Source organism: Tasmannia lanceolata, unplaced genomic scaffold (assembly GCF_043159265.1).
Source record: "Tasmannia lanceolata isolate RefF3 unplaced genomic scaffold, GAP_Taslan_0.1 ptg000004l, whole genome shotgun sequence".
Taxonomy (NCBI): Eukaryota; Viridiplantae; Streptophyta; class Magnoliopsida; order Canellales; family Winteraceae; genus Tasmannia; species Tasmannia lanceolata.
The window spans coordinates 4074353-4146441 of record NW_027518681.1 but is presented as its reverse complement, the minus strand read 5'-3'; the positions used below and the strand labels follow the sequence as shown (position 1 = coordinate 4146441).

General features: G+C 38.0%; 3 protein-coding genes and 1 pseudogene across 4 annotated transcripts in view; 2 read left to right on the top strand and 2 right to left on the bottom strand.

Moving 5' to 3' along the window:
• The window catches only part of LOC143876074 (calcium-transporting ATPase 1-like), a 12403-nt pseudogene extending 11260 nt beyond the window's left edge, over nt 1-1143 (top strand). Inside the window, exon 8 of the transcript XR_013250309.1 lies at nt 895-1143. The product of XR_013250309.1 is annotated as a calcium-transporting ATPase 1-like (transcript). The remainder of the gene's footprint in view (nt 1-894) is intronic.
• Nucleotides 1144-29856: 28713 nt separating this feature from the next.
• On the top strand, nt 29857-39029 carry LOC143876073 (calcium-transporting ATPase 10, plasma membrane-type-like). The gene is made up of 7 exons (XM_077377690.1): nt 29857-30454; nt 33451-33505; nt 33626-35574; nt 35675-35833; nt 36305-36476; nt 36608-36906; nt 38438-39029. The coding sequence occupies exons 1-7, from the start codon at nt 30278-30280 to the stop codon at nt 38684-38686; spliced, it is 3060 nt and encodes a 1019-aa protein (XP_077233805.1). The 5' UTR covers nt 29857-30277; the 3' UTR covers nt 38687-39029.
• A 2870-nt stretch (nt 39030-41899) lies between these two features.
• Nucleotides 41900-50689, bottom strand: HEB1 (ARM repeat superfamily protein). The gene is made up of 5 exons (XM_077377689.1): nt 49512-50689; nt 47440-47904; nt 46200-47270; nt 43486-43672; nt 41900-43220 (listed from the first exon to the last, which is right to left on the bottom strand). Exons 1-5 carry the CDS (start codon nt 50595-50597, stop codon nt 42253-42255), a joined length of 3777 nt encoding a protein of 1258 aa, XP_077233804.1. The 5' UTR covers nt 50598-50689; the 3' UTR covers nt 41900-42252.
• An 11327-nt stretch (nt 50690-62016) lies between these two features.
• Nucleotides 62017-64335, bottom strand: CYCD5;1 (cyclin d5;1). Its single transcript, XM_077377335.1, has 5 exons — nt 63857-64335; nt 63684-63770; nt 63307-63598; nt 63003-63136; nt 62017-62900 (listed from the first exon to the last, which is right to left on the bottom strand). Exons 1-5 carry the CDS (start codon nt 64112-64114, stop codon nt 62688-62690), a joined length of 984 nt encoding a protein of 327 aa, XP_077233450.1. The 5' UTR covers nt 64115-64335; the 3' UTR covers nt 62017-62687.
• Nucleotides 64336-72089: the final 7754 nt, after the last annotated feature.

Below are 72089 nucleotides of genomic sequence, written 5' to 3'. Positions count from 1 at the left end.
GTTCTATAAATATTACTTTTAGAGTTATTCAATTCCCCTTTTCTTCTAAAACAGCTTTTATGTTGTGGAAAGGATATTGGTACTGTTCTCCTTCCCAATTCTGATCTTCTGCCAATGATTTATCACCTAAATTCCTTTGAGAGTTTCCATGTGGATTTCTGGAATATTTATTATAGGATGACATATAGATGGACTGATAAACTGTATAAACTCAGAGACTAGGATAAGCTTAGACAATCACCTTCATTCCATGTTACTTTCTGAAAACCATAAGACAAAACAAACAGTGAAGCCATTAGCAATCACAAACTCCTCATTTCATATTCAAATAGGATTTCTTTAAATACAATGGACTGTGAATCGCCGGAATTGGCATACCGCCTTGATCTGTTTATGGTTCAATGCATTATTCATTCATGAATTATAGAGAATGGCATAAAATTGAATGGTATTGAAATTGGTTTTGGTCCAAAGTCAAGTAACAATTGTTCCAAAAAATAAGAGGTTTTTATGTCCAAATTCAGGTTGATTTTCGCTTTCCTTAGATTGAGAATCATCTTTTGTGTGATAACATGTTCTGCTGTGTTGATATGTCTTTGTGAAGGGTTTGTTTGGTACTTACCAATGGTATTTTACATAGATACTTCAGTTGGACCTCTCTATAAAATACATATCTCATATTGAGATGATTACAACACTTCCCTCATATGATTATTAACGTCATCTTTCGTCACTAATCTTTTATTTTTGTAAAAAAATCTTATTGCTTCTCCCTCTCCCCGTGATAATTGCAAAGACATGGACTTCATTTATTTATGTTTTTATTGTTTCTGCCATTGTAACGCTATTTAACATCTTATTTTGATGACCAAATCCCTGTTGATGTTTTCAAAGGAATCACTGATGAAGATGCGGCCAAAGTTTTGATGGTTTAGCTACCAAGCTTGCAGAAATAAGTGCTTCCATAGAACAATTTAAGAAGTTGTCCTGGCTTTTCTGTGAATGTGAAATAACTTTCTGTGTTGAAAATAGTACTCCTTTTTTCCAATGTTTTTAGGCACACCTGCATTTCCCAATCGTATCTTCTTAACGAATGCATATTTTGCTTCTTTGAAACAGAGTTTTAAGGGAAACTTTTTATTATCGCACGGGGTGTCTTTCTAGTATGGATATATGAGAGCATTCTTGAAATTGAACGAGGCTATAGTAGTTTGTTGAATTTAAAATTTTATCAAAGATAATGAGTAAAAGTAAAGGGAAGTGATATATCCGCCCCTTTTGATTATTTGAGACACCCAGCAGCAGTGTATCAATGACTCCAGAGGGCTGATGTACTTCATGTCAGAAGGATTCATTGGGCTGATTGCCATGTAGGGGCCGATGTTCTTCATGTCAGAAGGATTCAATGGGCTGATTGCCACATACACTGCTGATGGGTGTCCCAAGTAATAAAAAGGGGCGGATATATCACTTCCCAAAGTAAAATGCCTCTTTACATAAAAAGAGGTGTTTTCTTACTTTAAAAACAATATAATTAACGGCTATTAGAGCCGGAAGTGTTCATTCCGGCCAAATTAATAAATCATCTTTCGCTAGGAAATTTGATCTCAATGTATTATGTGTGATTTTCTTTTCATGCATGTAAAATTTGTTACAAACATAGCTAATCAAAGAGTAAGATTAGATTAGCTGGATAACCCCTATCAATTTTTCACCAACCAAAAAAAAAAAGAGTAAGATTAGAAAAGGATAAAATAATAGAGTAGTGTCATTCTTAAAAAGGTGGATAACCCCTATCAAGTTTTATATCTACGGATAGGATCAGAGAATCTGATTCATTACTAGTCTCCTTTTTCTTTTTCTTTTTGCCGCATCCAACTAAGTGCTAGAGAATTGACAACCTAGTGCTCCTTTTTGCCCTTTCTTCCATTCTCAACCTCTGAACAAAAGATAAGGAGAGAGCCACTACGCAATTGTCAGTAGGCCTACATCCCGTAAGTATGTCTATATCCCGTAAATATGTCTATATCTCAATTGTCACTAGCCTTAGCTTGTGGTAGGTAAGCTAAGGCTACGAGATGCCTCGTTAATAGTTCTAATCTTAGGAGACGCCCTCTCTCTCTCTCTCTCTCTCTCTCTCTCTCTCTCTCTTACCTCCAAAAAGAAAAGATAAAGGTCACATTAGGCTCTACATGAAATATCAAAGATATTTAGGAGTGGTTTCTATGATGTAAGTTTAATTTTAGGTAAGAATATGAATTATTGAAAAAAAAAATTTAGGGTTTCAATCAAGATAAACTAGACCATAAACTTTTTTTAGGGTTTCAATCAAGATAAACTAGACCATGGTTTGTTTTCCCATCTGTTTTTTCAGCTCTGATAATCCATCTTGTGGGTTTCTGTATATCAAGATAAACACATAATTTTGAGGTGGGTACCATTTGATTTTATGTTAGTGGCAAACCTATATAAAGAATTTTCTCTTTTTTGTTATTATTTCTCGTGAGGACATATTTTCAGGGCTTTTGAACAAGATTTTTAAAAAAAATTCTGAGGTAGGTAACATCATTGGATTTGATGTTAACGGCTATAGTAACATCATGATTTTTTTTTCTTTTTTTATGGGGATCAGATATTTTCAGGATCCATCAAAATAAACCAATAATTTTTAGGTGGGAAACATTAGATTTTTTGTTAATGATTATATCTAGATCATGGGTTTTTCTTCTTCTTTAGAGAAATAGAGATTTCTAGTAATTCTGGATGATTACAATGAAACCCACTTAGGTGATAAACATTGAAAGAGATTAAGATAAGAAAGAGCTAATCCTAATCTAATCCAATTTCCTAATTTAGCCTTCCTACTTAATCAACCACCTAATCAGGTCTCAATCAGATCTTATAAATCTCATATATTTTAACATGCCCCCTCAAACGTATGTGGATTAAAAAATCTACATGCGTTTGATTATGTAATTACAAGCGGATCGCACATCGACATGCCAAAAATTGGAGGTGGGCGAGCTCTAGGGTTCGAGCAAGAAGGCCACAACCATGGCAACGACAAGGATGGAAATTGCGACAAGTGCGTTAACTGAAGGTAAGACGTGGAGACACAAGCATTGCAATGGAATTTTATTTTTTTTAATCTAAGATTATAAACATTGAAAAAAAGCTAAAAAAAGGACAGCAACTGGTGGAGGCTAGGGTTTACAAGGGCCGGAAAACAGAATAGATGGCGTTGTTATCAGTGCAACATGCTCTAATACCATGTAGAAAATAGATATTTTTATTGATTTTGGATACAATGAAACCCTCAACAAGGCTTATATAGAGCACTTAGGTGATAAACATGACAAGAGATTAAGATAAGAAAGAGCTAATCCAATTTCCTAATTTAGCCTTCCAAGGTAATCAACCACCTAATCAAACCAATCAGACATCAATTAAATCTTATAAATCTCATATATTCTAACATCTTATAATAATAATAATAATAATTATTATTATTATTATTATTAGGGAAAATGATATCTGCCCCGAGGTATTTCGATAAACAAGTGCTCCACTTGTTTGTCGTGTATTATTTAAAGGGATTTTAGAGGATATTACGGTTCTCAAAAAGCTCTTTAAACCCTTTAAATACTGTCCGAGAAACAAGTGGAGCACATGTTTCTTGAAACACTTGGCGCAGATATCATTTCCCTAATTATTATTATTATAATTATTGTGGTGAGCTGCCATTATGAGGGTTTCTTTCAAAATAGAACAAATGAGGACATATATGGGATATGAAGTAGGAGTATAGATGCGGATAAGTCATGGCATTTTCCGCCCCATGCGACACCACAGTAAATGGTAAAACAATGACGTTTGCAAAGATGATGAGAGATTTCATATCCAAATACTAAACACAGGCCACAACTTTCTGTGAAGGTAGTAACTTCTTAGGTTTTGAATGGTTTGATGAGTCATGAGTCTTATCCTCAACCTTCATTCTCCTTTTCTACATTATAACAAAATATAATATAATTTCTATGTTTGGGAGTTGAAGGTAGTAACTTCTTAGGTTTTGAATGGTTTGATGAGTCATGAGTCTTATCCTCAACCTTCATTCTCCTTTTCTACATTATAACAAAATATAATATAATTTCTATGTTTGGGATGTATCATTTTCGGATTAGGAGAAGAAGAGAGAGAGAGAACCACGAAACTACTTAAGTTGACAACCAAACACTACTTACCACTTAGGGACAAAGAGGAGACTACTTCACTGCTATTACACATGTTGATTACTTAATTGTAATTCACCAGTACTTTAAGAGGTAACTACGTCTGCAACCAAACTAACCCTTATAAAAGGAGGGTCTGCCGACGGGTAATTGTGCGGATCATCCGAGGGCGAGCCTTGACCCAACGGTAAGGTTGCTCTATTGTGACCTCCTCGTGCACTGGGCTGCTACCCCCGCCCCCCCCCCCCGGCGGCTTTTTTTAGGAGTATCATCTGAAAACCCACTTTCTTATTGGATTCCAACTCACCTTTTCTAAAGGGCGTCTTACACAACAATCAATAGAAAAGAGACTATTGGAGAGGTTTTGGAAATAATGATTTCGATTAAAATCATTTCTATTAATTATTTGACATTGTCTCCCATGACATCCGAGTATAAGGTTTAATTGGTTAATCTCTCCCTATGGTGGGGTTTTCAGGCTAAGGTCGTAATGGTTTCTTGCAATTTACGTAAGCTTTTTTTAATCTTGGATTGGACAAAGTATCATTTTCGTACTCGACTTTTGGATGTGTCGATATGGTAGGGCTGAGCTAAAGCCTAAAGGCCTCTGTGGTGTTTTATCATGGGAAAGCTCTATCTTTTCCTGCATTTTAAACTTTTGCTCTTGGTGGGTCAGCATTTTGAGAGTAATATATGGGACGTGTTACAGGTTAGGACAACTTTGGTCATACAAAGCTCAAAGATAGAAAGTAGTAACCTAGTTGCCAATCAACTTAGGATAGAGTATAGACTCAAGCTTTTAAAGAAACTACCTACTGAGTTTTTATACCCATTCTTTAAAAAGTGAAATTTTATGGTGTCCGCTCCTTCATGCGCATAACCGGCGTACTACGTAAGTGTCGCCCTTGATATTTGATCCAACGCCAACTTCTGAAACTGTTGAACCATTCGTAAATACGTCGACCATTTCATGGCAGAATGTTTGGAAACCCTTATTCTATACTAAGAGTTGGGGCCTTTTGCTGAACAACGACTTTTAACAGTATAAAAACACAGGAAAAGTTGAAAATAAGTGTTATCTTTGCGATTGGGATGAAGTATAACTGGCTTTGACTCTCTCGGTATAATTAATGCTTTGGAACCTCACATCTTTTGCTGTCGTTTGGATTATTAGGAAGGAGAAGAATTCAAGTATTCTTGAAAGAAGAGGTTCCACTCTTAATAGGATGGTTTGGAAATTCAAAGTAGTGTCTGTTGGGTATATAGTATAACCCTATATATGTTATAATATAAGCCCAATAAGATAATGGACAAGTGTAGTGGGCTTACATGCGCTAGAGTCAAAGTCAATAACCCTAGTGTATCTCTATATATAAGGGCTGGATGCAGCAATCTAAGTATTCCAAACTAGATACCTAAGGTGTAATGCTTCAAGCAACCTTGCTTGAATCAACAGTTTCTTGGGCTCTTCAACACCGTTCTTTATCATCGTCAAAAATTACAATACAATTTTGAGAGGTAGGTTCTCCCAAAACCGAATTTGGTAGTGAGATGGAAACCCTCTCCTATAAACGTCATCAAGCCCAATGTTGATATATGGGTCCTCTCTTGGTAACCTATGCAAAGCAGGTGTTTGAGGCATTTTTAGGAATTATTGCATACACTAAAATAGATTCAATTCCTCGATGTTTTCCGGCCGATCGACTACACTTGGAAGAAATTGAAAAGACCTAATACAGTTATTAAAGTCTCCTTAAAATTATCCATGGTCTCAAGACATTGTTTGGACCAACACATCTGATCATATATATATTTGGTGCAATTGGGCACTGACAACGTGGTTAAATTCAGAAGGCCATGCCAAATAAAAAAGAGTACCATCCATGACCATCACCGTGCAGGAATTGGATCAAATATATAATTAGTGCATGAAACACCTACTGTCTGAAGTGAACTCAGATCAGTCCATTAAATCATGTGGATGCCAAATTGTCTTGGCTACCATCAACTGTGGGCCCTGTCAAATGAAAGGTTTCGATTAAAGGTGCCCATGGATCAGAATTGATCAAAGTGCCCAAACGTGGCACTAGGCGCTACCATATCTGCCCAAACCTATGAATTAGAATAGGGCCACCATTTTATACTTCATGTTATTGATGAAATGTGGCCATCTTTTTACACCTCATGGGCCCCACCATTTCATACCCATATATAGCATGGTCCAAGTGTACTAGTCACATCTAGGTTTGATGTTCCTAGCCCATTGATCCATTAAACCACAACTAATAAGGCTTGGCCAATTGAAGCTAAAATCATTTATTTTTATAAGTGATGGCTTACAAATGAGATATTTGTTTTGGTGTGCACCCATAACCATGTGGAATCGCCATATGATAATGTATATATTATCAATGGTCTCAATTACATGCATGGGAGCCCCCCCTTTGGGTCCTAACAAATTGAAGGATGAAATTTATCCAGGTGGTTACTGTAACTATCAGCCTACTCATACACATGGTGTTTTGTGTTTTACGTAGAGACGATCTATCCATTCGAGTGGAACCCACAGTGAGACGCAGACACTGTATACTTACAGTAACCATTTTTTCCCACACAACATTTCAAATGAAAGGAAATTATCTCGTGGAGAATAAAAGTTAAAAGTGTATTTACGGTTTGAAAATCATAGAGCGTTTGAACGGTTGACACCTTCTCCACATTCGAAAAACAAAAGCTATAAATAGAAGGTCATATTGTTTGGGTGATCCAAACCATTCATTTGATTGGCTCTCACATAGATAGGGTGTCCAAAAAAATCAGTTCCATAGGATTATCCCAGCCCTACGATTTGTCGAGGTAAAATGGACGTGTATAACCTTCACAGATCTGTCCATTTTTTGCCTCTACGGTTCAAAGGGTTAGGATGATCCTATGAAGCTGATTTTTTGGGCACATCCTATCTATGTGAGGGCCCATCAAATGAATGCTTTGGATCACCCAAACAATGTGGGCCCTCACTGTATTTAAGCTAGTGTAGATAACTTATCTACACTTGTGTGTAGAAACGGTTTTCACTTTTTTAAAAGCATCTTTTCGTTAGGGCATTTTATTGTGTAACCCGGGTATTTCTTTATGACATAATTTACAATGGGAGAAGTCCGTTGACCTCTACTGTGTCCGAGAAATCTCTAAAAGAGAATAGGGAGACTTGGCAAAGTGTAAATAACCCTACTCCTTCATGGAGATTTGTTAAACACGCCCCCTTTGAAGTGTACTTGGTCCCGCACCCTTTTTTTTTCTTTATATTTTCTTAAATTGAGGAATGCTAGATTCACAGGCGCCCTTGTAAAACAAACGGCAAAGGGTGCCCCTATTGGTCTAATTCTACTAAAGGCATTTATGATCATAAATTTCTATGTCATCTTAAATGGGATTTGACCAATGGGGAGCCCTTTTCCCCGTCTTTTGAAAAGGCGCCCTCTCTTACATTTTTTCTTATATTTGTGGATCTCAAAATCGTTTTCTCCTCCGCGAGAAATCTAATTTAGACGTCCATAATTATTTAGGCGAAATCATCTAAGCAGGTCCAATTGGTATTACAAAATACAAACATGACAAAAGCCGAGGTTCGTGCACTTCACCAAGGATTGTCCATTTTCATCGGACATAGAGGACATATTTGAAGTGGAAAGTGATTCATCGAAGAGAGTCTTGTGTGCCAAAAGGATTAGAGATTGTCCATGGAGAATCGACAATCTCATGGATGAGATTAAAGATATGTGTTTGCATGGTATTTTTCTTTTTCTCTTTCCTAGAACCCCCAACAATTTGGATGATCGTCTCACCAAATTACGTGCTACTAACGCCACATTTTATATGGGACAACGTTTACCCCTTAAAATGTACTTGTAATCCTTTCCTATTTAATAAAATTGGAATCTTTGTCAAGAAAAAGGTAGTTAAAAAATAAAAAATTACAGTCTAAATGATTAAGTGGAAGTAAGAGATTCATTTTTTGAGTAAAAAGAAAGTGAAACTAAAAGTCTGGTTTAATTTCCCTCTCATCTTGATTTGGGACGAAACACAAAAGGCTATTATTTCGAAAATTTGTGTATGACTAAGTTGACAACCAAACATCCTTGCAAAAAAGGAAAATGACATCATTTTACTTTCCTCTTTTTGGTAGTAGTGATTTTACTTTCATTTCCCAAGGAAACACTATTTTGATGGCAACCAAGCATACCCTAAAGAAAACAATTATCGTACATTATGAATATGTTGCCACATGTATGGTGATCAGTTCCATGAATATTGTTGGCCATCACAAGTCCGGCCTATTGCCCTTGGTCTCACTCTCACCCTCATTATATAATTCTAAATCTTTGATTCAGATTATGATAAATATGCCCTTTAAGACAGTCTTTAAGTCGTTCATCGTATGCCTCAATCTTGTGAATGAGATCTCCATTGGACAGTAGATCGCCCTAAATAGGAAGAGGGGTACTTTACAAATAGGGGGCAATCCTAGACTAATTCTGTTGCCCTGCAATAGCCCATCCATTCAACAATCCACATCTCCAAACACACACACATATGCCACTTGTACACCGAGTTTTAGCCTCTTTTTGTTAACTAGGATGACATTATCTTCCTCCTCATCGCTATCAACTAAATATAAAGAATTGAATAATCTTAATTACGCTAGGAATTGCAAGGATTGATCCTAACCGTACATAGCCTTTGCAAAGATTTGTGGCTCAGATCACGTGGGCCTATAACGTTAGGTTCATTTTTTTAGACCCTGACTCAGGTCGGGCGGGTTTTGGGTTAATGCCTCGGGTACCCTAACCCGGCCCGATCTGAGTTTTCTATTATAGAATTGAACCATCTGTGCATGTTTCTTTTGCTAATGTTTTCTATTATCTTGGATTGATGTTTCTTTAGATTATTATTATTAATTGTCTCTATTGCCCGTCATGTTGTTGAATTCATATTGTCTTATTTTGTTCCCTTTCTCTGTTTATTGATCATTTTGTTCCATATGATAAGTGGTTGCTTTATTTTTGGCACTCTTAACAGGTATTTGCACTAGGGTCAATTAGGGCCGGCCCTGGCCAATCAGGGCCAATCAGGGCGGACCAAGGCCAGCACAATACCCTGTAGGGCGGGTAATGGGTTTAGGTTTTCCGGCCTTAACTCAGGGTCAGGGCGGGTGGGCCGAGATAATGGGATCCAGGGTTGGGCTAGGGTTTTGAAAAACCCGACCCTGTTGCAGCCCCAATACTCATTTAGGCAAAAATGCACTTTGAGAACCACTGCAGAAAGTCACTTTTACAATCAATGGTAAAGGACAATTACAAGGTCCTACAAAATGGCAAAGGGGGCGGGCATGTGTGTGGAATTAAGACCATTGATCTTATGAGATATGACTAGGCGACCCACTTGGTCTTGATCCGCGGAACATTAACGAGGCTTGACGGATCATAGGCACATTATTATTATCTGGTCAAGGTGTTTTCAATGGCATTTGGGTGGCCTAGTGGCCTCCATTCATACCAACGGATCTGATTGTAAATAAGGCAGAAGTGGGGTTCTTTGTCATTTACAAAGGAGCATAAAAGTGTCTTTCTTTTTAGCATTTTCCTTTCACTTTTCATGCAGGTCGAATAAAGTTACTATTCTCTGGGAGATATTGTGTGGAATTTATTTTTTTTCTCCAAAATTTAAAGAGAGATGGTATAATGATGCAGGGTCGGTATAGCGACGGTAGAAGCTTGAAGGTTAAGAGTAAAGTGGTAGGGATAAAGGAAAAGAAAGTCTAATGGAAAGGGAGGAAATGGGTATTTGAAAGGGCACCTAAACTTGTGCATGTGAAAAAAAACTAATGGAAATATTAGTTGAAGGGGTATTGGTTTCAAGAAACAAAACGTGGAGTTCTTGATTCAAGAGGATATCAAGGAAGATGCTTAAAGATTAGTTGGAATGACTTTAAGAATTAGTTGGGTGGTTTAAAGAAAACAAGTAAATGGGAAACGAGAACAAGTAAGGTGGCGATTTTGGTGTTATTGGGTAAGGAGGTGAAGTGGCTGTGTGTAGTTAATTGGGTAACTCGAGAGGGTGAGCTGTTGGTTTGGCCGAGCAAGGGAGGTTGATTGCATGGGTGCTAAGGGTGATAGACTAGGTGTTTTGGAAGGGCTTTTGGGATAGGTCTAAGCAAGGGTTATAAGTGAGTTTCAATTACCTAAAATTAATTAGAATATGGGAGAACGAGGGTGTTTGGGTAAGATTGGGAAGTGTGTTAAAGTATAAAAGATTAAATAATGCCTTCTCCAACAGCTTGAGCTGTTAGTGTTCGATACAATATGAACACAGGCAACGGATCTTGGCGATTCAACATTGAAAAAATCACAAAACAATATGGAATGAATTTAAATGAGAAAAAGATTAACTAACCAAATGATCTCGACCGTCGATCTTGCAAAAGCCACATCCACCGTTAGGATTACTTCCTAACATGAGCTTCTGGAGTAGCCGGTCGTTTTCACATGGTATCAGAGTAAAGGTCCTGGGATCAAATCTCCTTGATAATAAGAAAATCCACATGCAATGGCCAAACCCTAAGAGGAGCTACATGTGCCACATGTGTGCCACGTGTAGGCCAACCTTAGAAAGAGGAGCCACATGTGAGCGGGAGTGTTAAAGTTTAAAAGATTCATGCAATGGCCTGTTGGGTATATCATATAACCCATGTATGTTCTAATATAAGCCCAATAGGTAATGGACCAGGTGTAGTGGGCCCATTTGGGCTGGAGCCCATTAACCTCTTCTAACCCTAGTGTATCTCTATATATAGGGGCTGGAGGCAACAAACTTGGTATTCCAAATTAAATACCTTGGGTGTAATGCTTCAAGCAACCTCTTGCTTGACCTAATTACTCTAACATGGCCAAACCCTAAGAGGAGTCACATGTGCCACGTGTAGGCCAACCCTAGAAAGAGGGATCACATGTGAGGGGGAGTGTTAAAGTTTAAAAGAATAATTGGAGTAGCCGGCACTTTCACAAAGTGGTCGTTGTTTGACTATCATATAGTAAAGGTGGACGGCTGAAATTAAGATAGAAGGTCGTCAGTTAAAAGAAGGTACTGTTGGAGGGCATTTTAGAGGCAAAATACAAGGGGTTTTCAGCTAGGGTGTTGGGATCTTCAAGGTCACAAGGGCGGTTTCAAGAGGGCTGGAATTAAGGGACTGGGGGTTAAGAAAATACCTAGGGCAAATCACAAGGCCAATCGTATCCGCTGCCCTACAACAAGGAGGGACTTTTGCAACCAGCGGTGGCTTGCGCAGAATGCAGCAACAAGCAGCATGTGGCTGGTTTTTTAGGCAATGATTCCGAGGAACAAGAGGAATATAAATTCATATAACACTAAATTTTATTTCATCAAAAGCTTCTATAAATTAGTTACAATGTAGTCATATTTATAGGCTTTTGAATAGTAATCCTAATCTAACTCAAACTCTAAACTCCAACTAGAACTCAAATATAAAAACAACTCTATCTATCCTATAAATCATAATTAAACTAAGACTTTTATGGACCAATAGGAAATTAAGAAATTTTCAACAAATAAAATAAAAAAGAAAAAAGTCAAATAATCTTAAGTATTGTTATCAACATGGGCCATTGATCTAGACATCATCCGATATGTTCCAATCTAGGGATTACCGGCATCGGAAAAATATGATCTGACGTTATTTTGGGCTCGATTGATAATTTGGATCATCATATTGGTGATCTGAGGGGTCCTAGACAGTCCGATTAAAGTTCTGACAATCTTGACCATGATCTTCGTGATTTAGCGAGATTCACTTGCATCATATAGTTAGGGCGCATTTCGATGGATATCATTATAAATTGAGGGCCCCTCTAATAATACTTGAGCTGCAATGGTTAGAGTTAGATTTTTTGCATGTGTAATCAAAAGACGGACGGCACAAGAGACGAAACATTGCGCAATCCAGGGATGATGTCATCTAAATAAGCCCAGATGACATCATCCAAATTCGCCCCGGGCGAATTTTGGCCGAGTCGCGATGACGATAGTCTTGTTTCTAAGGATGTTAACCCTTTTCAGAGTTGTGCTCTACGGGGTGATCGTACCGGTGTGCATCAATATTTGCAAATTTTTATATTTATATTTTTGGGGATATCGATTTCCAATCCCTATATGCTTCAAACGAGGCCCAAGGGAAAAGTAGAAAATTTTGAAAAAGTCTTTTGTTTTAAACTTTTCTAGAAAATTCGTACAATTCAAACGAGGCCCAAGAGAAATCTAAGGGCATGTCTGGCTACCATCAATTCTTTTTCTTGAAATATTAGCTTACTGAATGGTGCGGGAGAGCAGGAGAGGGAGTAAGTAAGGAGAGGTTAAGAAAAGCCTGAGCAAGGAAACCAAAAATTCCACCCAAAATATGATTTACGTTTCTTTGTTTTTTGGCCACTTCTCACCCTATACTCATTCTTGCGCTCTCAAGTCCCTCCTTTTCCTATCCTCCCTGCCCCTCTCACCACCTGAGAAACTAATTTTTCATGAAATAAAATTCATGGTTACCAAGCAGGGCCTTAAATGGCAAGTCTAAACAGAAATTACGCCAAAACTATTAGAACTAAAAAATTGCCGGAGTAAAACTAGTCTACCGAGTCGATTCAACTCTAAACTTGTCTACCGGGTCGAGTCAACAACATATGACTCAATACTCTTTCGGGTTCTTTCGAGATTCATATCGGCTTGGAATGGGTAAACTCATACGCGTTTCTTGAATTTTTTACTAGTAAACTCATACGCGTTTCTTGATAAGTCAATAAAAGTATGAAGGAAATGATATAGTGGCCCATTTTTTCACTTGGGACAGCCCCCTCTGATGTAAAAGAGTAGTCATAAATACACAAGAGGGGGCTGTCTCAAGTAAGAAAAAGGGGCGACTATATCACTTCCCAGACGGTTAATTCCATTTCGGTCTTTATTTTCCAGACGCAATCCCGTTTTGGAAGTGTTTTCCAAACATAAAACATATATCTATGACAGTGATGGTCACCCACCATTAAAGTAAGGTATTTTCGTGTCGTCCACGTTATCAATTCCTTCTAAACAAAGAATTCTAAATACCAGAAAAGACAAATAAAAATGACCCACACGAATTGGTTCAGAATCCAAAGCCATGTCCTAATTAAAAACATGCTCCCAATTAAAAACATGCATCTACAACCCATTTCAAGTTCTTGACTTCATTGTTGTTTGAAATGATTTTTCTAAAGGGTCGGCACCTAACATCTTTACAATTTTCTACCGGGCTCCTGCCCAATGTAAAGTCCATATATACTTTTTCTCATAGTATATAAAAATGAAAAAATGAAAGCAGTAGTTGCACATTAGAGCACGTATGTCAACAAAGTTTTCATGGAGAGAGAATTTGTCTAGGCAAATAAGCAAAAGGGAAAAAGTTTGGCTCCATATTCCTTTAAAGTAGTTGATGGGTATGCCTAATATGACAAGGGGTAATATAATCCATTGATTTATCATGGGTCAGATCATATGCTTCATTGGGACCTCTACTAAGATTGCCCTCCATTGGAAAGGCAGTAGTGCGCTTGATTGGGACCTCTACTAAGATTAGGTTCTATGAGTCATAATGACATCGCAAGCAATGCATTTATCAAATTCATAGTGGATTCTATCACGGAAGTTGTCACACCCCGGCCCCACTGTGTAGATATTGTCCGGTTTTTGGGCTGCAGCCCTCTTCGGTTTTGTTTTTCATGCGGAAAACGCATCTACACAGGGAGAGAGGGAATCCACATACATAGCCCAGGAACTTTTCCTCCCTTTCCAATGCGGGATCTCACAATCCACCCCCCTTAGGGCCCAGCGTCCTCGCTGGCACATCGTACTGGATGGGAGGTCCCGCTTTGATACCATTATGTCATATCCCGGCCCCACTACAGATATTGTCCAGTTCTGGGCCGCAGCCCTCCCCGGTTTTGTTTTCCCTGTGGAAAACGCATCTACACAGAGAGAGGTGGAATCCACATACATAGCCCAAGAACCTTTTCTCCCTTTCCAATGTAGGATCTCACAATCCACCCCCCTTAGGGCCCAGCTTCCTCGCTAGCACATCGTACTGAATGGGAGGTCCCGCTTTGAAGAAACTTCCAATGTACCTATTTCTAGCGAACAAGAATGAATTGAAGTATTATGAAAAACTTGCGATGCGGCAAAATGAGACAGGGATTAGATCGCTCTCTAAATTTGCGCATTTGTTGTAATATACTCTGGTGCAGCAGATATCTTTTACGTGCCTAATCGGCCGTAACGGAAATAAACAAAAAGAAAATAGAAATGAGGGGGAGAGAGAGAGAGAGAGGTTGATTTGAGGCAACTAGCCCACCTAATGGCTCAATTCGAGAGGAACCATGACTCTCTTCAAAACAAAGTTTCCTTTATTGTTGTAAAATTTTCTTCTTCTTCATTTTCATTGAAATAGAGTTACTTAAATACAAGCACAAAGAGAGTGTAACATAATCAACCCATTTACCCACTAACATCGCATTCAATGAAAACTAACACCACAACCCTAGCATAAGTAACTATCTAATAACTAATTTGTAACTACATCACATACACAAAACAAGTACGTATCATTTCTTCCCCCCTTAAAACAACCTTGTCCTCAAGGTTGAATTTGTTTGAGAAAATCTTTATCCCATCGGGATCCCAAATCTTAATGGTCACGATCATTTGGACCTCGCCTTCAAAATGCATTGTGATGAAAGTTAAAAAGAAATACAATTCTTCCATAAGCCACATCGAAATGGTGGAATGATCAAGTGGTCGATCAAAATCAAAATGATGTTTGGCATGCTGTTCAACTAAAGTATCTTCGTCTCCATCAATTCTGGCATTTTGCTTCACATGAACAACAACACTTTCAAGATTTAACTTTTCTCTGTCTTTGCACATTTCTTTTATCTCTTTGATGATTTTTTTCCAAGCCTTCCACAAATCGCAGGTGTTCTTCCATCATTTAAAAAAAAAGCACTTTGATTTGCCGGAAATCATCGCGTATGGATTTCAAAAGCTCTGAATACGTACCCATGGTGCAGGATTGACGGCTCTGATAACACTTGTTACGTGCCTAATCGGACGTAACGGAAATAAACAAAAAGAAAATAGAAATGAGGGGGAGAGAGGTTGATTTGAGGCAAGAGGACCTCCTAATGGCTCGATTCGAGAGGAATCATGACTCTCCTCAAAAACCATTACTCTCCTCAAAACAAAGTTTCCTTTGCTGTTGTAAAATTCTCTTCTTCTTCATTTTCATTGAAATAGAGTTACTTAAATACAAGCACAAAGAGAGTGCCACATAATCAACCCATTTACCCACTAACATCACATTCAATGAAAACTAACACCATAACCCTAGCATAAGTAACGATCTAATAACTAATTAGTAACTACATCACATACACAAAACAAGTACGTATCAATATCATTATACCCTTATAATACAACAGCTAGCCCCACATTTACAGTCAATCTCTACGTGATCTGCAAAAACTGAGAGCTTTGAAACAACGATATATAACACTCTGATTGACCAAGAGAGAGAAAATAAACAAAAAATAAGTACTGAACTTAAAAAAAGGAGAGTGATGAATCGACCCCCATATATCTTAAATCTACACACATGGTCGATTTAAGATATTTGGGGGTCAATTTATCACTGCCCTAAAAAACCGTGTTTAGAAATGTGGAGAACCCCTCGTTTTATAACCAAAAGGTTTCTTTTCAAGAAAAATGATCATTTAATTTTAAACAGATTCATTTGGTGTGAGTTGATGTTTCCAAATGCACATGCCAATTCACGCAGCAGTTGAAGGTTGAACACATGATCCAACGGTAATATTCCATGCACATGTCCGATTAATTTGACCGTTCATGTCAAATCACTCTTGTGGGTCCACACAACCACCCATGAATTGGAAAGCTTTATGACACATGAACATTTGTCCCACTTTTTAATGTGTTGATAAAAAATGGGAGATGATATGTTCACCCCTCTGCAGTACTCATTCGCCCCCTGATACCGTGAACAGTAGGCAACTCGCTTTTTGACGTCAAATCACGTTAAAAGGGGCGAATGCGTACTGCAGTGGGGTGAAAATATCACCTCCCTTAAAAATTTGGGAAAATTACATTTACACCCCACACCCCCTCGAGTTTCTGACACATTCAACTCTAACCCTGACTTTCAAAATGTGACAAGTACACCCCTTGAGGTTTCAAAACATGACAAGTACACCCCCTCCGTCAGCTGTCCGTCAGTTTAACCTGACGGAAAGACTAAAACTAACCATGGTTAATATTTCAAGGACAGAAATACCCTCATTTGCAGAGGGATTAGCGTTACGCCACTTCCCACCGCCGTCGTCGCACCTCCGGCCACCGCCGCCGTCGCCACCTTTGGCCACTGCCGCCGTCGCCATATTTGGCCACCGCCGTCACCTCCACCACAGACAATGAAACCCCATGCCATGGCTATATCAAACCCACATTTCAAGAAAAAAATTTGATAAAAACAAAGAAAAGCCCTAAAATATTAGGGTTTATGTGCAAATCATGATAATGGTGTGCATGAAGAAAAATAAAACTCCTAAATCGAGGGTTTATGTTGATAAATAAACAAGGGTTTGAATCAAACCTTAATTTTCAATTTTCAAGTCTGAAAAACCTAATTTTCAGTTGGGGAAGACGAGGGCATTTTGGTCATTTCCGTATCGTCGTCTACTCCATCACATTAACAACACTTCAGGGGGTGTACTTGTCACGTTTTAAAAGTCAGGGTTAGAGTTGAATGTGTTAAAAACTAGAGGGGGTGTATCTGTATTTTTCCCTAAAAATTTTAGTAAAGAAGAGACTAACCATATTTTAGAAACTGCGGGGCAAAATTGTAAACAAGCAGAACTTTGAGGTTTTCTTTTAACAAAAAACACATACAGAAATATTATAAGTATGGGTGATAGGCTGACATGTAACTTAGTACCCTTCGTTTCCTTCTCAGAAAAGGTTACAACGGTTGTTCTGGTGGCAACATTAAACGTCTGTTACCATAGACATAAAGAACAACTCCATGAATGGCCGTTAAAATGTTGTAAAGGTGTTTTTTTGAACCTTGATGCATGTTTCTCTTGTAAAGTTCTTTACAAGTTGCCAAATAAGGTGTTGCAGTGCGGTCAGTGCAATGTGTATTGTGTGTCTTCGGTCTAAAGATGCTCTGGCGCAGTCGGTCACTGCAACTATGTGTGTGGAATGGAGTGGGTGTGAGTGTGAGTGTGAGTGTGTGGAAAGGATGTGAGGGCATGCCAGCCTCTCTCGAGGCAAGAAATTGGAAACTGAATTCAAGGGGTTCGACGACCAAAGTGTTTTTCGTCTCCTGGGTTTCGATTTCTGGTGATAGAGAAGAAGAGGGGAACAACACTTCTTCCTGGGGCTCCTCTGCGTTTACATATCTTGAAAGGACTTTTCAAAGTACATACGTGACGCCAAATTGGGGTATGTCAACACATGCAGAATGTGAACTATAAGTCCACATGCTCAGAACGTGAACGACTTGAGATTGGTCAAACATCGATGAGTGCAAAATGCAGACGACGCCGTCAAAGTACGTAGAATGCAAACGACACTCAGGGTCGACACAAGGTCCGATTCAAGCTAAAAGACACAAACGAAATGCTAAGTGCGAGGGATAGTTGAATTAAAGAGAAAGACTCACCTGGGAAGATGAATTCATTGTTTTCTTAATTTGGATAAAAGCTACAGCTACGGGAAAGTAAAAAGTACAGTGGTGAAAAGATAAAGATGAAATGCTAAAAGTTGTTTGGATTTTGGTTATGCGACCTCTTCCTTGAAGAGAGACGCCTCCCAATATAGTTTTATTTAGGTAACCATTCGTCTTGTGGTGCCACTTCTTTGACTCAGTCCATCCCTCCGGTAACTCGGTCCAGCTTGACCTATTGGGTTTAAAGTTAACCTTATTCTAGAGAAAACCTTCTAATAACTGCCCAGTGAGTATTTGCATGTCTCCCCATATATCCATCAAATGCCAGCATGGCGTATGAGTATATTGACTCGATCTAGACATGTTGTTGTCTAGTGATTCACTCTGTTGTGACCGATTCTGCCCAAAATGGGTGTAAACAGTGTGATGAGTGCTGAATGTGTGGCCGGACAATCAGTTAGATACGTGTCCAAAATTCAATTCAAGGGGTAATCAATTTCATACTGAGATTGGATTTTTAGTTAAACGTCACTTCTTCCTTGGGCTCTTAATGCCTTTTAGAAAAAGAACTTTTAAAGGACGCACTACCAAAGTGATTGTTGTAAGGTCGATGCACACCAAATGTAAACAACTCGATGGAGATAAAAAGAATCAGGTTAAATTCTTAATAGAAATATACAAACAAGCACCAGTATGAGGGATAGAGAATTAGAAAGAAATGCTAACCGGAGATGATGAATCTATTCCTACAAGGATTCAATTCTTTGTATTGGACTACAACAAAAATTAAAAGATACTGCAGAAAAATAAAACAAATGTAAAGATAAATTAAGACATGAAGTTAGTTCTGGGAGCTTTTCCTTAGATGCGGTCATCTCACTCTCTTTTAGGAAAACGACCATCAGTGAATAACTGATTTGATTCTAACGGATGAATATCAAACCAATGATCTGGTCTCACATGGTCGTTCTTAAATTCAAAATGGGTGTTAACAAATAGTACATGTGCCATTTGAAGTGCCTTATGTATGTTAGAGAATGTCAGCCATTAGATGTAGATGAGAGTGAGAGGTTAGGTTGTTGCAAGTTGTTTAGATTAGGATTCTCTTGATCTTATCCTTATCATCTTATGTTGATCTCTAACTGCTTATTTAAGCACCTTTGCTTGTTACTGAAATCATCTGAGAATATTAGAAATTTCAAATCTCTTCATGGTATCAGAGCAGACGATCTCGTTGGCGTGACCACAAGGCAAGCTGTACTGTTTTCCGGCGGATGGCCGACCTTGCCGTCCGCTCGGCATCCACTCGGCCACCATAAATCCCCACCTTCCATTACTGCTGCAAACCCAACAAAAAAAATCCCAGTCGAAATCTGAGCACTTGCCTTCGAAATCTCATCTTTCTCATTCATATCCTATTTCAGTTGAGGTACCTCTTCGAGGTGCGTGCTTGAAATTCATCGCTTGTTCAGTTGAGATATCCTATTTCAGTTGAAGTACCTCTTCGAGGTGCGTGCTTGAAATGCATCGCTCTATTCAGTTAAGGGGCCTCAATTCTTCAAGGTTCGTGCCTGAGAGAGTTTCAAATTCTATGAGGATCGGCATCGAAAGCCAACGCATGATGATCCATTGTGATCTATTTCTTTCAAGATCGGTATCTAAAACCATTCCATCTTTGAATATCGATATCTAAAATCGGTCATCGAAAACTCGCCTATGGAGGCTAGAGTCCCATGAAGCTTAGGGCTCATCTTCCAAGTGACATTATCTTCGGCAATCAGCGTCAGTCATTCACCAATAGGCAGAAATGATGTCTTCAACAACATCAGCAACATAGATCAGACAGCATCTTCAACATACAGATCATCAAGATTCAACAGTGTGCTAATTATTTTTGGGATATTCTATTGTAATTATTTGGGAATATTTTTATTGTAATCAGACATATGTTGATTTCCAATCCACATACGTTTGAGGGGGCATGTTAGAGAATATCTGCCGTTAGATGTAGGTGAGAGTAAGAGGTTAGGTTGCTGCAAGTTGTTTAGATTAGGATTCTCTTGATCTTATCCTTATCATCTTATGTTGATGTCTAAGTGCTTATTAAACACCTTTCCTTATTAATGAAATCATCTGAGAATATTAGAAATCTCAAATCTCTTCAATGTATACCAAATAACATGGCGATTTGGGTGCTAATGAGGATGAATATCATTCCTCTCTTCTAGTTTTTTTCATAATGGGAAGAAATTTTCACACTCCGAGGTTTCGATGTTGGCACTATAGACTTTATTTGATACACATAAAATCCGCATGCGCCATGGGCGAATTTTATTCATAAAATTAAAAATATGCATGTTTTTATGACTGAATTATTAGGAGATAAAGATAAAGGAAGAGGATTTGCTAGGGACCCTCACAGAAGGCATTTCGCGGACCAGCCATTGCATGAAAGAGCAGCCACATAGGCTCACTTTTCAACAGATTTTGCCTTATCTCTTAAATTCATCTGAGGTGACTCCTCTCTCATGCAACAGCCGGACCACAAAATGCCTTCTGTGATGTCCCTAACAAATCCCAATGTTTAAATAACCTCTTTTTTTTGTTAAAAATACATTTACTTTAGAGAGATTTACATTTATAAGGTTTTAAATAACCTAGAATCTTATGAGTTTGTGCAATTATTAAAACATGGTAGTGCCAAAATCAATGGCCTTTCTAATTTAACGTTGATAGTTTTTTACCAAATTGTAACAGCATAATAGCTAATCCTTTACTACTAAAAGGGAAAATCCCTGAAAAATCGTCTGCGTCTTTCCTGCTATTTCCTTATGTGTCCCGCCTTAATTTCCATAAAACTCCCAAGTATGTACTTTTTCACTGCTTCTTTTTCATCATTTCCGCTTCTCATATGCCCTTCCACAAGAGTTAAAAAAAAAAGACGCCAGCTGTCTCCTTTTTTGCCTTTTTTTGTTCGTAATTATCATAATATTTCAATTTTATTTGTAGTTTTGGCTGTAATTGTCACATTTTAGTACCCCGTTCGGTATTTTTTTCGTAATTTTTCTGCTTTGCTTCCATTTTCCCGTAATTTTTCATTTAAAACTTAGTATTCGCGCATGATTATTATTTATTGCTATTATGTATTGCTAGCCACCTTTGCACAAACCGTACTTCGCAGCAAAGGATGGGCGAACAAGCAGAAAAGTACGCTCGGCGAAGGTGGCTAGCAAATCCCTATAAAAAAAATCTTAAAAACATACGTCAAAAAACCGGTTGACCCGCGGGCCGGGTGCGGGTCCAAGCCTAATGACCCGTAAAATTTCTCGCGTCACTTTGACCCGGCCAGTTTGACCCATTTCCCCATGATTTAGAGGGAAATGATGTGATTATGAGAGTTTTTATATATAGTGTAAGTCCTTACAGTGAGTATTGTTCTTCAAAAAGCACTGTATGGCTTACATCTTAGGATGATCCAAACCGTCCATTTGATGGGCCACAATGTAAGTAAGTTGTGTGCCAAAATTCATTTCCATAGGATAATTACAACCCTCCAATCAATAAATGTTTCCTAAATATGCCGTTCCTCTATAGACTGCATGGCTAGGATCATCGCATGGAAATGTGTTTTTTGGGAACATCCTATTTACGATGTGGCCCATCAATTGGACGGTTTGGATCATCATATGGTGTAAGTTATACAATACTTTTTTTTTAATAGGGAGTGTAAGAAATATGTTTTTGGTTTGGAAGCTTTGTCACAAAATTCTTGTTACAATATATATGGTGTAAGCCCATGTAGTGAACTATTTTTTAATAAGCCGGTAGGGGTCCCCACAAAACCCCAACTTACCTATCAAAAATTGGAGTGAATATTTTACCGCCTACACCATAGGATGATCCAAACCGTCCATTTGATCATTCTGAAATGATGATCGCATCCCTACAATCTATAGATAAATAACATAATTTGAAAACCCCGCAACTGTGTTGGGATCACCCTATGGAAATGATTTTTGGCATACAACCTATGGTGTAAGTCTGTACAATCAAGTATTTTCAAAAGAATCGTACGCCTTGTTTCATAGGATGATCCAAACCGTCCATTTAATGGGCCACAGTATCAATTGATTGTTCCCGAAAAATAATTACATATGATAATTCCATGCCCTTCTTTTAGAAAAACTTCCTACTGTATCCTATTAGCTGGGGGCATTTAAGTCATTTTGATGCTAGAAGTTTCTCGGAATGAGAAATGATTTGAGGGTACAATCGTCAATTGCATACCAAAAGTACCGACATATGGTACCTGTCTATGACAATTACGAAAAAACACTACCAAAAAGAGGTATAGACATATGACAATGACGGAAAAACTACGTTATATGACGCATTCGGGACAAGTTACAAAATATTGACGGATGCCAAGCACCTGAGGAGGAACAACAATTATGGAAACCTCTATCGATTGAAGGGCTAAGATCAGCCTATGGAAATGATTTTACGGGCACAACCGATTGATGTTGTGTTCCATCACATGGACGGTTTGGATCAACCTATAACCCTCTATAGATCGGAGGGTTAGGATCAACCTATGAAAATTATTTTTAGGGCACAACCTATTTAGGCAGTGGCCCATCTAATGGACGGTTTGGATCATCCTATGGTACGGGCCATACCGTACATTTTAACAAAGTGAGGAGTGCGATCATCAAAATACGGTGAGTAGTGCCATTATAAAATATGGCAGTGAGGACATTATCACTATATATAATTTGAAACCATCGATGTTCTTGGATATTCCCACGTGGGTCGGGTTCAACCCGAATTTGGGTTGGGTCGGGTTAAGATTTTTCGCAAATCGGGTTGGGTTGGGAAAAATCAACCCGAATTGGAAATCGGGTTGGGTCGGGTTGGGGGGTTGGGTTGTCGGGCAACCCAACCTGACCCGAAACCTGAATTTGGGTTCCATCTGAAGAAGTTCTGTATATGTGTTTTTCTTTTTCAACATTGAAATAGTCTCCACAGTCCACAATGAACGATTTGGATAATCCTATGGTGCGGGCCATACCGTACTTTAATCAAGTGAGGACTGTGATCATTAAAACATAGTACTGCGGATAACATTTCCCTTTGTTAATTGTTAGTCCCTGTTTGTTTTGGATTTTGAGAACCGATTGTGAGTTAAAAATTGATTATTGGTGACTCACTATTGGTTCCCAAAATCCAAAACAACCCGGCTTGAGTTGAGGTGGTCAACAATTGGTACCATATCAAATTGGGTCAACCCGACCCAACCCAGCCCGAATTGGAAATCGGGTTGGGTCGGGTTGAGGAAATTGCAAATCGGGTTGGGTCGGGTTGAACCCAGCCGGGTTGGACACCGGGTTGGGTTGGGTTGGGTTGGAAAAATGGGTTCCTCGGATTGGCCTCAACCCGACCCGAGTTACACCCCTAACGATGACGAAAAAACTACTTTTCCTTTTTCACTATGTGAGGGTCAAATTACGAAAAGTTTGATATTACGAATGCAAGACACCTGTAAAAATATTGACGAATTCCGGACACCTTAAGAGGAACAACAATTATGAAACCTCTATAGATTGGAGGTCTAGGATCAACCTATGTAAATGATTTTACGGGCACAACCTATTTATATTGTGTTCCATCACATGGACGGTTTGGATCAACCTATGATGTGGTCTGTACAGTTCTTTGTCGGCCTGTGCATCGCACGGGGCTCTTGCCTTCAATGCTGCAATGTCCCTGCCATTTCACTAAGTCGGATTTGTCTAGGGTACTTTCGCCATTTCACTGCTGCAATGTCCCTGCCATTTGCCATGTTATTTGTGGGAATTCTTATTTCTGTATATTTTTTTATTTCTCAGTCGGAAATCCTAATCAGGTGCTTATGGTTTTCAAAAGAAAATCCGTATAGACTGTATAATATCTATTCTAAATTGATTTACATTTTATTTTTATCAATATTAGTAAGTATAATTGTTACTAAGAGCCCAGTGTCTCTCCGATGGGTCAAAAGCTTCGGGAAGAGTTGTGTGTGTTCTGCTGATGTTTTGAAATAGGGTTTGGAGATTTTTATAATGCTTTTTGTTCTTTGGTTCTTAGAAACCGCTAGATAGCGAGATCTTGTTCGGTGGTGGAAGCTAGTAAATGGAGAATTGCATGTTGATAGGTTGCTGAAATGATAGAATTAGGTTCTGCTAGAACAATCATTATGATTTGATTTTTTATAGATTCGAAACTTGATGCAGATTTGCTTAGGTTTGTGATATGTATATGATACGTTTACAGTCTTATCTCTCTGCCTCTCAAACATTCTCTCCTCTTTGCAAAAAAATATTCCATTTCTTTCAAGAAGAATGCTGAATTGAAGGGAACCCCTGGAAAAACTCAGTTTCAGGCAAACATTCGATTCATGTCACCCCACAACATTTATTTCTTCCTCCAATAAATCAGAAAAGTTTATTTGTTCTTTCAAAGAAATTTTTTCCCTGTTTCTTCTACTAATTGATCATGTTGTCATTTCTTTGATTATTCTAATATAAAATTTCTTCTGAAATTACGTAGTAATATTGAATAATATTTTTAAAAAGTTATACTAATTCATTAATAAATATTGAAATAAACAAATTGTAAAATACCTTAGTGGCACGTGCAGTGCATGTGCATATTTTACTAGTTTGAAAAAACACAAAAAAAGAAGGTAGGGACGGGAATAATTACACCAAGGGGGTAAGGATATATTTTGGATTCAAAATTTGAAAAATGTTAAGCAAAGAAGAAGACATGACTTTTTCTATGTGACCCCGCCATATCTCTCTCGAAAATCAAATTGGGTGAGACAGCATAAACATTTTCATGGCAACCCTTTTTACTTTACGTTACGTCGTTTTAGGCAGACAGTACGGACTAAGAGCTTATTGGCGTGCCACGTGTTCGCCCTATATTAATAACTATGACATTTGTTCTGAGCATCAGGACATTATATGGATTTCTGGAGAGATAATTGGCTCTCTTATATTCTTCTCATTGAAAGTGCCTCCCTCTTACTGGGCTACCTGCCTTTAAGTGATAGGGGGGCTTCCCTAAAATGAATGAGATCCTTAAGGAGGATGGCACTTGGGATCTTAGCAGAGGATATCCGGTAACTGAGAATGTCCTAGATAACCTCATTGTTTTCATGGGGAATTTGCTAGGCAATTTCATGGAAAGCTATTTCATGGCTCACTTTTGAAGGACGGACCACCCACCTCAAATGTAATGTATTAAACAAATAAGACAAATCTGCTAAAAAAGCACCCCTTTGGGGCTGCTCTCTCTGCAAAAGTGAGTCACAAATGGCTTTAATGGGAAATTGCCTAGTAAATCCCTTTTTATGTTAAGGGATTTTCTAGGGAATTTCAGGGAAATGAATTTCAAGCTGACTTATGAATGAGAGAGCAGCAGCCACACACTCCACTCCACCTTCACAAATTTTGTCTTATTCGTTTAATTCATTTGAGGTGGTTGTTCTCCTATGCAAAAGTCAGCCGCGAAATGCCTTTCCACAAAATTTCCTACCAAATCCCTTATGTTAACTTTTTCTTGTGAAGAAAATAGAAAATTGCACCTAAAAAAAAATGGAAATTTTCTGAAGAAAGACGCTTCTAGCCTTTTCGCCAGAAATAGAGAAGCCCTGAAGAATGTATGCAAAATTATTGGTTTTTAAAGAGGGAAGTTGTTAAAGCTTTTTCCTCCAAATTAAAATATGGTGTATCTGATTTTTATAAAACAAAAATATAAATGATGTTAGGGAAACCTTTTCAATGCGGTGAGATGAGGAACAGACCAGGCGCTCTCCTTAAGGTGAATTTGTGCCTCTACAGAAGAACCTCAGGTGCAGGCATATCTGAAGACCCCATGATATAACAGCCAGACGCACCATTCATATTTATTTGAACTGCGCGATCAGATAGATCTGAACTACAAACCGGAACACTCCGTTTGCCCAACAAAAAAACAGAAAGGCGGAAAGAAGAAGAGAGTTTCTGTTTGTTTTTCTGTATTCTAGAAAATACAGCTTAGCCTAGGTTTTTTATAAGGCAAATGGGTCTTTACAAGACAACCCTTAAATACAAAATAGCGCCCTTCCAAAACCGCCCATTAAAAATAGATCTGTTTTCTAAAAGTTATTAAAATGTTCTCAACATCTTTAAGAACTCCCAATGGTTTAAAAATAAAAAATACGTTTAGAAAAATATCCAAACACACATTCGAGGCGGGTGTTGGTGTGGATCACCCCACAAATTTCAATGCCCCCTAAAAGGCCCAAGTCATTCACTCCCCAATCCCTCTAATAATAGGGATGCTAAAGTTTCTCTCACTTTCCGATGTAGGAGGAGTATGTTTCTTGGGAGGTAAGTGACCGCACTTGAAAATTTGAATTTGGGTGAGAAAATTCAAATTTGGGGAATCTTTTTGAAAAGCATAAAACCCCCTTTTTATATTAAAATACTAACAGAAGCGACATATTTGACCCCTTTTCTTCCCTGGGCCACCCCTCTAGTGTATTTATGACGACACACTTTAGAGTTTAGACTAGGTGGACTGGGGAAGAAAGGGGGTTAATAGATCATTTCCCTTTTTAAACGATTGATACTTTTTAAGGGATTTGCTAGGGACCAACGTAGACGGCATTTCGTGAACAGGCTGTTGCATGACGAAACAGCCACATGGGCTCAGATTTGTCTCATTCATTTAATTCATCTCTCTCAATGAACAGCCGGTCCGCAAAATGCCTTCTCGGATGGTCCCTAGCAAATTATTCTTTTACTATGGGGCATCCTTGTAGCATGTGAGGATGGTCATTGATTTTTGTGAGTGGTGGCTTATTGATCGTCATTATTTTAACTTCATATAAGTTATGTGATAAGAGCTTATATTTTTGGCATTAATATATAAGCGCATAGTGCGCCTTATGATGTTATCCACTTGCATAATTAAATAGAAAATGAAGAATCAGTGTATGCCCATTTCTAGATTTGCGCTATTCTAATCTTTAATTATTTTTTTCTGCAAGAATCAGTGTATGACCATTGATAGTCAGTATATTGTATGCCCATTCCTCCTCGAACTCCAAGTTCTGATTCCCAATCACTATGCCCATAACTTATCTGTCTATCGAATTTCTAAACATATATAGAGAGAAGGGCCATTCTTAACTTTTCGCACCCTTGCATGAAGCAGGTCCTTATCGTTCCCTCAATATTTCATTTTTCATTAAAAATCTACTTAAAATTAGGTTGTCAATGGACCCAGATGATCCGATGGACCATCCAAATCCGAACGTAAATGGAGAGGATCTAGACACCTTACTAGGATCTATGGACATATTTCGGATCCCTGTTATACGGTCCAAAATTATTTCGGATCAGAGCTAGACAACTAGCAGAAACCCATAGGACAGTCCTAAATCATTTGTTTTTTATATTATTTTACAAAATTCCTTCCAACTTTTTATAATTTTTAACCATTATTTTAGGGATATTTTAGTAAACTTAAGCCACATGAATTTGTACGGTTCCTATTATCAGTATTTTGTCATTACTGAGGTAGAACACTCTGAATCTAATCCGACTTATTTTCCACTTATAGTTTCAATGGTGATTTTCATCTTGTTCCCTATTGAATTTGTTCCCTTTTCCCTAACCCTAAGCCCTAATTGTGTACAACTTAAGTAGGACCTAAAACACTCAGGGGAACAGTAAGATGATCATGACCCAGACATGGAAACCAGGATCTGAATTGCAGTCCAAAACAGACCCATCCATCAATAAAGGTTCTGAACCGATCCCGACCAAGACATGTATGGATCGGGATCTGTGCAAGATCTGTTTACATGTAGAGAGAGGCACAGAGCGGCCTAGAAGTGTTGAAGTATAAATGATTAAGCAACACCATCTTTTACAGCTTAAGCTTTAGGAGTAATTGGTTGTTTCACAACAAGTAAGTTAGGAAGTAGCCTAACAGCCAATTTTTTAGCATGTTATTCTAGTTTGGATCAGTTACTGTTGCATGCTGGAGAGTTGAAAAAATGACGAGAAAATGTTGAGTTTTGAAAAAACACTAACAAATGCTACTTTATTAAAAGAAATGTTGCTAGGGATGAAAATACCCCTCAACTTACTTTAATCTTTCTCTTGTTAGTTTTACCATTTTACTCTTTTACTTGCAGGTTTTACACTCTATCATTTCTAGGTTTTACTCCAACGCATTTTATGTGAAACGATGAGATTTTTCGGCGATAGAAGCCTTCTTCTCCGTCGAAACATCTCATTTCTCTGGCAGCAGATGCTCCTTTGTCCTGAGGGATTCTGAAAATCAACAACTATGCCTTTCTTGAAAGCCAAGAGCACCGATCTATCAGTGTTTATATCGTCATGTGAGCAGAGGAATAAAATAGAATGGGAAGATTAGAAGGAGAAATTGGATTATGGACATGTTGAGAAACCCCATTTGATAATTTTTTGTTGTGTTACTGTGGCTAATGGAAAACTCCACTACCTCTCTTAACTTCTAAACTTGTAAAAGAGATGCTATGGCAAAGTCATATGTTCATCATTTTCGTGCTATCCAATGGACATCAAATGATTAGTTATTTTCAGAGATCTCCCCCTCTTCTTCTCAATGCAAAAACAGGTACTCGAAGCCAAAACAGGATATTCGAAGCCAAAATTTACTTGGTCGAAGCCAAAAATTACTTGGTTGAAGTGAAAAATGTGTTTCCTGTAACATTCGCCGTTGTGTTTTTCGCTTCGACTAAAGTTTTTTAGGCTTCGAATAACTGGTTTTTTTGCTTTGACTAACATGTTTTTGGTTGCGACTAAAACTTTTAAATTCCACTAACATTTGGAACTTTTTTTGTCTTTAACTAATATATTTTAGCTTCGAGAAATATTTGTTGGCTTCGACTATCATTTTTTTTTTGCTTCGACTATTAGTTTTTGGATTCGACTATCATTTTTGGCTTGGAGTAACTTTTTTTTAGCTTCAACTAGCATTTTTTGGGCTTCGACTATCATTTTTGCCTAACTTACATTTTGGCTTCCATTACCCTTTTGCCTAGTGAAAGCTGTTTGGGCAATTGATTTTGGCTACAGCCACTAGAAAAGGGAAAATACTTACAAAGATAATGAGATTTTGGATATTTGGAGGAAGAAAAAGAAAATGAGAAATGGGCGTCTCTAGAGAACTCTTTCTAACCTCTCAAGACAAATGAGCATATGCCGGAGAAATGAAGATGTTTCACCGGAGAAGAAGACTTTTATCGCCGGAGAAGATAAAGTGTAAAAACAAAGAAGAGAAAGATAAAGTAAGGTTAGGGGTATTTTCGTCCTAAAATGTTCTTTTTTAATAAAGTAGCATTTGTTAGTGTTTTTTCAAAACTCAACATTTTCTCATCATTTTTTCAACTCTCCAGCATGCAACAGTAATTGATCCTTCTAGTTTTGGCCGAGTCACCATATTCACTCGGTCAGAGTTGAGTTTGGAGTTGGGGTGTTACTTGTTGGGACTCGGGTAGAACTCACCAAGCCATTAGAAGGCCCATCCACATCACTTTACTTTTCCTTACGCGGAGTTTCTGCTTTTGAGTGGAACCCAACATTCCTAATCAAAGAAATCGAATGGCCCGAAAGGCAAAAGCCATAATCCAAAGAGAAAGCAAAATTACAAGAACCAAAAAGCCACTTAACTTATTTAACAAATAAAAATGGAGAGAGAGAGAGAGAGATTTAACTTTATTATAGGTTTCAAGTTTGGCCCTCCGTACTCGGTCTGTTTCCAGAATAGCAGGAGTCATAACCAATACCTACTCTCTTTCCGTTCTTATAGCTTTAATTTTCCACCAAATTTCGGATCGTACCACTTCTTTTTTTGTCTCTTTCCACCAAACCCAAATACCATTTCTCCTCAAAGAATCCCAAATCAAACCCTCTTCCCTCTCCTTATGTACTTTCTGAAAATTTGTTCTTTCATTTAAAACACTGTTCTCTGTCCAACACTTTCCAGCTGATTTCTTAGTAGTTTCCAGGAACCTGTCAAAATGCTTTCTTTTTTCCTTTGCGTGGAATCAACGCGTTTTCGTGTTTTGTGAAATGGGTATTTGAATAGGTTTTAAGGGACAGGGTTTCTTTCAAGGTAGAGGAAGAACATGGAAACTTATCTACAAGAAAATTTTGGGGGTGTGAAGTCTAAGAATTCTACAGACGAGGCTTTGCAACGATGGAGGAAGCTTTGTGGGGTTGTGAAGAATCCCAAAAGGCGGTTTCGATTTACAGCGAATCTGTCAAAGAGATCCGAAGCCGAGGCTATGAGAAAGACCAATCTGGTTTGTATTGATCGATTAAAGTTTCAATTTTTTAGGGTTTGTTGGTATAAGATTTGAGAAATTTAATTTTTAGGGAAACCCTAATTTTATCATTCAGTAAAGTTGATTTTTGAGCAAATATTAAGGAAATCATCATGGGTTTTTTTGGAGTCGTGTTTCTTGTTAGAATATGTGAGATCTCATAAGATCTCATTGGTGGATTATGTGGAGATCTCACCGTTGGATCATCTTATTATACTAGGCAAGTTGGCTAGTAGAGGTAACCTAGATAGATTAGGAAACTAGATTTGATTAGTAATTAGGTTAGAATATTCTACACATATCTCCTTCCATGGTTATCTTAATTTGATTCTATTTTAATCATGTAAGTCCTCTATATAAGCACACAATGATCCTCTTGTAATAGCATCCAAGATTAGTTAAATTCCTAATTCTTCATTTCTTTTGATAATAAGTTATCTTTGATTTAATTTCCTCTGTGTTTTCAGTTGGGTGGTTATATGTAAATCGACAGGTATATGAGAAGAGAGATCTTGATAATTTTGCTGCATTTTTTTAAAGGTTGTATAGGGGTGTTGGGTTTTTTGTTTATAGACAATTCCATATGAAGAGATGGGTGTACTGTTTAGTTAGAATAGTGGACTACATTGGTTTTAAATTTCGGCTGAAACGAAACGAAATGGCTGAAATATTTGGATTTCGGCTGCCACTGTAACGAAATCCACTTGGATTCTGAAAATTACAAGATTTCGCCCAAAATTTCGGTATTTCGTTAATGTTTTGGTCGAACGACACATGAAACTTTTCATATAAAAAAGGTGGAGTTTCTGTCTGCATTTCGACAAAAACCCTGATAAAAATCAAAGAACAACGAGATTCCTTTAAGATATTTCTAAAAATATGACAGAAAATAAAAAAAGAAAAACTAGTGGAGAAGAATCTTACCTAAATTTCGGCCGTGATTTCGTACCCAAATGTTTCCACAGATTTCGGCCGAAATTTCGTGCCAAAACCAAAATTTAAAACCTCGGCGGGTTAGGATGCTCGACTTGTGTTATGTAACTCTCTATGTGGAATGAGGCCTGTGTTTTCCCCATGGATTGGGCTCTGGATGTCATGAGATGGCAGGCTAGTGATTTTATCAGCCATCCAGGGCAAGTGCCCAGAAAGTGAGGCTTTTCATGCAGGGTTTCATGATCATAGTTTTCTTAGCTCTTCTTTCTTTTTATTTTTAATTCTTTGATCAAGGCTGGAGTCTGGATGTAGCTTTTCCATGCTGTTACAGCCTTTGTCCTCTGCGTTTTCCCATTCTCCCTATCTTTGTACAAATTCCTTTAGGGCCTGTTTGGATACCTCATATTTTGTATTTGGATTTGGATATGAGTTTTTAATACAAAATGTATAGATCAACCAGCTCATGTTGAGGGAGGGAAAGAGGGAAGGGGGTACTTCCTACTAGAGGGGAGAGGTTGAGGAGCAAAGAGGGTGAAGGAAACTGCCACATTTGTGGATTTCCAATTACTTATTTCCACAGCATATTTGGAAATCTGATTTTTTTTCACTGTCAGTCGCTGATTTGGAAATCAAAGGATTTGATCTGGATCCAAATCACAACACAAAAAGGGCTGCAAATTTGAGAAATCCAAATCAAAATCTTCTCGGCATCCAAACGGGCCCTTATTTATTTATAATTCTAAAACGAATTGAGCATCATCTTCTTGCAAAATCTATGTTTAGATTCGAGTGTGGTGATTTAGGATTATGGAGTTCATCATCTTAACCCTTACAGTTGAAGCTTGTATCACATCTTGCCTACCAATGCTTATACATGCCTATGCCCACACATGGAGACATAGGATGCTCACACACGTGTGTATGGCACACTGATATATTTACACAACCGTATTTATTATGTATAATCAGTGTCAGCATCTAATATTCAAATGGAAAAAAAATCAGTGTGAGCTTCTGTTTTATCGTCATTTGATCACACTTAATGGAATGTCGTTGGAAATATGATCCGCACGGATTTGTAAACTTGATTATGTTCTGCAAGGATTTTTAGCTTAATGGAATGTCATTGGCAATATGATCTGCAAGGATTTGTAGCTTGATCGTATCAAAATGCGGATCTTATATCTCTAAACTGGGGTTAGGTTTTGACTTTTAATACAATGTCCCATGGTACACAGACCATTCAAAAAAAAGATGTCCCATGGTACACAGAAGGAAAAAAGGGCATATATGTCTTTGGAAAATGGTAGCAGCTGAAGAAAAATGATAGTGGGAATTAGAATCTAAATTGTGCTGTTTAGGTTTTTTCTGTTGAGTTGTTGCTGTTAGAATTTTACAGTATGAGATGGAAAATCAAATAATTTGAAGGGTACAAGTTGTAGATGATTCTCCTTGCTGTTTGTAAGGTGATCTTTCTCTTACTTGCAAGGACATCCATTCAGAAAGGTAATCCTGTCAACAGCCATTGGAGAATCTCATTACTTGTTAAGCCTTGGATAAGAAGCCCGTATGGTGGTTAAGCACAAAGACGCACTTCACTTCCACACTTCTTTGTAATCTTGGTTTTATCTTAATTCCGATTTTTGTAGAATGAAGATTTTTATTCAAGAAATCAGTAGGTCATGTCTCTGTCATTATGGCATCAATGATTTATCAGTTATCACATGGTTTGTTGAAAGAATTTCATGCTAATCCTGTTGAAGTCATCAAAGACATAAAGGGTTCTGGTCACTCTGTTTTCCCGAACTATGCAATTACTCCATTACACATGCTATCATTGCATGTGGGCTTGTGATAGAGAGTATACAAGATGACAAAATAAAATGCATTTGTGGTTCTTTTTTCATGGGAAACATAACAAAATTTTCTTAAGGTCTTCCTTCTTTGGTATTTTTCGTAATGCATGGACTTATTATTGCTATGTGAACAATTAATCTACCTTTTTTATATTAGGCTGATGGTTTTATTTTTTCATCTTGCAGGAGAAGCTGAGGGTTGCTGTTTTGGTATCGAAAGCGGCACTTCAGTTTATCCATGGTATGTTCCTTGGCATTCAAATCCCAATTAGCAACTGATGAAATTTGTCAAATTAGTTTGTTCACTGTTGCACTTTTCTCTTTCTTCTTCTTGATTTGAATTTCCTCAAATGCATTTCAGGTATTGTACCGGGAGAATACACTGTACCGGAGGAAGTCAAGGCAGCAGGTTTTCAGATTTGTGCTGATGAGTTAGGATCCATTGTTGAAGGCCATGATGTTAAGAAGTTGGAAGTGCATGGGGGTGTAGAAGGCATTGCTAGCAAGCTTTCCACGTCGACCAGCAATGGGCTTACTGGAACTGAGGATCAATTGAAGTGCCGCCAAGTGGTTTATGGAATCAATAAATTTACTGAAAGTCAGGTACGGAGTTTCTGGGTGTTTGTTTGGGAAGCACTTCAAGACATGACACTCATGATCCTAGGCGTATGTGCCATTGTATCTCTAATCGTTGGGATTGCCATGGAAGGATGGCCAAAAGGTGCTCATGATGGTCTTGGAATTGTTGCAAGCATCTTGTTAGTTGTATTTGTCACTGCAACAAGTGATTATCGTCAATCGCTACAATTCAAAGATCTTGATAAAGAAAAAAAGAAGATCTCAATTCAGGTCACGCGAAATGGGTATAGACAAAAGATGTCCATATATGATCTACTTCCCGGTGATATTGTTCATCTATCGATTGGGGACCAAGTTCCGACAGATGGACTATTTGTCTCGGGATTTTCCGTATTGATAAATGAATCAAGTTTAACAGGTGAGAGTGAGCCCGTGGTTGTGAACATTGATAACCCTTTTCTTTTGTCTGGCACTAAGGTTCAAGATGGATCTTGCAAGATGCTGGTGACAACAGTTGGGATGAGAACACAATGGGGCAAGTTGATGGCTACCCTTAGTGAAGGAGGGGATGATGAGACTCCTTTGCAAGTCAAATTGAATGGTGTGGCAACTTTGATTGGGAAAATAGGTCTACTCTTTGCTGTTGTGACATTTGCTGTCTTGGCGCAAGTTCTTTTTAACCGGAAACTTCTAGAAGGTACACACTGGAGCTGGTCGGGCGATGAAGCCCTAGTGTTGTTGGAATATTTTGCCATTGCAGTTACAATTGTTGTTGTTGCCGTTCCTGAGGGCCTGCCTTTAGCTGTGACATTGAGCCTAGCTTTTGCCATGAAAAAAATGATGAATGATAAAGCCCTTGTCCGCCACCTGGCAGCTTGTGAGACAATGGGCTCGGCTACAAATATATGCAGTGACAAGACAGGAACACTGACTACCAATCATATGACTGTTGTGAAGGCTTGCATTTGTGGAAATATCAAGGAACTGAGCAATGCTAAAGAGGCTCTTACTTTGTGCTCTGAAATTCCAGATGTTGCCGTGAAAACCCTTCTGCAGTCAATATTTAATAACACGGGGGGCGAAGTTGTGGTTAACAAAGAGGGGAAACGTGAAATTTTAGGAACCCCAACTGAGGCTGCTTTGTTGGAGTTTGGCTTGTCACTTGGGGGTGATTTTCAGGCAGAACGCCAAGAATGCAAGCTTGTAAAAGTTGAGCCTTTCAATTCTGAAAAGAAGCGGATGGGGGTCGTCCTCCAGCTTCCGGGAGGCGGGTTTCGTGCCCATTGCAAAGGTGCTTCGGAAATAATTTTGGCTGCGTGTGATAAGGTTATGGATCCATCAGGTAATGTTGTTCCCCTTGATGAAGCCACTATCAACCATCTCAACGATACAATTAAACGCTTTGCTTGTGAAGCCCTTCGAACACTGTGCGTTGCTTATATGGACGTAGGAGATGATTTCTCTGTTAAAAGTCAAATTCCAGTTGGAGGATATACTTGTATAGGAATTGTGGGTATTAAAGATCCTGTTCGCCCCGGTGTCAAGGAGTCAGTTGCAATATGTAGGTCAGCTGGGATTACTGTACGAATGGTTACAGGAGACAATATAAACACTGCCAAGGCTATTGCTAGGGAATGTGGTATCCTGACGGATGATGGTATAGCTATTGAGGGTCCAGAATTCCGAAAAAAGAGTCAAGATGAAATGAACAAACTAATTCCAAAGATTCAGGTATTTGACCCAACAAATCAATGGAATTTTTTATTTGGTTATGTCAGATTTAGTAGTAAAAATTGATTTTCAATCAATTTGTATCTCTTATTGCAACCAGGTGATGGCTAGATCTTCACCATTAGATAAGCATACCTTGGTAAAACAACTGCGCAATGTGTTTAATGAAGTTGTTGCTGTGACTGGTGATGGTACAAATGACGCTCCGGCACTTCATGAGGCAGATATTGGACTTGCAATGGGCATTGCAGGAACGGAGGTATTTATCCAATTACTTTTCATTTTCTTTCATCTTCTATAATTGAGGTATCCTTCTAGAGAATTTAATAAAAACAATACATGTGAAGGTGTTCAATCTTCCTTGCCTGTCAGAGGTAAAACACATTCTTATACTTCTTTTTATATTTTTATTAAAAAAAAAAGGGTTCTTCTATTGTTCAATGTAGAAATGATGCTTTATAGTGGTTCCTAAAGTTATAGACAGAGTTTATGGATGGACTTGCCAAATGCATAGGCTAGTGTTTGCCATGATTTCTTGAGTTTCTAAAAAATTAGTGTGCGCATGAAGAGGTTATCTTGTTAGCTGTCATTATTGTTAAGAAAAATGCAATTATTAACTATTTCAAAGTATTACTTTTTTTCCAAAAGCAGTGGACTAAAAACTAGCTAGCTATCACTTATTGCCTCGTGATGGCATGTGTTTTGATCATCATGGTGTACTTCAATTCAGGTGGCAAAAGAGAGTGCTGATGTTATAATTCTGGATGATAATTTTTCGACAATTGTGACCGTGGCCAAATGGGGGCGTTCAGTATACATAAACATTCAAAAATTTGTACAGTTTCAGCTAACTGTGAATGTGGTTGCCCTAATTGTTAATTTTTCTTCAGCATGCCTGACAGGTATCTCCTCATAACTTTATCTTTTTAATATAGAATTGCACTGTTTAGTGAGCTTTTGTATTTCTTTCGTACATTTATTTTTATGTTTATTTCTTTTCCTGCCTTTTATTTTTATGTTTATTTCTTTTCAGGAAGTGCCCCACTTACAGCTGTGCAGCTTCTTTGGGTCAACATGATTATGGATACACTTGGTGCACTTGCATTAGCCACTGAGCCTCCGCAGGATGACTTAATGAAAAGGCAACCAGTTGGAAGGAAAGGGAAATTTATTAGCAATGTGATGTGGAGAAATATCTTAGGACAATCCCTTTATCAGTTTCAAGTGATATGGTTTCTCCAAACAAGAGGGAAAGAGATATTTTCGCTTGATGGCCCTGATGCAGATCTAACACTGAACACACTGATTTTTAATTCATTCGTCTTTTGTCAGGTAATTTTCTGGCCCTAACACTGTTCTTAATCAGACCACTTTGAATTAAACTCCATTATATTGTTTACTTGCTCATTGCAAGTGATAAAAGCCATCTAGTCGGTGTTGGTTTTAAATGTGTGAGGTTTCTCAGAAGTTGCAAAAACTAGATGAATCCCATGTGACTCAGATTGTAAATGTATAATTTGTTAATCCTATTGAATAAGGTAACTCCGAACTTCAAACCTATAGAACCCAAGAAAATGTCTTCTGTTATTCAGTACCATATATGAAGTGAACAATTTATTGCCAGTCTTTTAAACTATGTGCTTCAATGTTCAAATTTTCTTATATAGATAGAGGAACTTTGTAGTTAGGCATGCAGGTAGAATCTGTTGCCCATGGTTAGAAGATTTATAGGCAATAGCTTGAGAGGTTGAAATATGGCAACTATCTAATAAATTTCTTCCAAAAGTCATTTGAGTTCAGTTATTTGCTGTTTCCTAGGAATTGTCTTTACTTGACACCCTCCAAATCTTATGATAAGACCAATACTCACAGTTTTAAACTTCCATCGGTCGATTTCGGCCAACATGTCTCAGCTTCCGTGGGAACGGAAGTTCAAAAATTGATTTTGTGCATGCCTACATAGCCAAAATCTATTTAGGGATTTGCTAGGGTCCATCGCAAAAGGCTTTTCGCTGCTGGTCTGACATGCGACAGATGCCTTTTGCGTTGGCCGCTAGCAATTCCCATCTCTATTTATATCCAGGAAATATTAATGATCGTTCCATCAATAAGATGAGTAAGTTGAAAAGAAAAATAAATGACACAATCATCAGCTTTCATTACATATAAAATATCTATGTTTAAAAGAATCTTACTATTCTAGATACTCACGACTGTGCGTCACTAGGTGTTAGATCTTGTTTAATGATTATTGGTTGTTGTTTTGCTTATGTGATGGTTCTAATGTATTTATGGACTTCTATAAACTTTAATAATTTTTACAAGATTTTCATCAACTTTATCAACTTTTGTGAACCACTACTACTTTTGTGGGGACCAAAGTCTGAACCGAAACTGAAGTTTGTTTCCTTGTACTAAAGCATGAGTGCCAATAGTATTGGGCAGTGTTTGCCTCGAGTTATTTCTCATCACTTAGCCCATGAAAGTCATTTAACGGCGTACCATTTGTTCACCATTTCAAAAAAGAAGAAAAAAGACGTTCCATTTGTGCGCAAAAATATCTATTATTCCGGGCTTCTCTGTTATGGAAGTTGTTCCATATTATGAGCCGCATGCTGCAGATCAGAAGTCAGCAAGTGGTTCTAACACAATTCATTTCTCTACATACAAAAATGGAGTATCCATATTATCATTGTTCAGTTCCAATTTGATTTTTTTTCCAGATATGGCAAACACAATTACTTTTGAGGGTCACCCCATTGTTTTTCTCATAATAGTCAAAATATGAATGTCTCTATGGTTGCTTTAATTCAGTACATAAAAACATGGATTTTTGGCTGATTGTGTGAATCTCTTTCTGCAGCTTTTCAATGAGATAAGTTCCAGGGAGATGGAAAAGATCGATGTATTTGCAGGCATACTGAAGAATTATGTGTTTGTGGGTGTTCTCACTTGCACTGCTGTCTTCCAACTCATAATCATCGAATTCCTTGGTGATTTCGCGAATACAACTCCCCTCACTTTAACACAATGGTTTGTAAGTGTCCTCATCGGATTCCTAGGCATGCCCATTGCCGCTGCCCTTAAGATGATCCCAGTGGGGTCTACATGAAATTTCACAGAAGGCTAAAACATCATTTCCTGAGGAGGGAATGCTCTCTGTGTAAAGGACTCAGCATACAACCAGGCTCCATGGTTCTCTTTTGTTTGAAACAAGAGGCAATGCTTGAAATGCTTGTCTACTGTAAGTTCTTAGAACAGAACTTTTTTTCATAATCGAAATTTTTGGGTGCTAATGATCTTCGACAGTAGATGCGAGATATTATCTACTTCGTAGCTCATTCTTTAAGCATTGGCTTGAGAACTGGAGGTGCTCCCATTTGATAGTTCCACAAAGCGAACTTGCTATGTGATCCAGTTATGTTTGGAGTGATTTATTCATTTACTTTCTATGATTTTTTTGAAATTAATTCATTTACTTTCTATCATATTTCTCATTAATTCAAAATCTACTTTCTATCAAGTAAATGGAGAACACCCTTTCATCAAATGATGGACTCTGGAATGAAAGTTCAATGGCCTCCAGCATGGAATGTATGTAGAAAGATGATAGGTTTCAATATCTATTTTGTTTCTGTATCAAAGTTTAAGAGGGCACTGATGCTGCAATAGCTTTCTATCAGGTCTTCTGTCCTACCAATCATAATGGCTGCTATTTGCTAGAATTGAATTGTATGTAATTACTGGATTAGCATTCTTTTCTATTGTTAAATGCTGATTTTTTTTTTCAGTTTCCTAAGCCATGTTAAATGGTTTCTTTTAAATGTGTGAAGTACCAGTGTGAGACATGTCTTGGACTCCGATACTTCAAGATTTTATGAGACACTTCTGGATCTCTTTTATCTATTTTTTTAGGGAAATGATTTTATAAATTATTTTACATGGACTTTTATAGTTCCTCTATTCCCTAAATGGGATTTGCTAAGGTTCATCGCAAAAGGCATTTCACAGCTGGTCTGTTGCATGCCAGACCTGCCAATTCGCAAGTTGGCAGATCTGACTCGCGACAGACCAGCTGCGAAATGCCTTTTGCGATGGACGCTAGCAATTCCCTGAATACTAATGTAAAGTGATCAACATTAAATAATTGTTGCCCTCAAGTTGATCCTAATGGGATCTACATGAAATTCAGTCTTTCATATTTTTGTGAATAAAGATATTTCGCAACCTGCAACGGCCAAGATCTTCCACTACTTCTTCCATGATCTTTCTAATGGGGCTAGATCTCCTTTTGGATTATACATGAATAGAGAGTAGTAGGGACCGATTCCTTGTAAACAGAGAAGCCCTATTAGAGTTCTACTCATCAAAGAGCTCTAACCGTTAAAGCTATCGATGATCTTGTCAAATCAGACATAACTTAATCAATTAACCACCTTAACTAGATATGGTTAGCCTACAGTAATCATCCATATCCATTAACCAAATAATGGGTATTTTTGGTAATTTTGCATCTAATCTCTTATTCAATCTAGATGGTTAACTGACCCATAATCAATATTAGCCCGATTATGTCTTGCATTCTCTCACATGGGGAATCATTGAGTATAAGACCATTACTTTAGTACTTTTTTAGATAAGAATAATATTTATAGCTAAAGAAGATTAATGTAAATAATCTCTGCCCGTTTGGATTGCAGAAATTTTTTGGCACATCATATATGTAATACACATGTTTGGTTATATGGACCATTGATTTTATGGATCATCACAGGTTAAAAAGATGAAGAGTTCAAATTATCATTGGGTTAAAGACGTCTTAAAGGAGAGGGATTTGATAGGGCAAGAGCGAGAAGATAAGGGGCCGTTTGGATACGTGGATTTTAGAATCCAGGTTTTTAGTTTGAAAATAGTGTAGAAGAGGGTCCATGATGTTGTCCTGACAGAGTTTCTTGGATTTGAAGTGAGAAATTCAGGTTTTAAAAATCTCTCATGTATCCTGAGATTTCTAAAACCTGGAAATATGGGAGGATCTACTACTCTCTTGCTGACGGAAAGAAGGGCGAGAAGTCAAAAATGAGTAAAAAACGACGGTTGATCAGCTTCTTCTCTTGTCTCTTAGCTACAATTTTCAAGAAATCCAGGATACTAAAATCCGCATATCCAAACGGCTCCTCAGTGTAGGCTAGAAAACAAGGGAAAAAAGGGTAACAAAATCACTTTTTTTCTTCTCTGTTTTCCAGCCCGGCCATCTCGATCTCAGGAAAAATTCCAAGGTCCAAAAGGTTTATAATTTTCTTAGGAAATAGCAAAAAAAATCAATTTTTTAAAAAAAATCTATGAAAAATGAGTTAACAAAATTCTAAAAAATTCCACCTCCATGGAAAAAATTGCTAATAAAATTTTCCTGGCACCCAAACGACCCCTTGGACTCGAAAGATTGTTTCCAAATTTTTTTTTATGAAAATACAGAACACTTGCATTTCTGGAAGTGATATATTCACCCTTTTTTACTTGGGACAGCCCCCTAGTGTAAAAGAGTAGTAGGGTGGGTGTAAAATTATGTGCCCCATTCCATCAAAACATGAGATGTAAATTAGTGGCCCACCCTATGAATGGGCTTGGGTGGGGATGAGGCAAAATGGTAAGCCCCAACTGATAAATAAGTTTGAGTGGACTTGGTGGGACCCACCCTATCAAAACTTGGTGTAAAATGATGGGTCACACCCTATGCATGGATTTAGTTTGAGATGGTGGGTCTACCCTATCGAAACATGTGATGTAAAATGATAGGCCCTGCTGTGAAAAAAGAACCATGTGATGTAAAATGGTGGGCCCCACCCATGCTCTACATGGCTGTAAGATGGACAATTGGACATCACCTGATCAAAACGAAAAGGTTATCAAGTGAATTGAACGAATGACGATGAGAAAGAAACATGGTTAGTATATTTTATAGATTTCTTGATTAAATTACAATGTTTTTATAATTTTAGATGGATATAATATATACTAAATAATTACTAGAAATGCTCTTCGCGGCGTGGGTATTAGGGTACAACTCGGCTCGGGTTCAAACTGAATTTTTGGCAGGTTGGGTTGAATTTTTTCAGGTTAGGTTGGGTTGCGGGTTGGGATTGGGATTTTATAACCCGACTGAATCAGGTAGGGTCGGGTTGGGGTATCGGGCAACCCGACCATTTTCTAACTTTCTACATTTATGCACTGAATTTCCGACTTTCTATAAAAAGATTTTGGTCAATCTACATTTATGCACCTAATTTTTTACTCTATATTGGATCCATTAGTGTCTTAAATTGATGAATTATATAACATCAGTGCATATTTTTTGAGGAAAAATACTGGCAAAGTATAAGTGGGGCCAACATATTTAGATGGTCTAAACACGATCAATATGGAAATCGGGTCGGGTTGGCCTCAACCCGACCCAATCCGACCTGAGTTGCACCCCTAGTTGGTATGCATTACAGCCAGCCAATTATACAAGACTTAATGCAGTGAAGCAAATGGAGATTTCTCAGCTTGCAAAATTTATAAAATTTGTGCCCTCCCACCACCATCTTTTCAACTTCATATAGTTTTCCTGACCAATTTCTTGCATCCCAAAATCTCCACATTCAGTTACTTTCCAAATCTCTTCATGGGAACCCATCATCTTCACATATCAACCATTCCAACAGATTCAAGCAATCTCTTGACACACTCTAGCTTCTGCCTACCATCCTCGCTGATCTCTGGATCTTTAGTGCTTTGTTCCACTTGAAGGTAGATCTCTTGCAAAGAAGAAAGAATCATCTCAAGTTCTTCACAATGCTCATAGTCGCACCCCATCAACTTCTCACACACAAAATGCACTAGTGCTAGAACCAATCCGAAGTCCTCACGTTCCATCCCAAATGTTGCACCACTCAAAAGAATGAAACCAAAGGCATCAAGTATTATTGGTTTCCCTTTCTTAAGATAGAGAACCACCATTTCCATAAGCTTCTTGAACACAGACAACACCTCTGTCACAAGGTCGTTCTCAGTCTGCTCGTCATGTCTGAGTTCACTCAGTTCACAGACCTCCGTCATACTCAAAACCACAAGCCATGCTGGAATATCGAGCTTACTATTATAAGGCAAGCTCGGAGAGCCACTTTCTTGTGTTGCCTTGATCCAAACGTGGCTAGAGCCCAATGCCAGTATAAGATCGGGAAGCCATGGTTTCAGAACTGCAACAAGATATCCGGCATGTCTTGAACCCAGATGTGATTCAATAGAAGCGACTAGATTGAGAATGTCGTTGGCAAGATATGAGATTTCTGCTGGCGGCGGCAAAGAGTCACTCAAATCCGTGAGGACTAGATTGAGTAACTTGGCTGCGTAACTGATGGAGCTCTTCAAACACATAAAAGTTTCTTTGAAATCTCCTTCATTGGACAATGAATTGTAGTCTTCTTTTTTTTCAAGGGCTGAGATGATATAATGCATGAATGCTGATGTGAACTGTAAGGCCCTCGCTTGATTGTCGTGAACAAGTCCCACGCTGGTGGCATCAACAACGAACTTGAGAACCGTCGTGACCATTTTCACTATATTTGATATCCTCTTTAATTCAGGGATATCGGGTTTTATTTCAGTCCCTACATACATTCAAGAATAGAATTAGTTTGCTCGTGTATTGGCAGAAATATGGGTACGAAGTAGTATCACCAATGTTTAAAGCTTATGAATTGTATGGCATATCCTTTTGAAACTTGTTCTGGCATAAATAAGGGAACAAATGCCTTTTTCTTTTGAAACTTAGAGGCATTTCAAAAGTATTGGAAAATCAAAGGTAATTCTCATTAATAGGTAGCAATTTCATTTATTCCTTTAGATTGAGTAGTTTATCAGTTCAAAATGTACCTCCGTCAGTGGTGTTGGGGATGTCTTCTAGGCCTTCTCTTCGCCTGGATCTCCGCCGTGCAGCCATTTTAATTTCTCCTTGCTTAAGCTCGGAAGTTGAATGACCGGATTTCCCAGGATCACTGGCACAAAGGAGCTTCTTTGTACAATTGAGTAGATAATTCAAAGAATGATCCAATGCCGTTTGCTGAAAGGACAACAATAATCAGGATTGGCGTGAGGAATGTAAAAAATAAGGGAAATTAGCAACAAACTAATTCTTTATACAGAACATAATCTATATGCAAAAGCAACAAAGAATAAGCTGCGCATGAATTAGCTCTAGTATCAAAGTGGCAAGGCAATTAATGAATTAATAAAAGAGAGGGAATAAAATGGAACAACAGGCAGGGAGCTCAAGAAAGGATCATCCAAACCCAAACCTCAAAGGAAAGAAGGCCCAGAAGGAAAAAGCCAGGAGAAAGGAGAAAAGAGTACATCCATTTCAACCAAGTCGGCTAAGCCTCAAGATTATGGGCCCGACACTGCCTATACAATATTCATAACTAATTAATGCCAGCACATTTTCCAGTGCCATTTTTCCAATCCAACTCCTAAACTTCACAGAAGCAAAACCTAACAAGACTTCAGTTACTCAAAGCTTCTCATTGTCAATGTCGATAGAGAACTCAAACCAAGGTATGAACAAGAAAAGAAGCAGTAATCATCTTTACAACAGAGGTTATTTGAAAGGCTCTTCCTTTTCTCAACATATCGACTGATAAACACGGTATGTATCACCCTAACAAGAAAAATCCATGATAGCTAATTCGAAGAGAGTGACATCTCTTTGAACATTATAGTTGGGCCTTCAAAGTATCATATTCTGTCGGACATGATAAGTTGGGCCTTCAAAGTATCCAGATATTATGGTATCTCTTCCATAAGACTTGCAATTTGAAGAAACAACCACCACAGCATCAATATGTAGCATGGTATACCTACCCCTTGTTTCAATCGCAATGGAGTGATTACAAAGGAGTTTCCTGACAAATCAGTAAAACTATAAACAAAGTAAGCGAGGACAAACCGCTGAATTCCACATATACGGGTGCAGCCTTGCCCTTGTTTGAAGGCAGGCCAGACAATTTTGTCTTCCAACTTGGACAAATGATAGAGTGACCCTGCCCTCGTTTGATGCAAACCTTTCCAGTACTTCAATCTCTACCCAATCCCAGTGATGAACGTACATTAAAACCCTGAACTGTTAGATCTTAGTAGGATTACAGTGGGAAGACTAGAACTTAAAAGATTCTTAGTTCTTACACAGTAAGAATAATGAATTGAATAGATGCAAGAAATTAAAATATTCCCAGGAATTAACAGCATGAACTTCAAGAACAACAAAGCTGATAAGATTGATTCTTGTTTGTTCAGGGAGTTTAAGCTTTCCAGTTTTTCCATATAGACAATGAATGAAGATATATATTTTTTAAAGGTAACGAAATTTATTAATATATCATATAAAATATACAAAAAGGGACAAGATATCCCCGTTATACATGTTGACCCCAAAGTTCCATTAAACTGGGGGTAATTTGTAGAGAATACTTACAAATACAACTAGCACAACAAATACAAGCCATAATAGCATATCAAAGAAGCATCATTCCTTACAAATTTAATAGTCATTGCTGACCAAATTAGTCATTAGGATGGTTTGACTTTTAGGCAAATAAGAGACCATATAGAATCAAACAAGAGAAAAAAAAAAATACGGCCAGCTGTTTTAAGCAAGAATCAGACAAGCAAACAATAAGTGCGATGTTTAGGAAAAAGAAAAAGAAAAAGAAATGCACCAATTGCAAGGAAAATGAAAAAAAGAATAAGAAAAAGAAGAGAAGACTAAATTGGGGAAATGCGCTTCCCACCTTCCGGGAGCGTTTCCGGTAACTTTGGTATGGACTATTGAAATGGTTCAAAGGGGTAGGAAAATATGGGTAGGTTGTTGAAAATGAAAGTGAAGGTATTCCGTATCTAGGAATGATGTGTTGGATGTCTACGAAATATCTCCGAGAGAGGAAAGAAAGCAAGATAGCGAGAGGGGAAAAGGAGTTGTTCACAATCAAGACAGAGAATAAAAAAGATGGAGAATGAAGCACAAGAAAGGAAAAACCGAAAATGAAAGGGGATAGAGGGACAGCTTATAGTAATTAGCGAATCTAAGTGCGTATTCTATCTTTGTCACTTTGTTTATGTACTTATTAACACTGGGGAAATTACTCCTAGTGATTGGTATAGAAGCTCTTTAGGAAGAGCTTCACTTAGTTATAGGAAATCCAGTAGCCCTTGGTGTGAATCTAAGGACTTCAAGATGGTAAGATGGCCTAAAGAGAAGAATAATATTGTGAGGATCAAAAGAAATATTAAGAGAAACATGGAGTACAAAATTGCAAGTTCATACTTCTCGATATATAACAAATATTAGGACAGCACAATAGCTAAGTTGTCCGTAATGAGTGAAGAATGACTATCATATCCCTGATGAATCAAGAATGACTGTCATACCCCGCTTCCTATAAGAAGGGCAGAAGTTGTAGAACTGTCTATATTACAAGAAAATATACAGAAAAGGGTCAGATAGCACTATGGGTAGATTTCAGTTTCCAACAGATCGAACAATATAAACGCCAAGCATGAATGAAAATAAATTTCAAATCAGTAATATAACTTACCCCCAACGACGGCCCTGTGGAGTGAAGATCATTACTCTTTTCATCACTCAGGTCAGTTATGTCAATATTTTCAAGACACGTGTGCAAAGAAAGTGCTGTGTATGCCAAAACTGGTGATGTATCCAAGGATTCCCAATGCCAGCACTGTTGGATAGTTACCCAAGAAATGGCCTTCAACGAGTAGAAAGCCAGTTCTAATACTGGAGAATTTAACACTGCATTCCGAGTGTCTTCATATTTAAGCAAGTCTTTTATCTGCCACGCTGCTGCCGCAGCGAGAACATAATCATCCTCTGCATTGGCCATGCCGGAATTTAACAATCTTTTTCCAACATGATTCAACTTCTTCGAGGTTTTCACGGGCAACTTAACCTTTTTCTTCTTTCTACGTAGCACGTCCTGCTTGGGCATTTCAGAACCAAATTTGATATGGAGCCTAGAAGAAGCCATTTGCAAAAGATTTGTTAAGGCTTCAAATAAGTCATCAAACCTACCATAAGACATCATTAACTTGTGAGCGGCCCTTACTTCTTCTTGTCCTTCCACATTTTCAGATAAACCACCACATTTCAAGATTAGACCCATACATTGTTCAAGAAGCTCAGAGACATTATCTTGTGAAATGATGGAGGCAACGCTTAAAATTGAAGTTCGGGCACGCACAGTTGATGCGGCAGTAAACATGCATTTCAGTTTTTCACCAGAAAACAACTCATTAAGGGTTTCCTTGCAAGATATTTCACTCAACATACTTTGGCAGAGGTTGACAGCAGCGATGATAAAACCATCAATCTGATCAGGATTTAAACCACTAGGTGACAGGGCTAAACCAATAAAGACTCTGACAAGTTCCACGTGAGAGTTCAAAGATGACCCTTCTGATATAGCAAATTCACAAAACCTTGCCCCGGCAATAGGAGACCTTCTTATAAGTGCAACACAACGACTACATGCCTCTTTCAGAGTGACTTTTGAAGGGAAGTATGATGGTATCAGCAGCCTAGTGATTTTCTGTGCAACAAGTGGGTGATCACTTGCAAGGGAAGATAATAAAGCATCTAACCCAACAACCTGAAAGATAAATTGATCAAGCTCTGTAAGGAACAAAAGTTATTCGAAACAAAAAAATAGTAGAAATCAAAACTGGACTAGTTTGTGTCAAGAAATCTTTCAAAAACAGGTATCAGGCCTCACAAATCAGCAACAGCTAATAAATACATACTTCATAAAGTACCTATACCTTATTAAACTGGAAAGATCGAATATCTCGTATAGCTAGAAGGAGATCGGTAACAGCCACTCGTACTGAAAGTACAGTATCCAGGAGCATGTGTTGCAATCTTGGAAGAAGCACTTTCAGTATTTCATGAGTTTGTGGATTGTCAAGCAAATATATAATGCCATTCAATGTTGAGAGCCTGACCACATTGCACAAATCGTGTGACATATCATCAACAACTTTTGTTAATATCTTGGTAATTGTTGAAGAAGGAATCACTTCCCAAAATAGACGAAGAATACGGCAAGAACCCTCCACAGCAACGACCCTCACATCGGGGCACTCGTCTGCAAGCAACCTCTCCAATAAAAAGAATTGTCTATTAAGCAATGCATCTTTAATATCTTTTGTAGCATCTGGGTCTTCAAGAGGGAACATATCTAGAAGTAAATGCAACGCATTCTGACGAACATTTGAGTTTGCAACCTGACACCAATATAAAAATTGAAAGGAAGTTGTCTAAGTAAATTGATGCATAGTGAGTTACATATCCCAATAGGTAACAGCATACAATTTAGATAAATGTAAGTAAGCAAGCTTCAAGCTTATATGGAACTATAGCTCTGATGGCCAATTTAAAGTCAACAATTAGTGGTTAAACGAAAAAATTAGCCTTAACTATGACAAAAAAAAGCTGGAAAAAGAATTTTGCTGAGAGAATACTTCAAAGTTTAATCTAAAAGATCATAATCATATTCCAGAGAAAACACCCATACAGCACCCCTCATGGCTATTAAACAGACGTCTTGCTAAAAGAAGAATATGTATGCTATAAAGTGAAAACAACAAGGAGGATGAAACTATAAAGTAGAAAAGAACTTCGAATGGAAGGATAGAGTACAACCGTGCCTCCACAATTATTCTATTAAGATAACAAGGAGAATGAACCTACAAAGAAACACATGAGAACAAGGAGAATCTGTGAGATGATTGATCACGTGTTTTGTGGTTTTGTGGATGAAATCCCCCTGAGCATATCAATTGCAATTGGTCTTCCCAAATCAGATTGATTATGTGCTTAATGGAATGAAAGTAGTAAGTTATGTTAAACATAAGGCAAAGGAGTCTCATTGACTACTTATATGCTTTCACAATAGTTCACTCTCTCTTTTGCATCCCTAAGCATCATGGTATCTGAGGCTCTAAAAGGCAAATATTTCTATTTGCATTCAACACTACCAATAGCCAAGTAGAACTGCAGGGTTTTTTTTTTAACATTTGTGTTCAACTCTACTACTAATAAGTAATAACCAAGTAGGAAATCGAGTCACAAGTCGAGTCACGGGTTGACAACTATGCTAATAACCAAGTAGTACTGTTATTTTTTGTAAGGAAATGGATGGAGACCTCTTCTACAAGGATTGTTTTTTATTCTTGAGCACAAACATTGGTTTCTTTATTCATTTTTGAGCTCACGCCTCTGGCAATGTGTTTCATTTTTTTCATGTACAACCAGATTTCTGGAATCTCCATCTTTGATCTTGATTTCAAGCTGTTTGTGGAGGGAGACCTCTACCTTATGGGCTATTTTTTAACACCCCATCCGCACCCCTGTATCGACATTGTTCTATCGTCCTACTTGTATTTACAGGTAGGAATTTATTTTCTTTTACCAAAAATGGCGTGTGCAGAAGAGGGAAGGGCGGTCTGCTATCTTTATTGCTTATTCCTAGCTAGGATTCCCCGCCGGTCAAAGGAGACCAAGACGGTCAAAGGACAAAGGACAAAGGCAAAGACAATGAGAACAAACGATAGAGACTACAAGAAAAGGAAATACAACCAGGGAGCGAGAGAATAAAAAAGAGGTAGAGATTCTATAGGATGCCACATTGGAATACTAGCGTGGCTTGCAGCAACAATTTCCAGATGTTCGACTGTGAGTACAAGGTTGTTTTGACGGAGAAGGGAAATTATACGAATGAGTTTGGACCTGCTGAATAGCACTTTTCACGCAGTGTTTCTCCCTATATAGGTTCTTTTTAACAATTTACTTGCTCACAAAGAAAACGAAAAAAACAAGGAGAAAAAAATACCTGCAACGACCGGAATAGTACAGGCTCAGCAAGGCGAAATAGAAGCTTTTCAACACCATTAGTCGTCCGTTGATTGATAAATCCTCCTAAAACCCTCCTTATCGAAGCAGCAAGCGAGCTCGAGCTCCCATGGATTGCACCCTCAATCAAACTCTGCAAAAACTCCTTCTCAATTTCATCACGCAACGACCCCTCAGCAACCTTCCACGCCCGAAAAAGAACGTCCGCATACGCCTCCAACATTCCCTTCCTCCCAAATGGAATCTGAGACCGAATCATCGCTAAGGCTTCCTTCACAAGCTGAAGATTCAATCCAAACAAAAACGCTAAGAACTTCCTTCCTTCCTCAGTCTTCAAATACAAAGGCGTGATCACACAACGCACAAGCAAAAGCTTCAGATCCTCAATACTATCATCATTAAAATCAAACAAACATAACGCCTCACGGAGAGCATAAACCCTATGAACATCAACCTTTTTCCGTAATGTCAGCGATTTCGAGAGCAAAAACGGAAGAGACTGAGAAATTAGGGTTTCTCTCTCAGGCAATTGATCTTTCCACCACTCCTCACACAATCCTGCAATATCAGACTGTAGAATCTGATCTGATTCATAGAGAATAAGTGTATCGTGCAAAGCTTGAACAGAAGGCAAAAGATTTATAGGAGAAAAGGGTTTTTTAGGGTGAGAGATGCAAAGATGCATAATAAAAGTGTAAATCTGGAGATTTTTTAACAAAACTTGCCTTTTTGAGTCGTGGATTTTAGGGTTTGAACCTTCTCCATCTTTCGAATCTTCGATTTTTTTTCTGTTTCTGGACGATTTTCTTAACCTTTTTGTTGGGGGCGAATTAGGAGATTTTGAGGTGTCATTACTAAGATTCGGTTGCTTGAAAGAATCAATAGATTTAGAGATGGAAATGTGGAGAGCTGAAGGGAGAGATGTAGAGAGATTTGAGGAGGGAGTGATGTTAAAAATTAGGGTTTTGAGTGTGGATTTACCAGATTTGGGGTCGATTTTTGTTGCAGAGAGGAGGAATTCTTCTGCAGAGATTTGGAGAGATGAACGGAGGTTTTTCTCCATCATGGGGTTTTTCTTTTGTCTGTTTTTGGATTTCTAGGGTTTTCTTTTTCGAGTTTTGAAAGAGGTTAGATTTCAAAAGAGCACCATGGCGCTAACTGAGATTATCAGATTATTGGTATCATGACGAGAATCCCCTTTATAAAATCCCTAAATTACGAAAATGACAGTAGTTTGAGTTTGGGGAGATGATCTTTTCGCCCCCTTGTAGGATAATACGCCACCTGGTAACGTGATTTGACGTCAAAAAGCGTTAGTCTGCCGACAATTCAGAATACCAGGGGGGCGCATTTCGTACGGGGGGCGAAAAACATTTGCCTTGAGTTTGGTGGGTGGGCCCAAGAAATGGAGATGATGATATGGTAGCCGTCAGATCGATGGTCTACAATTAAACGATTGAAGTGATTCAAATCCAAAGCCTTCGTCCCTCAAATAAGGGCACTTTGGCCTATTTGGATTGCTTGATTTTTTATTTTATTTTTAATTTTTGGACAAGAAATAACTTTTCTAGAATTTCTTGTTTTTCTATTCTTTAATTACGTGTTACGGATATAAAAAAGTAACTTTGAACTACTACAGCTCAAGTTTTATCTAGGGAGACCTTCAATTTATAATGATATCCCTAAAACGAGTAGGGGTGTTAACGGATCCACCTATGTCACAGTCACGTCCACTCAAAATCCTTATCGGTCGGATCGGATTCGGATTGTTCTTCGGATCCTACTTTCCACCGGAAAAAAAAACGAAGTAAAAACTTCTGTGAGAAATATTTTTCTACAATTCAAAAGGGGATTAAGCTGAGTTCTTGGGCTTAGCTTTCGCATCATTTATTTTTTGTTCTACTTTTGCCAAGTAAGAAATTTTTTTAATATACATCCTACAAGTTCTCGAAATCTCACGTAGTTCAAATTAGGGCTGCAACAGGGTCGGGTTGGGTTTGGTTTTTCAAAACCCTAGCCCAACCCTGGATCCCATTATCTCGGCCCTGACCCGCCCTGACCCTGAGTCAGGGCTGGAAAACCTCAACCCATTACCCGCCCTACAGGGTATTGTGCTGGCTCTGGCCTGCCCTGATTGGGTAGGGCCGGGCCGGGCCGGCCCTAATTGACCCTTGTGCAAATACTTGTTAAGAGTGCCAAAAAAAAAAGCAACCACTTATCATATTGAATAAAATGATCAATAAACAGAGAGAGGGAACAAAATAAGACAATATGAATTCAACAACATGACGGGCAACAGAGACAATTAATAATAATAATCTAAAGAAACATCAATCCAAGATAATAGAAAACATTAGCAAAAGAAACATGCACTGATGGTTCAATTCTATAATAGAAAACTCAGGGTTGGGCTGGGTCAGGGTACCCGAGGCATTAACCCAAAACCCGCCCGACCTGAGTCAGCGTCTAAAAAAATAAACCCTGACCCGCCCTCAGGGTTAGAAAATCCAGCCCTGACCCTGTTCGGCCTCAGGGCGGGTCAGGGCTGACAGGGCCAAACTTGCACCCCTAGTTCAAATCTTAGTCGAGATAGAGAAATTCGACATCAACTGATAAATTATTATTATTATTAGAACCCAGAATTATCTAAGAACCCTGGCAGGTGCCTACAATTTTATTAATGATGAAGAAAAATAGTAGATGAGGAGGACATGAACCTTGCATAAAAAAGTCAATAGAGAATTAAACTCATAGACTTAACTCTAAAACTGACTTAAGCCAAGAATATCACATCTTGATTCTCCTCCAGTTCCTACTAATTATCGATTCTACTAATACATGCAACATTAGCTAGGGAATCCACAACTTTGGTCCCCTCTCTGTATTGTATTGATGAGAAAAAGGTTAACTCTATGCATGGGATTAGATTTTCAATATCTTTAATGAACCATGAACGAGATCCTTTGTTAGAGTAATTAGGTCAAGCAAGAGTTTGCTTGAAGCATTACACCCAAGGTATCTAATTTGGAATACCAAGTTTGTTGCCTCCAGCCCCTATATATATTAGATACACTAGGGTTTTAATAGGTTAGTGGGCTCTAGCCCAAATAGGCCCACTACACCAGTCCATTATCTTATTGGGCTTATATTAGAACATACATGGGTTATATTATATACCCAACAATCTCCTCCTATGTTCTACATATAGCACAAATCTAATAGATAGATAGTGTAATGTTCAAAACAAAATATTGAATCATCCACATCACCTTATGGTCTATATCATAAAAGATCTGTAATCCAACTGAAAACATGAATCCTTTTATGACAAACCAAGAGTTTTAGATATACAACAAGTTAAACTCAACCAAAAGGTAGTTTCACATATAAGTGAACCCCACTGATCTTAGATGAATTCATTCATGGGGTATGATTCTCATTGAGATCCAAAATAAAGTTCCACAAAAAAGTAAACTCTATGCATACTGAAATGCAAGCATAGTCTTTATGACTTTAGAAGATTTACTCATCAAGTAAGTCATCTTCATCAAAGTCCAAATCAAGACAAGCTCCTCATTTTTCGCCAATCCCTGTGAATTACCAAATATGAATTTCATGAAAATGAATTCAATCATTTGTGTAAAACACTAAAGTATCTAGTTCTACCTGAAGAAGAACTTAGTACAATTTCATAATTCACGAAAGTATCTAGTTCTACCAGAAGAAGAACTTAGTACAATTCAAAATGGCTGAAAAAGTATCAGTATCACTCTCACCATAAGCATCATTGTCAAGTTTCAATAAAGAACAAAACCTAAACAGCTTCTTTTGCAAATAACCATTCCTGATTGTCAAGTTTCATTAAAGAACAAGACCAAATAGTTTCTTTTGCAAAGAATCATTTCATGTTTCTTTATGGAATGCTACAGTCATCTTATCCATATTTGAGTTAAGCTGTATCATCAAGTTTGGAATGTACAACCTTTCCCAAAAAGGACATGTCATCAAATGTGGAATAACACACAACAACTGTAAATATCATCGAAACATATCAAATGCCTATCTTGGCCAAAAGGGAGATTCGAAGATTCAAAATAACATGGATGTAGGTTAAGTCCTGTCTATACAGACTTCAACCCCATCTCCCCCACAATTTTGAATATTCGATCTTTGGTCAATCCCTTTTGTGAGAGCTTCGACCTATCATCCTTCGATTTCGTATCAATCAAAGTGATAATCCCGTGTTCTTAAGATAATTCAACATGTCATTTTTCAGCCTAAGATATCTCCTCTTACCATTAAAGAGTGAGTTCTTCACAACCATAGTTGTTGCTTGATTATCATAGAACACACTGAAGGAACTAATCATCAACCGGGTCAGTGGAATATCCATAACCATAATTAGATTCTTTATCTCTTTTACTTCATTTGCAACTGAAGTTAGAGCATAAAGTTCAAATTTGACTTCCACACAACAGCAGTAGATTTGTTGTCCCATAATTCTGATCCCCATGATTCATCAGAATATCCTTATAGGATAGGATGGCCACCATAACAAAGAGCATAATCTTGAGTACCCTTAAGGTATCTCATCAGCCTCGTAAGGGCATCCCAGTGCTCATGGCCAGGATTACTAGTGAAACGACTCAGTATGCCACATGTAAAGGCTATGTCTAGCCTAGTGCAACACAAAACATACATGAGACTACCAATCAGTTTAGAATAATCTAACTGACTCACACTGTCTCTTCTTAAGAGATCAGCTTCTTGGTATAATCAAAATGGTGTCTCAATCGGTTGGCACTCACTGCATCCTCAAAAGGAAAGTAGTTTTTCATATAATGGGCTTGGCTAAGGAAAATCTCTTGCCTGTGAAAACTTACTTTCATACCAAGAATGGTGTCAACAACACCCAAGTCTTTCATGTCGAAGTCTTTACCCATGATTAGTTTCACATTACTCACCACACAGAGAGATTGGAAACAATAATAAATATCTATATACAAGCAAATAATCATGACCTTATTCGACACAAAACGATAGTAAAGACATTTATCCGAGTAATTGATTAGAAACCCCAAGCTCTTTACTACCTTGTCAAATTTTTGATGCCACAATTTAGGTGCTTGTTTAAGACCATACAAAGATTTGTGTAACTTACAAACTTTGTTCTCGAAACCTTCAATGACAAACCCTTCAGGTTGGTTCATGTAGATTTTCTCTGACAGTTCTCCATTGAGAAAAGATGTCTTTACATCCATTTGATGCACAATAAAATGCTCAATAGATGCCAAGGCAAGAAGAATTCTTATCGTGGCCAAATGACAGACCGGTGAGAAGACATCAAGGTAGTCGATCCCACTCACTTGCGTATAGCCCTTAGCTACTAAACGTGCTTTATATCGAGCTATGGATCCGTCAGGATTAAGTTTCTTCTTCAATATCCACCTACAGCCCACAGTCTTAGCCCCTTTTGGCAAATCGACTAGCTGTGAAGTTAGATTTTTCAACAGAGAGCTCATTTCATCATCAATGGCATCTGCCCACAACAAAGAGTCCCTAGAGCTCATCGCTTCCTTATAGGATGATGGATCATTCTCTAAATGGTAGGTCACAAAGTCCTCACCAAAATATTTGGGTACTCTATCTCTTGTAGAAACTCTTACAGGAACTGAATTAGAAATCAGATTGAGACAAGTGTCAGAAGTAACTAGCTCAGACTCAACCGGCAATTCTGTAACCATCTCTGTATCGCCTGGTATGGTCAAACCCTGATCTCTGAGAAATTTATTCTCAAAGAAAACTACATCTCGAAATTCTATAACCATATTGGTTGATAGATCAAAAAACCGAGCAACAGCACTATCTTTTACACCTCCTAAATAAACACAAGTGTTTGTTCTAGTTCCCACTTTAGGTCTCCTAGGGCTGGTATCCTTACATAAGCAATACAGCCCCAAATCTTAAGAGTGTCATTTCTACAAGGATGCATATGCCATAACTCATACGGAGTGGAGGAGCATTTGGAGTTTGGCACTCTATTCATGATGTGATTTGTAGTCTCCTCCTCTATCACTCCTAAAGCTCTTAATTTTCAAGTTCAGTTGCAATTCAACTCGATTCTTGAAAACTTTTAAACTTATCAAAAGCTTCATCTTTTGATTTTAACAAAGAAATATGACAATATCTTGACATATCGTCTATAAATGTGATCAAATACTTCCGACCACCTCTAGTAGTGAAACTTTTAAAGTCACACAGGTCATAATGTATCAACTCAAGAAGTTGTGTGCTCCTAAAAACCTGACAAAAAGGTTTTCTAGTGATCTTAGTTTGAGCACAAACCGCACACCTGTCAAACTAAATTGACATATCTAATGGTAGATTATAAGTTTTAGTAAGTTGGACCATTATCTGATAGTTTACATGTCCCAATCGGTTGTGTAACAACTTAGGATCAACAAGTGGTGAACTAGCCGAACTAATAGTCTGGTTTGCTAAACTCAATCTATATATACCATTGATAAAGAAAGAACAGTCAAAATAATAAGAGTTAACAGTTAAAGTTACTCTACCACCCCAAAAAGATGAACACATGCTAGCATTGTCTAAAAGACTAAAATAAATTAAAGTCTTTTGAATAGCAGGAACTACTTTAACATTTTTAAAGTTAATATTTTTCCTGAAGAAATGACCAAGTTCGCAGTACCAGTGAGTTACCTCTGCCTCCGCTCCACTAGCCACTGTAACTGTCTCTTTCGCTGCAACAACATCAACTAAAAGTTTTTGGGAGTTGCAAATATGACATGTGGCTCCTGTATCTAACCACTAATATGAAGAAGTACTGGCCTTACCGTTGCCCAACATAGCAACAAAACCATGAGGCTCAGCCTTGCCCACCATCATATGAGCTTCATTCTGTGGTGTATCAGATTTAGACTTTTTAGGTAGCCTACAATTTGCCGCAAAGTGACCCAATTTTCCACAGTTGTGGCACTTGCTCTTCTTTTTCTGAAAGATAGTCTTTTTGGCCTCCAACTTGGGATTGTCACTTTTAAGTGACTTGGATTTCTTAGGAAATTTCTTGGGATTTGATACCGGTTAAGAGCAGAATGTCGCTGTCTAACCATCTCCAATGTTTTAAAAGAATGCCATTGAGATTCATCAACTTCTTCAAGCGTATAAGCAAAGATACTTAAAACGGTGTAAAAATAATTCAGATATTTTAGACCGAATTGAGTCTTTCGCTTCCAAGAATTAAAGTAGTTTGATCATCTCAAAGGAAATAGCATTCTTATCCATGGTATAATTTAGAGAAAAGTAAAACTTGGAAAGAGTGCACCTGATTAGCGAATCGTGAGAGCTGTAACGAACCGCGTGAACCGAATCCAAGACCCGAACCGCGAGAACCGCAACGAACCACGTGAACCGAATCCAAGACCTGAACCGCGAGAACCAACTCCAAGTCTAGCTCCAAGAATCCAAGCCGAATCCAAGAACCAAGTCAAAGTCGAGCTCCAAAATAAGGCCAAAGGTGCGCTCTACCAACTGGTTGTTCTCCCAAAGAGGATTCAACAAGCGTTGAAAGATATGCAAAGCCACAATCAAGAGCAGGCCACAAGCAGAGGATTCTTGGACAAGAGAGGAGAAATAAAGAAACGATTTCACTTGTGTGAAATTCACGCCCAAATCTCTTTATAGTTGAAGCCGGTGATGGGGATCCAAAGCGTAGAAGTTGAAGACGGCTTCTTCTTTTTGGGAGTTAAGAACGATGCCAAGAAGGAACCCTAAAATCGTGATTAATGCTTCAAGATTGTTAGAGTAATTAGGTCAAGCAAGAGTTTGCTTGAAGCATTACACCCAAGGTATCTAATTTGGAATACCAAGTTTGTTGCCTCCAGCCCCTATATATATTAGATACACTAGGGTTTTAATAGGTTAGTGGGCTCTAGCCCAAATAGGCCCACTACACCGGTCCATTATCTTATTGGGCTTATATTAGAACATACATGGTTATATTATATACACAACTTCCTTTAGCTTGAATAAGATCAAGGCTTAACTGTTAGATTCAATCGAAACTTTGGTAATGTTCGTGTCCTTGCAATATCTAAGCCCATCCAATAAAGCTCACATTCTGCCTGCATATTAGATCCCATATCACCTAGATTGATTACCCTTAGAAGATCCATCAATATTATGTTTGAGAAAAAAAGAATCTTTAGGCCTTTTCCACCATACCAGTTTTCATTTTAGAATAGAGACCCTAAAAACTCCAATGCCAATATCATGAAGAGCCGGAGATCATCGGAAACATGTGCATTGGTCATGTGTGATCGAAAAAGGTGGAGTCAGAACTAGGTTGATTCAATTGATATGCCAATAATAAATCATCAACAGCGTGTTTGAGAAACAAGACGAGGTGGAGATTGCTTTGTATCTTGATTTTCATAATAATGGTGAGGTCCATCCCAAGCCTCTTTATTAGACACGCGCAGAGAGAGAGAGAGAGAGAGAGAGAGAGAGAGATATGACAGTTTCTGAAATTGAGTTTTATGCCTTAGGTGAGGACCTATATAAGGCATCATGCAAAATATTGAAAGGAAAAGAGATGGAGCATGAGATTCTGTCTTGTGATTTTTAGGTGAGGACCTATATAAGGCATCCGGGCATTCGTTCGTTTTGCCCGGTAACCCTCTGAAACAGCTAGTTTGGTCTATTTGCTCTATAGAAAGGACTCTAAGCCCTCTAAACCATTAACAAACAATCTTAAGCCTTGTTTGAACTTAATATTGAGTGAGAAACACCCTTGTGCCCCTCTTGGAAGAATTTCTGAGGGATTGGACTTTAGGCTCAATTTGTATATCCTTTCTTGTGAAAATAATTTGTTTAATTGCCTTTGAAGGCACTATTTTTTTCTTTCTTTTACTTTACAATTGGCAAGTGTTTGAAGACGCGGAGCCATCTCCGTGGGTGAGTGTTCAGAGACGTAGAGCCATTGTTGTGGGCAAGTGGTGGACACACAATTTTGTGACAGTGGGATCTTCACCAAATTTAAGAAGATTGATTTCAATAAAAGCTATCAAGATTCTTGGTGGAGTGGATGTGGGTCCAGGTTTGGACCGAACCAGTATAAAACCTCCGGTGCACTCTGTTCTTTCTCTACTCTCTATATTTATTTGTGCACTTAGATTTTTATCTTGTTTGAAATGCTAAAGTTGTTCTTTTGGTTGAATTTGTTAGTTAAGTTTTTGAAAGGACAAAATTTTCTAAAACCCAATTCACCCTCCCTCTTGGGTTGCCACCATACCTGGGCCGTATATAGTTAGTTTTTCATAAGGTCACCCCCTCTCTTTACTCTTTACCGTCTTAGAAAATTGCATAAAAAATGAGAAGATAATGCATCAAAGTTATAAAGATGGAAAAGGATGTGTACTTGTAACTTTGTAAGCAATAGGATAGGAATTGCCCTTGTCAAATCATTTTTCCCACAAGTTATTTTTAGGAATGCTATGAGGATTGTGGTCTCTATGGTATGTTTTAAGTAAATATGAGTATTTCCCTTTTTCTTTATTTGGGTGGTGAGCTTAGATTACTTAGTTATTATGGGAAAAATCTAGAGTAGTGAACAATCTATCAGAACGGCAAAAAAAGATACCTATAACTCGATTATACAAATTTCAACCAAAGTGCAACTTGGTCTCACACCCTGAGGCCATGTTTGGATTGCAGAAATTTTCTGGAAAACTTTGGAAAGGAAAAATATTTCTAAACTTTCCTACTTTTTTTTCCTGACAAAAAAGGATAATTTGAACCAACAACTTTTATTTATAGGGACCCCCAATTTATGATGATATCCCTCAAAATTAACCATAGCTATATCATTTCCCTCCAAATCATGGAAAGAAAAAAAATTCTCCAAGATAAAATTTGGGGAGTGATATCTCCCCCCCCCCCCCCCCCCCCCCAAAAAAAAAAAAAAATACCCTTTAACAGAAATCGTTAACTTTTATGCTTTTGGAGTTAACTGTTGCTTTTCCACCCCTTCATAAAAGTTAATGAAAACTGTTAAAGGGGGGGGGTGGGGGGGGGGGGAGGGCGGGGATATCAATGCCCTAAATTTTATATCAGAAATGTTTTCTTGCAATCCAAAGAGGGTCAAACAGATCCTTAGTGAGAAAATCTCTCCTTCCAACGTGGACTCTAATCTTGACCATACACTTTGTGGGCCCCAACATTGATGAGCCACAATGCGAAGATTACATCGATCAGATGATCCTAACCATCTGATCATAGGACTCTTTGCATACCACAAAAAGGACATTTTATTGAAAGAAAAAAAAGGAAAAAAAAAAAGCTTGTCAAATTCCATGGATCTTCCAATTGGGTTTATATTGAGATGAGGCCCTACCAAATGAACAGCCTGGAACTCAGGCTAATTAGGGTCACTGATAGAGAGAAGAAAAGAAAGTATCCCAAACATAATACTTTTACCTTTTTTATGATGAAGACAGACAGATGATGTATGATAGTTTGTAAAATCGTTTTTGACCAAGTCAAACATCAAGTCAGGCAACCTTGAAGCCACAAATTTCATCCATACTGGTGTCAGATTATTCAAATGGAATCCTATTTTGCTCAAGTAATACCACCTTTTTCAGCTGATACAACAACACGAAATAAAAAGATTGCAGATGAATGACAGATGAAGGTACTGAATTGGGTTGTGCTAGCTTTGAACTTTGAATTGATTCAAGGGATATTATTGGGTGCAAGGTACCCATAGCCAGAGTTCACTGTGGATAAATCTGGTCACTGTCTGAAGAGTCCTATATGGTGGGTGATAGGGTTTTGCTACGGGTGTTTCACATTGGATCGTTTCCAAACTGCAAAGCATTTCTCAGTTGTTTTGAATACAGAATCAAGCTCTTTTCTATGTTGACTAAGCAGAGATTTATTAAGCAAAGGTGGGAAAATATTTAACATTTTTTAGGTTGACTAAGCAGAGATTTATTAAGCAAAGGTGGGAAAAGATGCAGCATTTTTTATGTTGACTAAGCAGAGATTTATTAAGCAAAGATGGAAAAAGATACAACAGGGGCAACAGCCCAACACAGTAGGGAGAAGAAAAGTAAAGAAACATTGTAGAATAGAAATGAGGCTCAAGCCCAAATGACACATTATTTGTTTGTAACCAGAGGCATCTTTCATCTAGCATTTTACCAAGTTCAGCTGGGGGAAATAAGAACACTTTACTTGCAGGAAATCCCATTGTTCCAATCGGCAATTATGTTGCCTCCACTGAATATATGAGATTTTCCAATCAAAAGGCAGAAGAAATCAAAATCTAAGGAGCTTGTATTTTTTTATCAAAAAGTTGAAGAATCACTGTGTCTAATGTTGCTGTCAATAAAGCTTTCTAATTTTAATCTTAGTTTCGGTAGAGCCCTGTAAGGCAGACCACAGATGATTACAGGTGATAATGAACACTTGAACGAGACATAAAACCGTTTATATGTTTGCATTTCTGATGATTAGGTTAGGATTGTGACATTTGGTGTTTACATTTATGACCCACAAAGGATGTTGTATGGTAGACTGATTTCCCTCATTGCCCAACTAGTCAATGGTTTTAGGATACTGATTCTGATAAACAATCAAAAGCCTAATGGTGGTTTTAAAGACTAACCAAACTCACCAAGATCTGGATAGGAGTAATTATAAGTTCACGGAGAAGTAGAAGGATTAGTTTATAGAGCTTTGATTAATTAAGAATTGAAATACAGTCTTCTATGTCAACATAAGAGTCACTATCTGACGGATAGAATTCTTACTTTTGTAGAGAAGTAAATACATTGGTTTATTAAAGGGTAATGATTAAACTAATTGAGCTTTGCAATGCAGTCTTCCTACAGTTCAAACACGCATTTGCATCCACTTCGGTGTTCTATAACACAGAAGTTTCACAAAAGATGGACCAAATGGAAGAGGATTAAAACTCTCAAATTTCTGAATGTGAGCTTCAATAAAAGATAACCCATTAGCCAAATTCCTTTTCCTGCTTTCTCCTGTTACACTTTGGTGAGTTCTCCAACCAAATGATGATTCTACATATATGTTAAGTGTGCAGCGAACCAAAACCATTGATTTATCAAATGATGATACATTGAGGCTGCAATGAGGTATTTTTACTGTTATTAACACAAAAATTCGATTCGCTTCTATGTTTTCTGTAACTACAAAAGTTTCACAAAAGATCCGAGTGAATGGAAGAGGATTAAAACATTCACATTTCTGGATGTGAGCTCCAACAAAAGACGACCCCATTAGCCAAATTCCTTTGTGCAATACAACTTAGATAAAGATTCACCTCATCATATTCATAAACAATTTCCTCTGATTCCACAAAAAATGTTTGGCTTTTTTATCCCTACACAGTAACATAACAGTAAAAGCACCCCCTCCCCCCCCCCAAAAAAAATAAACATTCTCAACATTAAAACAAATCCAACCCCATTCCCCTTTACATACTTTTTTGATGGCCAGAATGCAACACGAGTGCATCAAATCAAACCAACACCCCCACACTGCTTTCAGCCTTTTGAAAGACATAGGAAGCATCCCATGCCACCCCCATTCAAAGGTGGGGATCTTGCAAGAGGAATATTAATAATGCAGAAAGGACCCAACCCACACCTAGTTTTCCCTACCAAACTCTACAGATATCAGAAAGAAATACAATGAAATGAATAATTGGGTAAGTTTTCATGAATGACATGGACTATGAACCAAAAGGATTACTTGAATAATTATTAACAAACAGTCTCCAATGGCCTATTGGGCTCACCTCCACCTTGTAGCTTTTGGACTCCAGTCAGCTTCTCACTGTAGGCTAAAGTTTCTAGCTTTCTCTTTCTTTTTTTCCCTTTTCTCTTTCTTGGTTGTGTCCCTTCAACACACAAACCAATTTGCAACTGTACCCTCAAAATCTCAAACCCAAATACTTTTCTGGATTTTGGAAAATGGAACCCTCAATCAACAACAAATCATATCCTCTGAGTGCTAGGTAACACTCATTAGACCAATAATCCAATTGGAAAATCAAATGATCTCCAGCAAAGAGCTTAAGATCTGTTATGGGTTTTATTTAATGAATTCACTTCTCGCCGGATACACAACAGTCAACATTGCAATCCTTCAATGCTATCCTTCTCCTCTTACTGCCTAAAGAGGGCAAAGAGGTACCATCAAGAACATCAACAGAGCTTGAATGAGTTGAAGATAAATCTTGGTGAATCGAAATCTTGGGTATTTTTAATTTTCCATTCTCTAACTCCCTCATCAGATTATAGCAAGAGAACACATGATCCTGAGAGAAAAATAAACAGAGAACAGATTGAATTGTGATCAATTTTTATTTTTTATTTTTTATGTCTTTGTCCAAATACAAACTAGGGGGAAAATGACTCACATTTTCTAAAGATCCACAAGATGAGATTCTGCCCATCTTAAAGTCCACAGATTTCTTTGTTAATCTCCGATCAGACGCCACCAGAACTGCAGCCGCAGCTATTACAGACGGACGATGATCCATTAAGTTCATCACTGTATTGAGAAAACAACATACAAAGATACTGATTAAAACATCACCATCGAATCAAGAAAAATATCAAAACAATGTTAATTTGTCCTAACAGATGAAGATACTGACTAAAACATCCCCATAAAATCATGAAAAATCTCATATAAAGCAATGCTAATTTATTCTAATTTACCTTCTGTAGTGGCCAATATGATTTCTACAGCACTTGACAGTAAGTTCTTCGGCCTAGACTCATCGCTAAACTTCGAAATGAAATAATTTAAATAGAGAAATGGGGTTATAGATTTCATCCTCCATTCCAATACATTCAGCACCATAAGCTCCATTCTCTGAATCACCTTGTTTTCAAAATCATATTCTTCAACACGAAAATCTGACAGTAATGGAACTATACATTCCTCCATCTTTGCTGCTAATGATAAACAAGCAATAGATAGCAATCTAATCCCCCAATATCTCCCATTCTGCAAACATAAATAACAAAAAACCAATCAAAATAAAAATAAAAAAACTATTTTCCCATTTGTAAGAATAAAATCATTCACTTACATCAATGGATCGTTGTGAAAGGAACCGATCAAAATAGGTAACAGACAGATAAGCAGTTTGGTAACCAAACCCAAAAAACGCCCTCATCTGATTCAAAACAGAGAAAATATCAATCTAACATACAACAAACAAACATTAAAAACACAAAAAATCAGAAAAGAATAAAAACCCACTTTGAGAATCCATCGAACAGCATCCAAACGAGCACATTTCAACCAGTTATCATCATTACTCAAATCTTCAGAAGACCCATAACTTTTTATTTCAAAACTAGTCTCTTTCAAAACCAACATTTCTATATACTCATCTTCCATCTCAGAAATAAACATATCAGTCTTATATTCTTCTTCTTCTTCTTCTTCATCCAAACAAGTTTCATTTTCTTTACAAAGAAGGCTTGAGAGAGAGACAGAATAATCAGAGTCCTCCATTTTTCAACATCTAGACTTATAAAACTAAAGAGAAAAATCCACCATTTTTGTAGACCAGATGAGCGCTTTTGATGGTTGTGATGCCAAATTTAGCGGCGAAAATGGGTAGAGGGAGATAGTGTTTTTAGCAGTTACACAGACACTCTTATGAAATCTAACAAAATGGGGGGCGAGATTTGGGTCTTTTTTAGAGGCGTGGAGAGAGAGGGGTTTAAGTTTTATGAACGGGCGTGGAGTTACAGCTCACCGTTACCATAACAGCCCTTTAACCTGGAATGGAAGTTAGGTAAATTGTTAGGGGTATTTTAGTCAAGATAAAAATGATATTGGCACTACCATGTTTTAATACTAGCACAAGCTCAGCTTGTCGTTTATGTCTTGAATGGGGTATTTTAGTCAAGGCAGATGATACTGGCACTACCATGTTTTAATAGTTGCACAAACTTAGCTTGTGTTTTATATTTAACAGATTTTTTTAATGGTAAAAGACAAAAGGAGTTGGTGCAATTATCAAAATAAAGGTGGTGCCAATATTAGTAGCCTTTAGTCAATACTCGGGAAATGTTATCAGCACTAAGTATTTTGATGATCGCACTCTTCACTTTATTAAAAGTACGGTATGGCCCGCACTATAGGATGATCCAAACTTTCCACTAGATGGGCCACAGCCTAGGTAATCATTTTTCGGGCACAACCTATTTAGGCTGTAGCCCATCTAATGGACGGTTTGGACTATCCTATGGTGTGGGCCATACCGTACTTTTAATAAAGTGTGGAGTGCGATCAACAAAATACAATAGTGCTGATAACATTTCCCTACTCAATATAGGCATAATTAATAAGAAAAATAGTACCACGACGTCACTTAGAGGACGTAGGGATCAAGTTCAATCCCAGCTTAACTATAAAAAAATGGCAATTAATTGCATTAATTGCAGCGCGGCCCCATTTTGGGTCCCACATTTTGAATTAAAAATTTAAACGAAATGCGAAAATAAATATGTTTAAAAAAATTTCTTCTTCTTCACAACAGCAAGCCACCGGTGTTTTGGTAGATACACTAGGCAGGCTTATATGTTACTGAGGTATGATAAAAATGAAGTGGGCCCGCTCTTGAATTGCCAAAGGCCAAAAATCTTCTATGGTTGGGGGATACTAGTTAGGTTGATCAGTGTGTTTCCAATACATAATTCCTCTGTTTTATCTAGGGGTGCAACTTGGCCCGGGCCCAACCCGAACCCAACTGGTTTAGCCCGATTTCAGCTTGGGTTGGGTTGGCTTTCGGGTTGGGAAAAGCAAACTTGATTTAATTCAGGGTTGGATAAGAGTTGAGACTTGGGCAACCCAAACCAGCCCAAACATGACCTGTCTCCCTAATTTTATTGTGACTCGAATCCAACCCGGTCTGAATGTGAATCCAATATCTGTTTGTTTGTTTGTTTGCCATGGGCCAACCTGAACCCAATCGAACCCGCTGGATCAAATATCAAGGGTGGCACCTTGAATACGTGCAGTAACCATATAAAAGCTCTCCAACTAGTAGCTTATTGTTTGTGGAATGATAATTTCCACCCTCTGATGGATAAAATCCCCCACTTTAACGCTATTCCTTAAGTTTTAAGGGCAAAGAAAAACGTTAAAGGAGGGGAATTTATCCTCGAGCAATGAACCATTCTCATAGAAACCGTTAAGAGGGGGGGGGGGAATAGAGCAAAGGAAAAAAAATATATAACCTTTTTTTTGGGGATAATTTTTCAGAAAAAGCCATGGTCTATGTGGCCTACTGCTGGACAATTTGAACACTGTCCTCTAGTCAATATGGCACTAGAGTAGTCCAACAGTGAAAGGAAGCCCTTTGGTCACTGCATAACATTATGCTTTCCAGTGGCATGTATCTTTCATGGGAAGAAGACAATCACCCATAATAGAATTTGCATTTTTGTTGAGGCACCAATGCCGTTAAGGGAATTGCTTTCTACCCACAAATTAAGTGTGTGGCTACGTTATAAATTTTAACCTCCACATGAAGAATGAATGCATTCGTAAATTGGGGCGCAACTCGGGTAGATTTTGGGAAATTTGGGTTTAGCTTTTACCATAAAACTAGTTGCAGGCGTTGCACGGGAACGAAAAACAAAGAATCAAACTGTTATTTGTGTTCTTATTGTTGCAATCAAAACTGCAATCTATCTTTAATCAAGCCTAAACTAGGTGGAAATAATTAATACATATTAAAAGATATCTATGACAAAAGTTTGATATTTTAGTAATTAAAAAATGGGCGTATTTGGGGTGGGTTATGTTGATAAACTTTAGGCCATGGTTTTTTTCCTAAATAGTTAGATAGGGTTTGTTGATGCTGAGATCTAGATTGAGGCCTAATCGACTCTCCCAGTACAAGGGGTTAGCAACCTAGGCACATGAATGTATCGTCAGAATTCAACCCGAAGTTTGAACTCTGGCCTTCCGATGCTTTAGTCATTAGCAGACGAAGGCTAAGCACTCAAAAGGCTCAGCAAAAGCTATGAGAGGTTTCAGAATCCGTACTTTTGAGACTTAGTTCCCTTTTTATAGAGTGAGAGTTCTGGAGAGCTTGAAAAAGTTGCCTATTGAAGGTTCTTCCCTGATTGGTTGAGTTTCCTTTCCGAATTGTTTTAGTTTCTTGTAATCTTGGGTTCCCAAATTTATCTCTAGCGGATGTGCTTTTAGGCTGTAACTTTAGGGTTTCTGGGGCTCCTGTACGACCTGCAAAGTTACCCTTTTTATCCCTGGTGCGCCTTGGCTTGTCTTTGCCCCCATATTTACCATTGATTGGACGGTGATTTTTACCCCTAACAGGCTTGCAATTTTTTAAAAAATGGGTAGAGGGGCATGAGGGAAATGTGGCTAAAAAATATTGGGCAGGGGTACATTCAAAATAAGTAAAAGATTATAGCTATTTATTCGATATTTTAATTCAAAATGTTTTGTAGTGCTTCATTAAGGGGGTATTTGGACATACTAAATTTGCTTTTGGTGAGAGCTTCAAATTCATGTAGTGATTAAAAATTTAAAAGTTTAAAAAGAAATATGTTTTATCGTTGTTTGGATGACATCTTGTAATTTGTAAGAATGGGCTTATTACTTTATTATTTTGTACCAAATAAATACTTCAAGTTCCTAAAATAACAGAGTAAATTTGATTTTAAAACTATTACCTAGTTAAGGTTGTCAGACAATAGAAATCTAAAATATCTTTTAAAAAAACTCTTGACATTTTAATTTCTCCGTCTCTTACTTTCATCTCATCTCTCTTTTACGCCCATGTCAGACTATCGAATATTTTCGACCATTCTTTGAGCAAACACGAAACTTACCCTATTACCATTCTTTGGAAATGATTTTACGGGCACAACCTATTGATGTTGTGTTCCATACATGGACGGTTTTGATCAACCTATGATGTGGTCCGTACAGTTCTTTGTCGGCCCGTGCATCGCACGGGTTTTTTTTACTAGTATATATATATATATAGACAGACACTGTTTCTATCCATTTTATTTCCTCCACAAGTGGCAGGGTTAGGATAATCTTAAAGGGCTGATTTTTTGTGCACACCCTATCCATGGAAGGGCCTTCCAAATGAATGCTTTAGATCCCCCAAAAAATATGGCTCCACTATGGTTTGTGCAACCATGCACAGATAGCTTATCTGTGCAGCTGCACTCAAACCATTTCCTCTTTTTTTAATTAGTTATCTTACTAATGCATATTTCAACCTTTTTGGAGAAGTTATTACATTTGTAGGGTCCACTTTCATTTGATAATTTATGACTTACTATTATATATTGCTCAAAAGTATTATGGTAAGATAATATCAAACTAAGATGGTCTTACACAATGTGCACTCTATAATCATTGTTACATTCACAATTGGGTGACTGGTAAGCATAGCTGTTCATGTAGTTTTAATGAAATGACAAGAAAACTAAGGCCATGTTCGGCAACCGCGAATTTGTTTTTTCGTGGAAAATTAGTTTATCAAGGGGTGAGAGTGGGCTATGGAGGGTTGTTGAAGTATAAATGATTAAATAACACCTAATACAACAGCTTAAGCTTTTCGAGTAATTGATTGTTTCACATGGTATCAGAGCAATTGCTTCACAATAGGTTCTAGGACCAAAACTCACAACTCCTCAATATTAAAAGTCAAAGTGTATAGCCAACCCAAAAAAAAGAGGGGTCACACGTTAGGCGTAGTGCTGAAGTATAAATGATTAAATAACACCAACTACAACAACTTAAGCTTTTGGAGTAAGTGGTTGTTTCACAAGGGTGGATGAAAGAGGGATTTAAGAGGTCATGAATGAATAGTGTGAGAAGATGGCTAAAAAAACTGGGAAAAAATAAATCATACTCTGCCTGGAGTGTTTTCCCCTCTGTTTTCAGCCATTTTTTCTTATACCCCCTCTTTTCCTGTGGAGATAGAAATCCTTGGATAAGCTGTTCTTGGGATTGGCTACTTATCCTAAATAAGAAAAATGCTAAGAAGCCTGGTGTTGCAAATGGGTGGGACCCACCTTTGATTAATCTGGAACATTTATCTGGTGGGCATTATATCATGAACAGAAAATTCATATAGACAAGATAGTACCTTAATCCTTACATCTGATCATGGAGATTTTATACGGTGGATGGCCGTGTAACCCGCTTGTATCTACAAATGTACAGCTGGCCCACATGAATAGATGATCTAAATCATTTATTTTTTGGGCCCCGCGGTGCCAAAGAAATGACGGCCATAGGATTAAACTGACCCTTCAAATTTTCCTAGAAAAATTTCTTCCCTATTTAGAACTTGGAATTTCTTTTCCATAACATTTTGAAAGCCCACTTTTAGAAAAGCAACATAAGAATCAATCACTACTATGATTGTCGTGATCATAACCCTATGATTGCCGAGATCATATCGTATGGTTGGTATTAGTTTCATTTAAATAATAGTCCATCTTGCAGATATACTGTGGTCTGGTGGTGACTTTTTTATTCCAAGCTGACACTCGCCCAAGATTTAGCATTGTGTAATTAATTTAACACAAGCACCAGAGGGCAAATGCAGAGAGATATTACATTCCAACTTCACCAATGTAAATGTTGCTATGTTTGGCTGCCATGAGATTTTTTTCCATGGAATTTTAGTTTAAGAAGCAGCCGATGAGGCTTGCAAATGAACTGAGCCGGCTCGCGAACATGTTTCGGTTCGGCTCGTTAAAAGCTCGGCTCGGGCTCGGGCTCGTACGTTTACTAAACGAGCCGAACCCGAGCCCAAAAATTAGGCTCACCAAAATAAACGAGCCAAACTTGAGCTTTGTATAGTTCGGCTTTGAAGGCTCGGTTCATAAACGAGCCGAGCTTTAAAGCTTGGATTATGTTTGCTTTTTATATATAAAATAAAAGAATGTGGGTTATTTATTACAAATGAAGGTTTGGCCTAGTGGCTAAGGCACTGGATTTAGAGGGTCTTGGGTTCAAATCCCACAGATGTTTGTCTTTTATCATTCTTGAGACGAGCTGAGCCAAACGTGAGCCTTCTTAAAAACTAAACGAGCCAAGGCCGAACACCCCAAGGCTCGGCTCATTTGCAGCCCTAGATGAGGTTAGTGAGAGTGGGAGAAGAGGACATGAAAAACAAGAGGGTGAGAAAAAGATGAAAAACAAGAAAAAGAAAAACTGCAATCAAACTACAATTTTTTTTCCCGGTTTTTTACCACTTCTTACCCTCTACTCAGCCACACTATCTCGAGTCTCCTCATCTCCCACCCTCCCAGGCCCCTCTCACTACTTGATAAAAATTCATGGTTGTCAAGCATGGCCTTAAGGTTCATTTTTTGTCTTTGTTGAGACTAAACCAATAAATGTGGTTAGAATGTGTCCAGGTGCAATCAATTCTCATGCATACGACAAAATTGAAGATCTTGAAGATCAAATCACCAAGAATCATTGCCGATTTGATCCTATGGTTCTGATTGTCGCGATTCGATCAATAACAATTCGATCCTATGATTCTGATTAGAGTGATGTGGGTCATGCTAGAACTCTTAAGTAATGTTTAACACATTGTTTGCAAACTCGAACTGGAATGAGAGTTTAGATAAGATGAAACAATGTTGACTAGAGAGAGTCAATGGTTGACACAATCAATTTTTCATTAACTTTAATGAGTAAGAGTTTTTTTAGTAACTCAATAAAGGCCATGTTGGGAGTTCCTTTGTTTAGCACGACTAGAGTTACCTAGTTGGGGGAAGCCAAAACTGGAAAAGACGATTTTTTTTAGGTTTTGGTAAACCTAGATATAAAGTCTCTTGTCTAGCGACACTATTTCCTCTTGGTGAGAGAGAGAGAGAGGGGGAGAAAGTTTATGCTGTGAGGCAATAGCTTTGATACCATGTGAAACAACTAGGGCTGCAACTCGAGCCGGGTTTTACCCGACCCGCATCGACCTGACCCGAAAATAGCTTGGGTTGAGTTCAGGTTTCATGGGTGTCAGGTCGAGCCGGGTTGAGCATTCAAAAGCCCGCATGAATCTCGGGTCGAGCCGGGTTTGAAGGGGCCCGACCCGACCCGAGTTACATAAGTTATAGTATGTACATTTTTTTCTATTGTTAGTTAAAAGTTAAAAGTTAAAAGTGAAAACCCACGCACCCACTGTTATTGTATGTGAGTGTAATTTCTAAATCTATGAGTTGAGTTGATTCAAGTGTTTGATTCAGCATTGTTTGATTGTAATTACAACATTATTTGATTACAGCATTGTTTGATTCAAGTGTAATGTGAGTGTAATTTTTGCTTCTATGAGTTGAGTTGCCTTGCCAAACAAGAATTTTCCTAAAAAAATTGCGTCAACGTGAAAAAACCCGACCCGACCCGACCCAAGATTTATCATGGGTAGGGCCGGGTTTGGGAATCGTGGGTTTTCCGAAAAAAAACCCAACCCGACCCGACCCGAGATATTTCTCGGGTAGGGTTGGGTTCTCCAAAACCCGACCCGCCCGACCCGAGTTGCAGCCCTAGAAACAACCAATTACACCAAAGCTTAAGCTTTTAGAGTTTGTATTATTTGATCCTTTGTACTTCAACAAATTTTCTCTTGGGTTCTTCTTGGGTTTGCCGTTGGTCTGGTTCCTTCTTGGGTTTTCCCTTGGTCTGCTCTGTGTACGATCTTGGTCAAGAAGAAAGGCAAATGGCTGCAGTTTGCGGGTTTTAGGTTAATTACATTGTAAACCATGTATTTTATTTTATCAATGTGGAATATTGTGTTCTTGCCAGTGGATGTAGGCATACTGGCCGGACCTTGTAAAATCTTAGTGTGCATCTCGTGGCTTTTTTTTTTTCTACTATTCCATTTCTTTGCATGCAATCAGATCAAAAATTGCTTGGCAGATTTCTCAGCAGGAAAAACTCAAACTTGAATACAAACCTAACAAATTCAAAACACAACGATCAAAGAATTCCCGATCATGGTCCTTGCGGATCGGATCTTCCGTATAGGATACAAAAAGAAACTCTAGATATTTTATATTTTTCTCTTTGAATGAGATCTCTAAAGTAAAACATAGCCGATTCAAGCAAGTTGATGACAACCCAACTAAAGTAAAACCTAGTCAACTCAAGAAAGCTGATGATTAGCTCTGTGAAACAACCAATTACTCCAAAAGCTTAAGCTCACATGTGGCTCCTTTTTTTTTGGGGTGGCTGTACATGTGGATTTTTAATATCAAGGAGTTGTTGGGTTTTGAACCAAAAGACCTTCCGTTAGGCAATAGTGTTATGGGGTCCATCCCCATGTAGGCCCCACTCCCAAACGTAACTCTCTTAAAACAGAGAGAGTTGTGAAAGGGGGTTTTTACAGCTGAAAACAACAACAAAAATAGGGAGAGAGAGGAAAAGAGAGAGAAGAAAATCTAGGGTTTTCTTTGTGGCATCTAGGGTTTGCTTT

Excerpts from the sequence above, each read along its gene's own strand:
- HEB1 (XM_077377689.1), bottom strand. The coding sequence starts at position 50,597 with ATGATGGAGAAAAACCTCCGTTCATCTCTCCAAATCTCTGCAGAAGAA. Across the intron at positions 47,905-49,511 it reads TACTATTCCGGTCGTTGCAG|GTTGCAAACTCAAATGTTCG; the intron begins GTATTTTTTTCT and ends TATTGGTGTCAG. Across the intron at positions 43,221-43,485 it reads CCCCAACACCACTGACGGAG|GGACTGAAATAAAACCCGAT; the intron begins GTACATTTTGAA and ends GAATGTATGTAG.
- LOC143876073 (XM_077377690.1), top strand. The coding sequence starts at position 30,278 with ATGGAAACTTATCTACAAGAAAATTTTGGGGGTGTGAAGTCTAAGAAT. Across the intron at positions 33,506-33,625 it reads GGCACTTCAGTTTATCCATG|GTATTGTACCGGGAGAATAC; the intron begins GTATGTTCCTTG and ends AATGCATTTCAG. Across the intron at positions 35,834-36,304 it reads TGGGCATTGCAGGAACGGAG|GTGGCAAAAGAGAGTGCTGA; the intron begins GTATTTATCCAA and ends ACTTCAATTCAG.